General features: G+C 47.3%; 3 protein-coding genes across 3 annotated transcripts; all 3 read right to left on the bottom strand.

The window, feature by feature from the left end:
- Window positions 1-2,416: 2,416 nt before the first annotated feature.
- Window positions 2,417-31,138, bottom strand: Nlrp12 (NLR family pyrin domain containing 12). The gene is made up of 10 exons (XM_051161816.1): window positions 30,798-31,138; window positions 27,024-27,104; window positions 21,395-23,075; window positions 16,724-16,894; window positions 14,100-14,270; window positions 11,420-11,590; window positions 9,330-9,500; window positions 5,424-5,594; window positions 3,619-3,789; window positions 2,417-2,504 (listed from the first exon to the last, which is right to left on the bottom strand). The coding sequence occupies exons 1-10, from the start codon at window positions 31,084-31,086 to the stop codon at window positions 2,417-2,419; spliced, it is 3,165 nt and encodes a 1,054-aa protein (XP_051017773.1). The 5' UTR covers window positions 31,087-31,138.
- Window positions 31,139-40,785: 9,647 nt separating this feature from the next.
- On the bottom strand, window positions 40,786-41,762 carry LOC127203449 (olfactory receptor 49-like). The gene is given in 2 exon segments (XM_051162221.1): window positions 40,786-41,568; window positions 41,571-41,762. Coding segments are annotated over 2 exon segments (975 nt in total).
- A 5,856-nt stretch (window positions 41,763-47,618) lies between these two features.
- Window positions 47,619-48,593, bottom strand: LOC127203450 (olfactory receptor 49-like). The gene has a single exon (XM_051162222.1). It carries the CDS (start codon window positions 48,591-48,593, stop codon window positions 47,619-47,621), a length of 975 nt encoding a protein of 324 aa, XP_051018179.1.
- Between the last annotated feature and the right edge of the window lie 21,893 nt (window positions 48,594-70,486).

Raw genomic sequence — 70,486 nt, forward strand, 5'->3', positions numbered from 1 at the left:
CCTCAGGTTTGGGATTTTAAGAGTTTCTGTGTAGACCAGGCTGATCTCAGCAACCTGCCTGCCTTTGCCTCCCGTTGGGATTAAGGATGTGCCACACCCAGCTCTGGGCTTTTAAATTAACTTGCACGGTTTGAAACGGTTTTAATTTGGATGGAACAGTCTGCTGGTAAACTCTGAGCATTTTCCATACATGAAGTCTTAGTTATGTGAGTATTCATAAGTATTATCTGGGCTAGGGAGCTAGGAAAATTCCCATCTCCAATCTACCAAATAGTAATGACTTCATAGGCAGGGTCATTTTTAGCTAGGTTCAAGAGGTGAGGTTCTGGTCTCATGGCTTTGCAATGGCGGCTGGGGTTCAGTACGGTGAGGCTTTTGGATTTTTTTTTTTTTTTTTTTTTTTCAGAGAAGCATTCTGTTTAGGGGAATGTGGATGAGGTTCTTGGAGCTCCTAAGGTGTGTAGCTGCCCTGGAACTCCCATAAATCAATGTGGCCTGCTTTTGCCGCCCAAGCCTTTATCAAAGGATGTGTACCACTGCACCCAGCTGGGAGTGCTTTGAATTGCAGGTAGTGACATTCAGGAAAAGCCCTGGATGTCCTGGAATTTACTATTCAGAGCAGACTTCTTGGGCTTTAAGATTCCCAATGAATTGATCTGGCTGGCCTCAGTACTAGGGTTAAAGGCTAGTTTCTGCATTTGAGCCCGCCTATGTGCTTTAGTGAGGGGCCGTGTCGGTTGCTGTGATGCACCTCACGTCTGGTGCCAGGTTCCTTGAGAGGTTTCACTATCTAGCCATGTGTTGGGTGTGGAGGTACACCCTTTTTTTTTTCTCGAGACAGGGTTTCTCTTTGTAGCCTTGGCCGTCCTGGACTCCCTTTGTAGACCAGGCTGGCCTCGAACTCACAGTGATGCCTCTGCCTCCCGAGTGCTGGGAGTAAAGGCGTGGACCCGGCGAGGTACACCCCTTTAATCCCAGTACAAAGTGAGTCCAAATACAACCTGGTCTGCAGGATTTATGCAGCTGTTACAAAGAAGCTAAAATTACCCCCAGTGTTTAAGGGTCCAGTGTCTGGATGCCTGGAGCAAGCCTCATGTTTGCCCTGGGTAGCAATGGTTAAAATTGTCCTGTGGATTCAAACCCAGGGATTTTGTGTGTTCTTGTTTTTTGAGACATGGTTTCCCTGTAGTCTTGCCTGTCCTGGACCCAGTTTGTAGGTCTCATGGCTCAGCAGACCCGCTGGCCTGGGCTCAAAGGCCTGTGCCACCAAGCCAGGCTTTTTTTAAAAAGCCATTTTCATAACCAATTGTTTTTTTTAGAACCAGGCCTTTGATTACCAGCTCTTCCGCCTGGTCTAATCACCTTCCTCAGCAACCATGCACAGCCATGATAAAGACAGGGTTTCTCTTGTAGACCTGGCTATCCTGGACTCCCCATTTGTAAACCAGGCTGGCCTGAACCGAGTGCTGGGATTAATGGGTTATTTGCTTTTTTTCCTGTGTAGCCATGGCCATCCTGGAATTCAAACTGGGATTAAAGCAGGTACTACAACAGCCCAGCACAATTAGTTTTCTTTAAATTTTATGTGCATTGGTAATGAGGCTGTTAGAGCCATTGGATCTACAGCTACAGACAGTTGTGAGCAGCCATGTGGGTACTGGGAATTGAACCCCAGTCCTCTGGAAGAACAGCCAGTGGCTCCTTAGCCCCTGAGCCATCTCTCCAGCCCCATCATTAGCTTTCAAACATGAAGTTAGCCATTGGCTGTCCTGAAACTTTACCAGGCATGAAAATCTGTTTGCTAAGGATAGATAGATAGCATGCTAGGCAGCCAACCTTCCAACTGGTCCACGCATGGCGCTTTTTGAGGCCTCACTTGTGTGTCTGGAACCTTGGGCCTACAGATTCAGCCCACTTTGGCTCTATGTGCTTCTGTAGGCAACTCCTGTTTCCTTTACTGTATATATTCGGGTGTGTGCGAGTTACTCTGAGGTGTCTGGAAATTTTCAGGCAAGGAAAATGGCCTCTATAGCTGCAAGGATTACTGCTTGCTACTTGTTGAATTGCCTCTGGGTAATTTCCTTGTTATATGCACAAATAATTGTGGGCCTTCTGTACAGTCAGGCTGTAGTTCTGGACTTTGGCCAGGAGGTGGCAGTCTTGGTCCATTGACTGTGTTTTCCCCCTGGCGTTCTCTCCTAACCAGCCAGCCCTTTTTCTGAGTTAATTGCATGGAGTCTAAGCCAAAGCTAAAAAGTTCCATCAAAGGTTGGGTGTTTAGATCGCAACCACAACGTACATTTTGTGAACCCGCACTTTCTGCGTCTCCTGTGCCAGAGGCTGATCGCTGGTGGGTCACAGCTGCCTGAAGGAAGAAAGGCCCTGGTGGGGTCCGTTCTGTTTCCAGACAGACTGCTCAACACCCAATATCCAGGTGCGGTTTTGTGACTCGAAGCGCTGCCAGCCTCCTGTGGGTCATTTTGTTCAGGTCCATTCCGAACAGCCTGGGGATCAAACATGAGACCGTCACTGGTAACTCAAAGACAGCATTATTTTTTTAAATATTTTTTAATTATTTAATTTTAATTATTTAATTTATATGTGAGGGTGTCAGATCTTGGAGTTACAGTTGTGAGCTGCCATGTGGGTGCTGGGAATTGAACCCGGGTCCTTTGGAAGAGCAGGCAGTGCTCTTAACCACTGAGCCATCTCTCCAGCCCCTGAATTTATTTTTTGAGACAGGGTTTCTCTGTAGCTTTGGCTGTCCTGGACTCACGATTAATGGCGTGCACCACCACCCCTGGCTGCTTATACCGAATTTTAACGCAGTAAAGAAAATTACTTTTCAAATACTTTATTTTTGCCAGGCAGTGGTGGCTGAGGCAGGAGGAGGAAGTCTGTAATTCCGGGTTAGCATGTGCATAAATAATGGTCTCGCTGTAATACACCCAGTTCGAGGAGTGAACTACTCTACTTTCGCTCATCTGCTTCGTTTTGTTTTTATTATTTACGGGGGGGGGGGGGGGCGCTGAGGTAAAGAGAAAGGAATCATACCCAGGAGCTGCAATTACAGGTGGTTGTGAGCCACCTGACATGCGTGCTTGAATTGAACTCGGGTCCTTTGTAAAGGCGGCAAATGCCTTTTAAACTGGTGATCTATCTATCTAACCCAGTTTTCTGTTTTTTGTGTTTGGGGGGGCGGGTTTCGAGACAGGGTTTCTCTGTGTAGCCTTGGCCATCCTGGACTCACTTTGTAGACCAGGCTGGCCTCAAACTCACAGCGATTCGCCTGCCTCTGCCTCCCGAATGCTGGGATTAAAGGCGTGCGCCACCACGCCTGGCACCAGTTTTTTGTTTTCTGAGACAGGGTTTCTCTGGGTAGCCCTGGCTGGCCTGGGCTCACTTTGTGGACCAGGTTGACCACGAACTCAGATTTGTCTGCCTCTGCCTGGTGCTGGTATTAAAGGCATCTGCCACCGTGCCCGGCTTATGTAGGTTTTTTGTTTTGTTTTTTGTTTTTTTAATGCATCTCAGTCATTATCCCTACCCCCAAATCTGAGCCCAGAATTCTTGCTTTGCTTCCCGCCTCTCCCCGAGAAATCAAGAGTTCACTCTCACCACAGGACTCGAAGTTTGCAGCTTGGATGTCTCAACCTCTTGCACAGCTGCAGAACACCGGTGTCCCCCAGAGCGTTATTGGTCAAATAAAGCTCATTCAGCGTCTGGTTGATTCCCAGGATAGAAGAAAGGTCCTCACACGCTTTGGATGTGAGGCCACAGCTGTCCAGCCTGCCAAAGACAAGCTGGAGGTGTATGAGGCGTGCTTCTCAGGGGATAGGGTTGAAGATTTCCTAAGGGACCCGAAACTGTCCTGAACCCACCCAGTGGTTGCCTGAACACGTTCATTAGTGAGTGAGCGGTCTGTATCCCTTAACAAATAGTCTTCCCCGGCATGTTCATGCAGGGTTCAGTTAGCTCCACTTGCCCCCCACACACAATGTGGAAGAGCTGGAGAGATGGCTCTACAGTTAAGAGCATTTGTAGCCCGGTGTGGTGGCACAGGCCTTTAATCCCAGTACTTGGGAGGCAGAGGTACTAGGATCACTGTGAGTTCTAGGCCAGCCTGATGAAGGATAGCTAAGGCTACACAGACCCTGTCTCGAAAAGACAAAGCATTTGTAGCTCTTGGGTTTAAGACAGATGTGGTTGCTGGCACAAACCTTTAAGTCCTAGCACCTGATGGGCAGAGGCAGATCTGAGTTCAAGGCTGTGCTGGGGTTGTTTCTAGCTCCTGTCCTGCCTTTTCCTCCTCACCAAACCCCCTCTTTTTTTTTTTTTTTTTTTTTTTGGTGTTTTCGAAACAGGGTTTCTCTGTGTAGCCTTGGCTGTCCTGGACTCTGTAGGCCAGGCTGGCCTTGAACCTAGTGATTGCCTGCCTCTGCCTCCCGAGTGCTGGGATGAAAGGCAGGTGCCACCATGCCTGGCTTTTTTTTTTTTTTTTTTTTTGCCTATAGTTTTTGGCGGCCGGGCATGGTGGCTCACGCCTTTAATCCCAGCACTTGGGAGGCAGAGGCAGGCAGATCGCTGTGAGTTCGAGGCCAGCCTGGTCTACAAAGTGAGTCTAGGACAACCAAGACTACACAGAGAAACCCTGTCTCGAAAAACCAAAATAGATAAATAGTTTTTGGCTACTGTTTTTTTTTTTTAATCACAAGAAAATAATACACGCTATAATAATGTGACTTACTATAGACTGGATCCCCATTGTGGTTTGAAGCCAAGGATCCAGGATTTCCTTTTGCAGTTAATTGTTCCTCAGTTTTAATCTGGAGCCAAATTTGGGCTCAGAAGTAGTAGGGATGGCTCTAGCCATCAGTGGTTCACTCTCCCCAGGGAGTCTTTTGTTTGTTGTGTTTTTCTTTTCTTTTTTTTCTTCTCCTTTGGTTTTTTTTTTTTTTTTTTTTTTTTTTTTTGGTTTTTCGAGACAGGACTCACTTTGTAGACCAGGCTGGCTTTGAACTCACAGCGATCCGCCTGCCTCTGCCTCCCGAGTGCTGGGATTAAAGGCGTGCGCCACCACGCCCGGCTTCCTTTGGTTTTTCAAGACAGGGTCTCTCTGTGTAGCCTTGGCTGTCCTAGACTCGCTTTGGAGACCAGGCTGGCCTCGAACTCACAGAGATCCGCCTGCCTCTGCCTCCCGAGTACTGGGATTAAAGGCGTGCACAGGCTGGGTTTAGGTGGGAATTTTTGAGGTGAACCTCGTCCTTAAACCACATACTGTCTTTTCATCTGTGTTTGGATTTTCCAAAGGGAGGGGGAAGCAGCCCAGAAACACAAAAGGAAAAGCTGTCTCATCCATTGACATCCCCACCCTTGCTGCTCACCCCCTCAACCTCCCACTCCGCCCAAGGAAACCCGCTCACCACAGCTTCTGCAGTCTGCAGGCCTGGTGCCGCATTCCTTCCCCCAGCAGTCTCAGGCCCCTGTCTCCCAGGTCATTGAAGCTTAGGTCCAGCTCTCGGAGGCACGTGTTGACCTGGAGCACACTGGCGATCCCTGCGCAGGCATCTGACCCCAGCCGGCAGATGCCCAACCTAGGAGAAGGGATGGCCAAGCTGAATTTGCCCTGCACCTTTTGGTAATGTCACCAGGCTGGACTTTTAAGTGCCAAACTTGGTATTTGCAGGAGTATGGCTTTGCCAACGGATGAGGAAGAAGGTGAAGATGAAGATAGGAGAGAAAGCAAGGGCCCAGGTAGATGAAACTCAGGGTAAAAAAAATAAAATAAAAAAGCAAGGGGGCTGGAGAGATGGCCCAGAGGCTGAACACTGATTGCTCTTGCAGAGGTCCTGAGTTCAATTCCCAGCATCCACATGGTGGCTCACAACCATCTATAATGTGATCTAATGCCCTCTTCTAAATGCAGGCAGAGCACTGTATACATAATAAATCAATCTTTAAAAAACAGATAAACAAGTGAATAAATTCTGGCCAGGAGGTAGTGGCGCACACCTTTATTTTTTCTTTTATTTTTTTATGTTATAGAGGAGTTTATTAAATGAGCATGGGGGGGAAGGAATGGGGAGAGAGGTACCCCGGGGGGCGAGAGGGGAGACAGAGACAGCGCACACCTTTAATCTCAGCACTTAGAAAGCAGAGGCAGGGATGGAGAGATGGCTCAGTGGTTAAGAGCACTGCCTGCTCCTCCAGAGGTCCTGTGTTCAATTCCTAGCAACCACATGGTGGCTCAAAACCATCTATAATGTGATCTGATGCCCTCTTCTGTAGATAAAGCACCCATATACAATAAATAAATAAATAAATAAATCTTTTAAAAAAAATTCGTACTGAGGTCATGTCTTAAACACACACACACAGAAACCCTGTCTAAGGAAACCAAACAAAAATTGAGGACAAGCCCGGTGGTGGGTGGCCACAAACCCTTAATCTCTGTAGAGGCAGGCAAATCTCTGAGCTGTTTTAGCCAGCCTAGTCTACCGAATGAGTTCCAGGATAGACAGGCTGAACCTCGTTTTGGGGCGGAGGGGCTGGAGAGATGGCTCAGTGGCAGTAAGTACTGGTTTGATTACCAGCACCCATGCCATAGCAACTCCAGGTCTGGAGGGTCTCTAAATCTGTGTTCTGGACTCTGGGCACTAGGCATGTATGTGGTCACAAGCATACATGTGGGCAATGAGCCCCAAATACAGTACTTAAAAAGAGGAATTAGGCTGGGTGTGGTGATGAACATCTTTTTTTTTTTTTTAGTTTTTCGAGACAGGGTTTCTCTGTGTAGCCTTGGCTGTCCTGGACTCACTTTGTAGACCAGGCTGGCCTCGAACTCACAGCGATCCACCTGCCTCTGCCTCCCAAGTGCTGGGATTAAAGGCCTGCGCCACCACCGAACATCTTTAATCCCAGCACTGTCGTGGGTGTGGGGGAAAAGGCAGGCAGATCTCTGTGAGTTGGAGGCGAGTCCAGGACAGCCAGGGCTACACAAAGAAACCCTGTCTCGAAAAAGGACAACAGGAACAAGAACAAAAATTAAAGATTTTCGTTTTCTTTTCAAAACAGAATTTCTCTATGCAGTCCTAGATGTCCTGGAACCAGGCTGGTCTCAAATTTACAGCGATCCACCTGCCTCTGCCTCCCTGAGTGATGGGATTAAAAGAGTGTGCCATCACCGCCCGGCTTTTTAAAAATTAAAAAAATATGTATTTATTACATATACAGTGCTCTGCCTGCATGTATACCAGCAGGCCAGAAGTGGGCATCAGATCTCATTATAGATGGTTGTGAGCCACATGTGGTTGCTGGGAATTGAACTCAGGACTTCTGGAAGAGCAGGTGGTGTTCTTAACTGCTGAGCTATCTTTCTAGCCCCCCCCCCTTTTTTTTTGTTTTGTTTGGTTTGGTTTTTTGAGACAGGGTTTGTCTGTGTAACATCCCTGGCTGTTGTCCTGGACTCACTCTGTAGACCAGGTTGGCCTCGAACTCCCAGAGATCCACCTGCCTCTGTTTCCTGAGTACTGGGATTAAAGGCTTGCACCACCACTGCCTGGCTTTGTTTTCCTTTTTGGATGGTTCACACACAGGGTGTCACTCTACAGCCCTGGCTATCCAGGAACTCACTATATAGACCAGGCTGGCTTGGAACTAAAAGACATCCGCCTGCCTCTGCCTCCCAAGTGCTAGGATTTAAAAGCATGCACCACCACACCTGGCTAAGAACATACCTATAAAAATATGTTTATTTTTACCTTAATGTGTATGAATAGTTTGCCTACATGTACATGTATATGTAGTGGCCTACATGCCACGTGGGTGCCTGGTGCCCACAGAGGTTAGAAGAAGTCAGATTCCCTGGAACTGGAGTCAGTCATAGATGGTGGATTGTTAGCTAAAATGTGGATGCTGGGAACTAAACTGTGTCCTCTCTAAGGGCAACACGTGCTCTTAACTGCTGAGCCTTCTCTTCAGCCTCTGTAGGCTTTTTTTTTTTGGTTTGTTTTTTGTTTTTCGAGACAGGGTTTCTCTGTGTAGCCTTGGCCATCCTGGACTCACTTGGTAGACCAGGCTGGCCTTGAACTCACAGCGATCTGCCTGCCTCTGCCTCCTGAGTGCTGGGAGTAAAGACATGTGCCACCACTGCCTGGCTTCTCTGTAGGCTTTTGTTTGCTTGCTTGCTTTTTTTTGTTTCCTTTTGTTTTGTTTTTTTGCTTTTGTTTTTCAAGACAGGGTCTTTCTATGTTAGCCTTGGCTGTCCTAGACTCACTTTGTAGACCAGGCTGGCCTTGGAACTCACAGTGATCCTTCTGCCTCAGCCTCCCGAGTGCTGGGATTAAAAGCGTGCGCCACCACACCGGGCTGCTTGCTTGTTTTTTGAAACAGGGTTTCTCTGTGTAGCCTTGGCTGTCCCAGGACTGGCTCTGTAGACCAGGCTGGCCTCGAACTCACAGTGATCCACCTGCTTCTGCCTTCTGAGTGCAGGGATACATGTCCCCTTGCAGGCATTTTCTTGATGGTTAATTGGTGCAGGAGCCCATTGAAGGCAGTAAGCCTGCACTGTATAAAAACTGCTAGCAAACAGCTGGGCGTGGTGGCCTAAGCCTGTAATCTCAGCAGGCAGAGACAAGTGAATCTCTGAGTTCGAGGCCAGCCTGGTCTGCAGAGTGAGTTCCAGGACAGCCAAGGCTACACAGAGAAACCTCTACCTTTTTTTTTTTTTTTTTTTTTCGAGACAGGGTTTCTCTGTGTAGCCTTGGCTGTCCTGGACTCACTTTGTAGACCAGGCTGGCCTCGAACTCACAGCGATCTGCCTGCCTCTGCCTCCCAAGTGCTGGGATTAAAGGCCTCTACCTTGAAAAACCAGGAAAAACAAAAACAAAAACCCCAGCTAGAAGACCAAGCCAGAGTGAACAAGCCAGTAAGTAGCATTTTCCCTTTTTTTTTTTTTTTTTTCCTTTTTTCTTTCTTTCTTTTTTCCTGCTTCCCTCAATGAACTACATATAACCTGTAAGCCAAAATAAACCGTTGCCTTCCAAAGTTGTTTTTTGGTCACAGTGTTTATCACAGCAACAGAGAACAAACTAGAACAGAGGATACACTTTGGTCCTTGGTGGTGGTTCTGAGATCTGAAGGATTAGCCAATCTTCCTGGAAGTTAAGTGCACAGAGGAGCAGAAGAGCAGTCTCAGGGAATGTCAGTGCTTTGTGTAGAGGCCCTGTGGCAAGAAATCTTGAAAGGAAAGATGCTGTAGATAGAGCTGGTGAGGGGATGGGAGGTACCATGCCGGGGAAGAGAGCAGGCTGATGGGGAGCCCCACTCACCGGAGGGTCTGGAGTTTGCAGTCTGGATGCCTGAGGCCCTCACACAGCAGAAGCACCCCAGAATCCCCCAGGTCATTCAGACCCAGATCCAGCTCCATCAAACTCCGATTCCTGCTGAGGGTAGAGGCCAGGTCTTCACAGGAAGCTTGACCAAGGTGGCAGATCTTCAGCCTGCATAAAATCCAGCTCAGTAAGCACAGTGGGTGAGTTTCCTAGGGGCATTGAATTTACCCTCGCCCTGACTTTTTTTTTTTTTTTTTTTTTTTTTTTGGTTTTTCTTTCTTTCTTTTTTTTTTTGAGACAGGGTCTCTCTGTGTAGCCTTGGCTGTCTTAGACTCGTTTCGTAGACCAGGCTGGCCTCAAACTCAACAGGGATCCGCCTGCCTCTGCCTCCTGAGTGCTGGGATTAAAGGCGTGCACCACCACGCCAGCTTTTTTTTTGGGGGGGGGCCGGGTTTCAAGACAGGGTTTCTCTGTGTTGCCTTGACTGTCCTGGACTCAATTTGTAGAGCGGGCTGGCTGGCCTCGAACTCAGTGATCCACCTGTCTCTGTCCCCGCAGGTGCTGGGATTAAAGGCGTGTGCCACCACGCCCAGCTCCATTCTGCCTCATCATTGAGTTCAATGTTCTTAGCAAGCTGTGTGGCGCTTACCTGTGACACCCATCAATATTTGGTAGACAGAGGCAGAAGGATCCTTCACTAGAAACTAGCCTGGGTATATAGTGAGGCTCTGTCTCAAAGAGACAGGAGATAGGGGGTATAGCTCAGTAGTAGGGCACTTGCCTGATACATGCAAGGTCCTGAGTTCAATTCCCAGCACCACCAAAAATAAAAACAAGGAAAACACAAAAACAAAAACAAAAAAAAACTTCAAGATGTCAAATATGACATTACATGTATTGGGTTACATATACGTGTAGTTTTCAAGTTACATTTAAGAATTATTGTGGGGCCTGGGGAAATGGCTTAGAGGTTAAGAGCACCTGTCTATTCTTCTAAAGGTTCTGAGTTCAATTCCCAGCAACCACATGGTCACAACCATCTATGAGATCTGGCGCCCTCTGCTGGCACGCAGGTGTACATCAGGCAAAACGCTGTATACATAATAGGTCTTTACACAATGTCTTTAAAAGGTTTATTTATTTATTTATTTATTTATTGATACATGGCCTCTCTGTGTAGCCTTGGCTGCCTTAGACTCGCTTTGTAGACCCAGGCTGGCCTCAAACTCACAGCGATCCACCTGCCTCTGCCTCCCGAGTGCTGGGAGAAGATTTATTTTTTAGAGGCTGGAGAAATGACTCAGTGGTTAAAAGCACTGTCTGCCCTTCTAAAGGTCCTGAGTTTAATTTAGCCCCCCTCCCGTTAATTTATTTTATTTTACTTTTTGGTTTTTCATGGCAGGGTTTCTCTGTGTAGCCTTGACTGTCCTGGACTCACTTTGTAGACGAGGCTGGCCTTGAACTCACAGTGATCCACCTGCCTCTGCTTCCCAAGTGCTGGGATTAAAGGCGTGTGCCATCACCGCCCAGCTCCCTTTTTTTTTTTTTTCTTTTTAATTATTATTCCATGGGGCTAGAGATGATTTGGTTAAGAGCACTGCCTGTGGGCTGGAGAGATGGCTCAGAGGTTAAGAGCACTGACTGCTCCTCCAGAGGTCCTGAGTTCAATTCCCAGCAACCACATGGTGGCTCACAGCCATCTATACTGTGATCTGGTGCCCTCTTCTGGCCTGCAGGTGTATATGCAGACAGAGCACTGTATACATAATAATAAATAAATAAGTCTTTTTAAAAAAGAGCAGTGCGTGCTCTTCCAGAAGACTCAGGTTCAAATTCCCAGGGACTGGCTTTACATAAATTGCGACGGCCATAGTGGTGCTGGGAACTGAGCCAAGGTCCTTTTGTAAAAGCAACAAGTGCTGTTAACTACCAGTTCCCTTTTCCAAGAGCCTGAAAACACCCCAATGGCAACACCCCCGCCTGAGCCTCCTGAATGCTGGCACGCAAAGTCACACCACCTGCCCCATTTCTCTACTTGGACTCCCCACGCACCGACCTGCTCTCTGACTCAACCCTGAAGGACTCACCACAAGGTCCGCAGCCTGCAGACGGGGTGCCTCAGCCCTTCACACAGCAACTGCAGACCCAAATCCTCCAAGGGGTTCCCGGTCAGGTCCAGTTCCACCAGGTGTGAGTTGTTGCTGAGAACGGAGGCCATCTCTCGGCCGGCTGCAGCCTCCAGCAGACACTTCCTCAGCCTGGGAGGGAAGAGGTTGTCATGTCCTGTTCAGTGACCAAGCAGGAACCTATGTCGTGGTTTCTTTTTCCTACGTAGTTGGTTTGGTTTGGTTTATTAAGACAGGGGTCTCCCTAAGTAGACTAGGCTGGGCTGGAACTCACAGAGATCCACCTGCCTCTGCTTCCCAAGTGCTGGGATTAAAAGTGTGTGTCTGTGTAATCCCAGCACTTGGGAGGCAGAGGCAGGTAGATCGCTGTGAGTTCGAGTCCAGCCTGGTCTACAAAGTGACTCCAGGACAGCCAAGGCTAACACAGAGAGACCTTGTCTCAAAAAACCCCCCCCCAAAAAAAAAAAAAAAAGTGTGTGTCTGTGTCACACACCTGACTTCAACCAAGTTTTTTTTCCCCCCAAGACAGGGTTTCTCTGTATAGCCTTGACTATCCTGAACTCACTTTGTAGACCAGGGGGGCCTGGAACTCATAGCAATCCGCCTGCCTCTGCCTCCTGAGTGCTGAGATTACTGGCATACGCCACCACCACTGTCCGGCCTTCAAACAAGTTTTAAAGAAATCTACTGGGAACCCCAGGAAACTTAAAACGCAATCTTGGAACGGAGGAATTTAAATAGATTTGAAATTTATTGTCAAGTACTTTGCAAGCTGCCATTGTCTTCTACTGTATTATTTCATATAGTCGGTAATACAAAATGATTGGGTTCCTGTGGCCAAGTGTATTTTTATTTCCTACAAGTTCAAGGGAGTATTACAAGTCTCCTAGTTACTTAATTTTCAATAATCTGTTTTAATAGTTTAAATGACTATGGATTTTTTTCTATACCATGTATGTTCCACTTGACAGGTTAGTAAATGGCCTCATTTTGCTATATTTTATTTATTTTTATTTTTTTGGTTTTTCGAGACAGGGTTTCTCTGTGTAGCCTTGGCCATCCTGGACTCACTTTGTAGACCAGGCTGGCCTCGAACTCACAGTGATCCACCTGCCTCTGCCTCCCAAGTGCTGGGATTAAAGGTGTGCGCCAACATGCCCAGCTTGCTATATTTTAAAAGCAGTTATAATAGCAAGAACTTTGTAAAGAAATAGTTTAAAACACACACACACACACACAGAGAGAAATCTATTGGGACTGGGTATGATCATGTACCCTTTTAATCTCAGCACTGGGGAGGTAGAGGCACACAGACCTCTGTGAGTTTAAGGCCAGCCTGGTCTATACATCAAGTTCCAATCAGCAAGGGCTACACAGGGAGACCCTGCCCCCCCATTTTTCTTTTTTTTTGAGACAGGGTTTCTCTATGTTATCTTGGCTGTCCTGGACTTGTTTTATAGACCAGGCTGGTCTCAAACTCACAGTGATTTGCCTGCCTCTGCCTCCCAAGGAGACCCTATCTCAACAGACCAAAACCAAAGACAAACAAAAACAAAATTTCTCTGCTATTTTTTTTTTTTTCCTTTTGGTTTTCCAGACAGGGTTTCTGTGTAACAGCCTTGGCAGGCTGGCCTCCAACTCACAGAGGTCCTCCTGCCTCTGCCTCCAGAGTGCTGGGATTAAAGGCCTGTGCCACCATGCCCAGCTTACTTTTTCTTTTTTAAATTAACCTTTCGGGTAGAGTAAGAAAACGTGGGCTGAGCTGGAGAGATGGCTCAGTGGTTAAGAGCACTGACTGCTCATCCAGAGGTCCCGAGTTCAGTTCCTAGCAACCACATGGTGGCTCACAACCATCTATGATGTGATCTGATGCCCTCTGCAGGCCTGCAGGGGTACATGCAGACAGAGCACTGTATACACAATAAATAAATACATCTTTAAAAAAAAAAAAAAAAGAAAGCGTGGGCTGGGTTTGATCTATGCACGTGATATACACACTGAAGACTAGGTGTGGTGACACACTACCAGCTTATATATAGGTAAGAGGATGAGGAGCTCAAAGCCAGCCTGTGCTAAATAACAAGTTGGAGGCTAGCCTGGGCTACATAAGACCCTGTCTCTCTCTCTCTCTCTTTTTTTTTTTTTGGTTTTTGAGGCAGGGTTTCTCTAGGTCATCTTGGACATCCTGGACTTGATTTGTAGACCAGGCTAGCCTTGAACTCACTCTGCCTGCAGAATGCTGGGACTAAAGGCATGCGCCACCACTGCCTTGCTAAGACCATGTCTAAATAAAGAGAGAGAAGCTGGATGTGGTGGCTCACGCCTTTAATCCCAGTACTGAGAGGCAGAGGCAGGTTGATCTCTATGAGTTTGAGGCCCGCCTGGTCTACAAAGCTCCAGGACAGCCAGGATGACACAGAGAAACCCTGTCTGGAAAAAACCAAAAACAAACTAACAAATAAAAAGAAACAGAGAAAGAGCAGAGGTGAGGGGGGTGGGGGATGGGACACTGAATTCCCGGTATATGTATAATAGGATTTAAAAAGAGGGGGAGGACTAACAAGCGGAGAAGGGGAGGGAGAGGGAGGAGGAGCTGGAGCCGAGGGGGGAGAACGGGGATGGCTACTTCAGACCCACTCACTGGATCATCTGCAGCCTGCACCTGGGGTGCCGCAGCCCCTCACAGAGCAGTTCCAGGCCTCGCACCCCAATGTTGTTGCCGCTGAGGTCCAGCCTGATTAAATTCCTGTTGGCGATTAGAGCCGCTGCAAGATCCTGGCAGGCTGATCTGGAGACCTGACATCTCTTCAGCCTTAGGCGGGAAGGAGGACAGAAGCAAGTTACTTACTTGGTAGCTGCTCTGGAATTCTTTGTTCTCTGCCCTACACCCTTTTCTCTTTCCTTCACGACCCCCCTCCTTTTTTTTGTTGATTTTTGTTTTTTGTTTTTTCGAGACAGGGTTTCTCTGTGTAGCTTTGGCTGTCCTGGACTCACTTTGTAGACCAGACTGGCCCCGAACTCACAGTGATCCACCTGCCTCTGCCTCCCGAGTGCTGAGATTAAAGGTGTGCGCCGCCACCACGCCCGGCTCCTTCACTCCTTTTATTTTTGTCGTTGGCCTTTCTTTCTTTTGTTTGTTCGTTTCCAATACAGGGTTTCTTTGTGTAGCCCTGGCTGTCCTGGAGCTCATTTGTAGATCAGGTTAGCTTCAAACTCAGAGATCTGTCTTTGCATCCTCAGTACTGGGATTAAAGGTGTGCACTTATTAAATATAGTTTTCTGCCTGCATGTACACGTGCCGGCCAGAAGAGGGCACCAGATCTCATTATAGATGGTTGTGAGCCACCATGTGGTTACTGGGAATTGAACTCAGGACCTCTGGAAGAGCAGCCAGTGCTCTTAACCTCTGAGCCATCTCTTCAGCCCCCGTTTCTTCCCTTTTTATCTGATATAATATAAAAAAAAAGAAGTTCTCAGCTCAGTGGCAGAACCCTTGACTTGCATATTTGTAGTCCTGGGTTTCTATCCTTAGGACAAAGAAAAACAAAGGAGATATTGGCTATTAGGCGTGGAGGTGGTAACGCACGCCTTTAATCCCAGCACTTGCGAGGCAGAGGCAGGTGGATCGCTGTGAGTTTGAGGCCAGCCTGGTCTACAAAGTGAGTCCAGGACAGCCAAGGCTAAACAGAGAGATCCTGTCTCGAAAAAACAAAACAACAACAACAAAAGGCTTAGGTGGCAGTGGTGTAATATGGATTTTTTTTTTTTAATCATAAACATATTATGGGGGCTAGATAGATGGCTCTGTGGGTAAAGACCTCGGTTTTATTCCTAGCACTTCCCCCCAAAAAATCTGGAGGTGGCTCAGTGGTAGAGACCCTGCCTAGAATCCCCCAGTGAGGGGCTGGGGTGTGACTTGGAGATAGAGCTTCTGCCCAGCACATACAAGGAGGCAAGTGGATCCTATGGGCGAGCTCCAGGTTCCCTTTGAGAGCTTGCTTCAAAATATAAGGCTGTAGGGCTCAGTAATTACAGAAGACCCAAGTTCAATTCCCAATACCCTTGTCAGACAGCTAACAAGGGCCTGGAACTCTAGTTGCAGTTGATCTGATACCTGTCTGTCATCCTTATATGCAAATATACACATAAAAAAATAATAATATTTTTTAAGCTTGGCACGGTGGACCATACCTTTGATCACAGCACTTGGGAGGCAGAAGCAAGTGGATCTTTATGAGTTCGAGGCCAGTGTGGTCTACAAAGTAAGTCCTGGACAGCCAAGGCTACACAGAGAAACCCTGTCTTGGAAAAAAAAGTGTCTTTTTTTTTTTTTTTCTGGTTTTGCAAGATAGGGTTTCTCTGTTAACCTTGGCTGGCCTAGACTTGCCTTGTAGACCAGGCTGGCCTTGAACTCACAGTGATCCACCTGCCTCTGCCTCCCGAGTGCTGGGATTAAAGGTGTGCACCACCATGCCAGGCAAAAACTGTCTTTTTAAAAAACAGCATAGTGTCACACTTTTAATTCCTGCACTCCTGGCGGGGGAATAGGGAGAGTTGGGGGAAGCAGGGTTGCAGAGGTAGTTAGATCTCTCAAGTTGGAGGCCAGTCTGGATTATATAGAGAGTCCCAGTGTAGCAAGTGAATCCCTATTTTTGTTGTTTATTTGTTTGGCTTCTTTTGTTTTTTTTAAACCATGTTTCTCTCTGTGGCCTTGGCTGTCCTGGGCTAGCTTTGTAGACCAGGCTGGCCTTGAACTCAGACTCCCTGAAAGCTGGGATTACAGGCATGTGCCACTGCGTCTGGCTGTCTTGTTTTTGTTTTGTTGTTGTTGTTGTTGTTGCTTAAAAAAAAAAAGTGGTGAGCTGGTGATGACTCAATAGGTGAAACCATTTGCTGTGCATACCTGACAATGTCGAGTTTGGTCTCTAGAACTCACTTAAAAGTTAAAGAAGAGGCCAGGCAGTGGTGGCGCACACCTTTAGTCCCAGCCCTTGGAAGGCAGAGGCAGGCGGATCTTCATGAGTTTGAGGCCAGCCTGGACTACAGAGCGAGTTCCAGGACTGCCAGAGCTGTTACACAGAGAAACCCTGTCTCGAAACCCCCTCCCCCCCCCAAAAAAAAGTGACAGAAGAGACTGCCCCATTGTGGTACACCGCCAAAGGAGGCATGGCAAACAGACACCACCCTGTGTGTCCTTCTTGGATGAACCTCATGGGAGAGGGTATGTGGAGTCCCCGAGAAGCTCATGTTTCAGCTGGACCTCACCTCAGGTTCTGAAGCTTGCAATTGGCATGCCTGAGGCCTTGGCAGAGCAGCCGCACACCCCGGCTGCCCAAGGCGTTGCGGTCCAAGGCCAGCTCGATCAGGTTTGGGTTGGTGCAGACAGCTGCTGAGAGGTGCGCACTGTAGACGTCAGGAAGGGTGTTCCTCTCCTGTCTGTGTAAAGGACAATACATTTAGCAGTCCATATAAGCATCATGGGAGACATGTATCTCATTTAACAACTCGGGAAGCATCTTGGCCTCCTTATTATAGTGTTTCTTTCTCCCTTGTTATTTTCAAGTTTATCTCAAACTCCAACACTTTTTTTTTTCCCCTCAAGATAGGGTCTCTCTGTGTAGCCTTGGTTGTCCTGGACTGGCTTTGTAGACCAGGCTGGCCTTGAACTCACAGCGATCCGCCTGCCAATGCTCTTAGAACATTCATGAGTCTATGTGTGTGTGGGGGGGCAGGTCTCATGTAGCCCAGGCTGGTCCTGATCTTGTTGTGTAGCTGAGGATGACCTTGAACTCCTGTTCCTCTGCCCCTCACCTCCCAATTGCTGGGATTACAGTGGTGTGAGGTATCATGCTTGACTTCAGAGAGATAGTTCTTTTATTTTCTTCATTTATTTCATCTTTCTTATCTTTTTCCTTTTCCCTTCCATGTGTGTATGTGCGCACGTGTGTGTGTGTGTGTGTGTGTGTGTGTGTGTGTGTGTGTGTGTGTGTGTGTGTGTGTTTTGTTTTGTTTTAAGACAAGGTCTCACTATGTAGCTCTGGCTGTCCTGAAACTCACTGTGTAGACCAGGTTGGCCTCAAACTCAAAGAGAGAGATCCATCTGCCTCAGCCTCCTGTGTGCTGGGAATAAAGGCTATTATGACACCTGGTGTCAGGGTCTGAAAATCCAAAAAGAGTCCAGCAAAGCAAGATCCTTACTTGAATTAGGCAGCAAAAACTGACCAGGCAGGGACAGCAGCACAGGCTCGGGAGCTGGCTGTAGCTTCAAACTTCATCTTTTTTTTTTTTGTTGTTGTTGTTGTTGTTGTTGTTTTTCGAGACAGGGTTTCTCTGTGTAGCCTTGGCCATCCTGGACTCACTTTGTAGACCAGGCTGGCCTCGAACTCACAGTGATCCGTCTGCCTCTGCCTCCCGAGTGCTGGGATCAAAGGCGTGCGCCACCACGCCCGGCTTCAAACTTCATCTTAGTGAGCATTTAAGTAGATGTCAAAATTTTATCGCACTCAGGCCACTACTGATTGGTCAGGCCTGAACTGTGACCCAGACCCAGAATGCTACAGAGTTTTTGTTTTGTTATAAAGGTTTTGTTTTTTAAAAAATTATTTATTTCTATGAGTACTGTATTTGCATGTATGCCTGCATGACAGAAGAGGGCATCAAATTCCATTATAGGTGGTTGTGAGCCACCATGTGATTGCTGGGAATAGAACTCGGGACCTCTGGAAAAGCAGCCAGTGCTCTTAACCACTGAGCCATCTCTCCTGTCCCATAACAAAGTTTTTTTTGTTTTTGTTTTTTTGTTGTTGTTGTTGTTGTTTTGATTTGTTTGTGGCTTTTTTTGTTGTTTTGTGTTTTGTTTGTTTGGTTGGTTAGTTGGTTTTCCGAGACATGGTTTCTCTGTGTAGCCTTGGCTCTCCTGGACTCGCTTTGTAGACCAGGCTGGCTTCGAACTCAGAGATCCCCCTGCTTCTGCCTCCCGAGTACTGGGATTAAAGGCGTGCACCACCATGCCTGGCCTGTTTTTGTTTTCTTGAGACAAGGTTTCTCTGTATAATAGCCCTCGCTGTCCTGGAACTCTCTTTGTAGACCAGGCTGGCCTCGAACTCACAGAGATCCAACGGCTTCTGCCTCCCAAGTGCTAGGATTACACCACCACGCCTGTCTCCACTACAGAGTTTTTAAGCTCTGAAACCACAAACATCTGTGCCAAGTTATCCCACCAATCAGGATTTAGGAATGGGGATTTCCGTAGGAACTCGTCTTTGTGGTACACTTATCCTGTTCCCACTGGTTGGGGTATTCAACTGTGGCGGGGTGACTTGCCTAGCATTCCTGTCTCTACTTGCCAACCAGGATGTCAGTTCCCAGGGAGATAGTGGGAACTTACACATTATTTCACCCCGCAAAATGGCTTCAGTTCGGTTCCTTCTTACATTGGCTTGTTTTGGTTTTCAAGACATGGTTTTGCTGTAGCCCTGACTGTCCTGGAACTCAATCTGTAGACCAGGCTGGCCTCAGCTCAGAGTTCACTTGTCTCTGCCTCCCAAGTGCTGAGGTTAAAGGTGTGGATCAGCACGGCCAGGCCTGAAAAGGTTTTTTTGTTTGTTTGTTTTGTTTTTTTGGTTTTTAAAGACAGGGTTTCTCTGTGTATCAGCCCTGGCTGTCCTAGAGCTTACTCTGTACACCAGGCTGTCCTGGAACACAGAGATCCACCTGTCTCTGCTTCCCAAGTGCTAGGATTAAAGGTCTGCACCTCCGTGGTGAACTCATGAAAACATTTTTATTTTTTATATTTATTTATTTTGGTTTCTGAGGCAGGGTTTCTCTGTGTAGCTCTGGCTGTCCTGGACTAGCTTTGTACAGGGCTAGCCTCGAACTCACAGCAATCCGCCTGCCTCTGCCTCCCAAGTGCTGGGATTAAAGGCGCGAGCCACCATGCCTGGCTCTGAAAAGATTTTTAATAATAGATTCTCCCTATCGTGAGCTCCAGTTAAGAATCAGTGAATAGTGTTTAGATGAATGTCCCAGATCTTGCACTATTGGTCTTTCTCTTTGTTATAGGTGTTTTGCAGACCACCCTGTATGCTGTTTGGACTCACTGAGTATTTAGAAACCATCTTTGTTTTGTTTTGTTTGAGACCGTTTCTCTGTGTAGCCTTGGCTGTCCTGAACTCGCTTGGTAGACCAGGCTGGCCTCGAACGCACTTCGATCCACCTGCCTCTGCCTCCGGAGTGCTGCCTCTGCCTCCGGAGTGCTGCTTTTAAAGGTGTGAGCGCCCACACCCTGTTTAGGAACCGCTTTGATGGCTTTGCAGGAATCACCCCGTCTATGTGGGCCACCTCAAAGCATCTCCGTGTATGGCCACTAGATGTCAGTAGCATCACCCGGTTTCCAAGGTTTCCTGGCTGTCTGGAGAATCCTTGGCTGGTTGTCCCGGTGATTTCACATTTCTAATCCCAACACCTGGGAGGCGGAGGCAGGAGAATTGGCAGAGCGAGATCTAGTCAAAACAAGCTGTGGACACTGTGGTGCACACCTGTAATCCCAGCACTTGGACGTAGAGTCTGGAGGACAAGGGGGTTTCAATTATCATCTTCAACTACATAGTGAGCTGGAGGCAAACTTGGGGTACAGGAAACCCGGACTCAAAAAACAAAAGCAGGGCCAGTGAGATAGCTCAGCAGGTTTAAAAACAAAACAAAACAAAACAAAAAAACAGAGAATGAATTTCTGAAGGTTTTTGTTTTGTTTTGTTTTGTTTTTCACCAGAGCTGAGAACTGAACCCAGGGCTTTGTGCTTGCTAGGCAAGCACTCTACCACTGAGTTAAATCCCCAACCCCGTTTTTGTTTGTTTTTTGTTGTTGGTAGTGGGTTTTGTTTTATTTTTATTTTGGTTTTGTTTTGTTTGAGACAAGCTTTCTCAGTGTGTAGCCCTGGAAATGTCTGTCCTGGAGTGCAATCTGTACATTAGGCTGGCCTCTAACTCACAGAGATCCTCCTATTTGTGCGCACCCCGCCCCACACACACACTTAAAAATAAAATAAGGAGCAGGGGGGGGGTGGCACACTCTCTTAACCCCAGCACTCAGGAGGCAGTGGCAGGCAGATCGCTGTGAGTTTGAGGCCAGCCTGGTCTACAAAGTGAGTCCAGAACAGCCAAGGCTACACTGAGAAACCCTGTCTCAGAATAAATAAATTAAATTAAATAAGGGCTGGAGAGATGGCTCACTAGTTAAGGCTTGCTGCTCTTCTTCAGGACCAGAGTTCAGTTCCCAGCACCCATGTCTAGTGCTTCATGACGTCCCATAATGGTTTCAGTTCCAGGGGATCTGTTGCCATCTCGTGGCTTGCTTGGGTACCCGCATACACATGCCTCTCCAACCACCCTAAATTAAGAAGTAGAAATATTATATATGGCTGGAGCGAAGGCTCAGTGGTTAAGAGCGCCACCTTCTCTTCCAAAAGTCCTGAGTTCAATTCCCAGCAACCACATGGTGGTTCGTTAACATCTGTTTTTGTTTGGTTGGTTTTTTGTTTTTGTTTCTGTTTTTCGAGACAGGGTTTCTCTGTATATCTTTGGCTGTCCTGGACTCACTTTGTAGACCAGGCTGGCCTTGAACTTACAGAGATCTGCCTGCCTCTGCCTCCTGAGTGCTGATGCCCTCTTCTGGCCTAGAAGTGTACATGCAGGCAGAACACTGTATACATAATAAATAAATAAATAAACCTTAAAAAATATACATATATACATACACACACACACACACACACACACACACATATATATATATGTGTATATATATATGATTTTTTTTTTAATCTCCAAGCAAAGCTGGGCTTTGGTGGAGCACACCTTTAAACCCGGAAGGAGGCAGAGGCAGGTGGATCTCTGCGAGGCGTGAAATCGGAACATTTGTCTCCCCAAGGCACTTACTTGTGTTGAGACTTCGTCTGGGCCCCTGAAGGTTCTGTCAGGTCACCCTCCGTGCCTGCACTGTATGCACTCCCGTACAAATGCAGCACCTCCGCGCTCCGGCAGTACCTCACACAAAACGAGCACATCACGTGCTCCATCTTTGTTGAGATGTTGCTGACTACAACCACTTGAAAGTGGCTCAGGGCCTGCTGGATGAAATCTTCCTCCTGGATCTCATACAAGCAGCTGAGGAGATCCAGGGAGCCACGCTGCAAGGTGGAGCCGTCATTGTGAGCCTTGTCCTGGATCCACGCCAACACTTCCTCCTTGACTTGAGGGGAAATGGTCCAGCCTAGATTCCTCTCCAGGCAGCATCTCATCTCTTCGTTCAGGAGGCCAAACAGGAAGCGGACCGTGAGGGCCAGGAAGTTCCTTTCCGAGAAGCCGTACTCGGCCAGCGCCCTCCTCACCGTCTCCCTGCCGTGCAGCACACAGTACATGGCTGCGAAGAACTCCTGGAAACTCAGGTGGATGAAGCTGTAGAACTTCTCACACTTTATGTCCTTCTGGAAGATGTTCATGTTGAGGAAGGCGGAGACCTCGGCTCCAGCTAGGCCGTGTTTCCCAAGGTCCCTCTCCTCAAATAGAATCTTCTGGTTCCACAGGCCCTCGGCAGCCAGAGAGACCAGGCCCCTCTGGTTACTGGGGACCTTGAAGGTTGGGGTCCCTGGTTTGGGCTGCATCAGGCTCAGAAGGTAGAACATATACACCGCTGTGGTGGTCCTAGACGTTTGCCTTAAAAGCTCTCCACTCTCCAGCTGCTGTTTAAGGCATGTGCAGACCACCCAGGACACCATGGGGACAAAACACATGGTGAAGAGGGGCTCGTTGTCCACCATGAAGCTGTACACTTGGCTCGCATGTCCAGTGTTATGGAAGTATCTGTAGAAATATTCCTTCCTCTCCGCCTCGGAGAAGCCCAGGATCTCCACGTACCTCGGGTGTTCCAGCAAGCTATGCAGTTTCTCCAGAGCACAGGGTCGGGTGGTGATGAGCAAAGAGAGCTCGGGCAGAAGCAACTTCCGAATCAGGCTGCCGAGGATGAGTTCAGTGGGTCCCTTCTCCTCCCAGCAGAGGCACCAGGGACCCTGAGCATCGTGGAATGAAGGATGAAGCTCATGGAAGCCATCAATGATGAACAGGAGCCGATCGGGAGCCCGGATGAGGTCCTCGAGCGGTGCGCCAGGCTCCGGCCAGCAGCTGGAGATAAGGTCATGTGCGCTGCACTGAACGTGGCTTCTGTTCAGCTCCCTGCAGCTGATATAGAAGACATAATCGAACCGGCCTTGGAAGAGTCTCCCATCGGCCCAGTCCAGCATCACTTTGTGGGCCAGCATGGACTTCCCCATCCCTGCGGCCCCTTGTAACACCACTGTGCGTGGTGGCTCAGGGCGTTCTTCGTCTGGCTCAAAGAGGGTCTCCATTTGGATAGGGCTAGCCTGGTGGCCCCAGGTTCGGGCGTGTCCCCACCCTGTATCCAACAGTTTCTGCCGTGCCCAGATAGGATTAGAGTGTTCTTTTACTAGGAGAAGCTGAGTGTAACGTTGGCTCAGGTTGACGTATTCACCTAGTCGCGCATTTCGGTCTTCCATTAGCCGGAATTTCCTTCGGACATAGTCTTTGTAGGTTGCCTGGTGATCTAGTGGAGAGAAAGGGCAGGTTTTCGTTAGCAACTTTTTGCAAATGATTTTATTTATTTATTTATTTATTTATTTTTCGAGAGAGGGTTTCTCTGTGTATCCTTGGATGTCCTGGAACTCACTCTGTAGACTAGGCTGGTCTCAAACTCACAGCGATCCACCTGGCCTCTGCCTCCTGAGTGCTGGCGTTAAGGGTGTGTGCCACCAACGCCCGGCTGATTTTATTTATTTTTAATTTACTCTATTTTTCTAATATGGATGGCTGTTTTACTCAAATGTTTGTCTATGTACCTCATGTATGCCTTTGCCTACAGAGGCCAGAAGTCATTGGATCCCCTGGGACTCAAGTACAGATTTGCCATGTTGGGTGCCATGTGGAAATGCAACCAGTGCTCTTAACTGCTGAATATATCTCCCTAGCCCCTATTTTTATTTTTGAGTTATTATATGTGTGGGAGGATATGCACATAATTTCGAGCTCTCAGAGAGCCAGAAAAGGATGTTAAATCCCTGGCGCTGGAGTTAAAGGCTGTTAGGAGCTGTCTGATGTGAGCGCTGGGATCCAGCCTTCAGCCTTCTGATAGAACAGTAAACATGCTGTTTGTTTATTTGTTGTTTTTTGTTCTTTTTTTGTTTTTGTTTTTCGAGACAGGGTTTCTCTGTGTAGCCTTGGCCATCCTGGACTCACTTTGTAGACCAGGCTGGCCTCGAACTCACAGCGATCCACCTGCCTCTGCCTCCCGAGTGCTGAGATTAAAGGCGTGCGCCACCAGGCAGGCTCTTTGTTTATTTGTTTGTTTGTTTGTTTGTAGCAGGCTTTCTCTGTGTAGCCTTCGCTGTTATGAGCTCACTCTGTAGACCAGGCTGGCTTTGAATTCATAGAGATCCACTTACTTCTGTCTCTACCTCCCAGAGTGCTGGGATTACAGGTGTGCACCACTGTGCCCAGCTCAGTAAATGTTCTTTTTTTTTTTTTTTTTTTTTCAAGACAGGGTTTCTCTGTGTAGCCTTGGCTGTCTTGGACTCACTTTGTATACCAGGCTGGCCTGGAACTCACAGTGATCCACCTGCCTCTGCCTCCCGAGTGCTGGGATTAAAAGTGCTGGGATTAAAGGCATGTGTCACCACTGCCCAGTTTAGTAAATTTTCTTAATCACTGAGCCATCTTTCTGACCCCAGCAGCATTCTTCTTCTTCTTCTTCTTCTTCTTCTTCTTCTTCTTCTTCTTCTTCTTTTCTTCTTCTTCTTCTTCTTTCTTCTTCTTTCTTCTTCTTCTTTCTTCTTCCTCTCTTCTCTTCTCTCCTCCTCCTCCTCCTCCTCCTTCTTCTTCTTCTTCTTCTTCTCTTTCTCCTCCTCCTCCTCCTCCTCCTCCTTCTTCTCCTTCAGACAGGGTCTTATGTAGCCCAGGCTAGCGTCACACTTGTTATATACTCAACGATGAGGTTGCAGGCGTGTGCACCACCACCACCACATCCAGTTTATATGATGCTGGGGATTGAACCCAGGACTTTATGGCTGCTAGGCAAGTTCACAGACATCTGAGCTACACACTCCCCTTCCTCCTTACTTTTTGTTGTTTGTTTGCTATGGGGTTTCCTATTGTTCAGAGTGGCCTCAAACTATCCAGGGACAACCTTGAATTACTGCACCTGTTACTTCAGCTTTCCAAGTGCTAGGAACTACAGGCACAAGGCACTTTGCTTGCCTGCCTGCCTGCCTGCCTGCCTGCCTGTCTTCTTTCTTTTTCCTCCCATAGTCTTGCTCTGTGTCCTAGGCTGGTTTCTAGCTTTTCTTGATCCCCCTGCCTCAACTTGCCTCCCCCCACCAAGGCCCGGGATTTCTAGTGTAAGCTATAATTCCTAGATGTTATCAACAAATTACAGTGAATTCAGTGACTGCCACAAGCATGGTCTAGTGGCTACTTGTCCTGCAGTTCCTCAGAACAGTTTCTAGGTGCAGTCTGAGAACCCTCGTCCTGGGAAGCTGAGGCATTCAAGTGTAGCTACAGGAGTGCATATGCCTCGCATCGATTGTGCAGCAATCGATTCTTCATTCCTCGCATCGATTGTGCAGCAGGAGTGCCTAGTCCTTGCATTGATTGTGCAGCAGTCAATTCTTCTGACTTAAAATGTGTCTTCCACAAGAGAGGCTCATAAGACCCAATTGATTGATTTCTCAGTCTTGAAATATGTCTTCCTGGAGAAAGGCTCATAAAACTCAAGGAGCTCAAAAAAAAAAAAAAAAAAAAAAAAAAAAAAAAAAAGCTGGGCGGTGGTGGTGTGCGCCTTCAATCTCAGCACTCGGGAGGCAGAAGCAGGCAGATCTCTGTGAATTGGAGCCCAGCCTGGTCAGCAGAGAGAGTCCAGGAAAGCCAAGGCTACACCAAGAAACCTCGTCTTGAAAAACCAAAACCAAGCCGGGCGTGGTGGCGCACGCCTTTGATCCCAGCACTCGGGAGGCAGAGGCAGGAGGATCGCTGTGAGTTCGAGGCCAGCCTGGTCTACAAAGTGAGTCCAGGATGGCCAAGGCTACACAGAGAAACCCTGTCTCGAAAAACCAAAAAAAAAAAAAAAAAAAAAAAAAAAAAAAAAAAAAAAAAAAAAAGAAAAACCAAAACCAAAACAAAACCAAAACAACAACAACAACAAAAAAGACTCAAGGAGCTAATGACACTAGGCTCAAGAAGTTCATGAAATTTACGGAGTTCAAAAGGCCTCTCTCTAAGCTTATACAAATAATGGACAACTGCTGAAGACAAGACTCCTCAGTGGAACTCCCTATCAATTGAGCCAGGATCTTCAAGGATACCAGCGTTCATGAGTCACAGGGTGGGAGTGGCGCTGGAGAGATGACTTAGCAGTTGTGGGTGTGTAATGTGGATATGCAGCACAAGTTAAGTGTAAACTTGCCACAATCCACCTGTCTTAGCCTCCTGAGAAACTGAGCTTACGGGCTTTAACCAACACACCCATCTCCCTGTGAGTTTGGTAGCTATCTCACACCCATAAAGTGGCAAGTCTTAGGACATAAGTTGAGAACCTGTGGCCCAACACTTGGAAATTAGAGATGTTAAGGGTTCAAGTCTAGCCTCAGCTACATAGTGAATCCCAGGCCAAACAAGAAACAAACAAACAAACAAAAAAAGCTGTGTGACAAATGGCTGGACCCACAAAGGGTGATTGATCAACAAAGTTCAGCTGAGATGGCTCAACCAGTGAAGGTGCTTGCGGCTAAGCCTGACCTCCCGAGTTCAAAGAACTGGTTCTTTCAATTCATGTGGCCTTCACACATGCACCTAGGCACACTCCCCACCCCCATGCACACAAAATAAGTTTAAGCCAGGTGTGGTAGCACAGGCCTTTAATCCAAGCACTTGGAAGGTAGAGGCAGGCGGATCTTTGTGAGGCCTGGAGAAATGGCTCAGTGGTTAGGAACATTTGCTGCTCTTGCAGAGGACCCACATTTGCTTCTCAGCACGTATGGGGCAGCTCACAACCACCTGTAACTCCAATTTCAAGACCTCCAAGGCCTTCTGGTTCATCAGGCATGAATATGCACACATATAGACCAACACACATAAAAAAATAAAAAGAAATATTTTTTAAAACTTAAAAGAAGTGAGCTCTTTGATGGTGTTTTGTCTACCATATAAACTCTGCATCTCTTCATCCAAGACTCCTTGCCATATACAATCATTAAATATTGTTTCTGGCATGGCATGGTGGCAAATGCCTTCATCCTAACATCTGGGAGGCAGAGGCAAGTGGATCTCTATGAGTTCAAAGCCAGCCTGGTCTACCTAGTTCCAGGACAGCCATGGCTATACATAGAGACCTCATATAAATGGGGAAACAGTATACACATTGTTTCTGCTCCACCTACCTTCAGCTGAGTTATTGCTTATGCGCAGGTAGTACATCCTAATAGGTACAGGGCTTATAGCTTACCTTTCCTTGTAGCACCAGAAGAGACATCCAAAACGCAAGCTGATTGGCTCTCCAGGGAGCACAGAACATTATTCGGAGTGACTGCAAGAGATATTTTGGGAGATCAGCTAGCATTCGGTAGTATTATATTTTCTTTTTTTTGTTGTTGTTGTTTTTTCTTTTCTTTCTTTTTGTTTTTGTTTTTTTGTTTTGTTTTTTCTTTGTTTTTCAAGACCAGGTTTCTTTGTTTAACCTTTGCTGTCCTGGATGGGCTGTGTAGACCAGGCTGGCCTGGAACTCACATTGATCTGCCTGCCTCTGCCTCCTGAGTGCTGGGATTACAGATGTGCACCACCATGCTCAGCCTTTTTTTTTTTTTTTTTTGGTTTTTTGAGACAAGATTTCTCTGTGTAGCCTTGGCTGTCCTGGACTTGCTTTGTAGACCAGGCTGGCCTCGAACTCAATGGCCATCCACCTGCCTCTGCCTCCCGAGTGCTGGGATTTAAAGTGTGTGCCACAAGCCGGGCGTGGTGGCACATACCTTTAATCCCAGCACTTGGGAGGCAGAGCCAAGCGGATCGCTGTGAGTTCGAGGCCAGCCTGGTCTACAAAGCGAGTCTTGGACAGCCAAGGCTACACAGAGAAATCTTGTCTCGGAAAAAAAAAAAAAAAAGGGTGTGCCACTACCACTAGGTTATTCTTTCTTTTTTAATTGTTGAGACGCATCAAACCTAGGGTCTTGAGCATCTTGGGCAAGCACTGTACCACTGAGCTACACTGCCTACATGTGCTAGAGTGTCCAGAACTCACCTCACTGTGCCATGTTGGAAAGGACAGTTTCATGGTTTAGAGAGAGGAACACAGGAAAGATAAAAAATGTAAGCTGGGTGTGGTGGCGCATGCCTGTAATCCCAGCGCTCAGGGAGGCAGAGGCATGTGGATCTCTGTGAGTTCGAGGCCAGCCTGGTCTACAAAGCGAGTCCCGGACAGCCAAGGCTACACAGAGAGGTTACATAGAGAGATCCTGTCTCAAAAAACAAAAAACAAACAAAAGAAATGATTTAATGAAATGAACAATGTATGAAAGAATAAACACAAATGGCCAATTATTTGATTTTTTAAAAAGTTTTTTTGAGACAGGGTTTCTCTGTGTAGCCTTGACTGTCCTGGACCCACTTTTGTAGACCAGGCTGGCTTCAAACTCACAGCAATCTACCTGCCTCTGCCTCCCTGAGTGCTTTGATTGCAGGCCTGCACCACAAAACTGTATTTTCGATCATCTATTTTCATGTGCATCAGTGTTTTGCCTGTGTGTTTTGGTGCAAGGGTGTCTGATTCCCCTGGAACTGGAGTTACAGTTACTGTGAGCGTCCATGTGGGTGCTGGGACTTGAAGTCAGGTCCTCTGGAAGAGCAGTGCTCTTAACCACTGAGCCATCTCTCCAGTCCTAAAACTGTTTTTGAGATACCACTTTACTCCAGTCAGTGTTGGGGACAATAGGCCACATGGCCAATGTTCAGCCATCTTGTCAGAGCCTGCACCTTTAAGTCTCTGTCTTCCCCAGAGCTTGCCTTTCACCAGAAACTAGCTGACCCTGTTGTGGGTCAGCAGTTAGACTAAAGACAGATAGAGATGGAGCAACCCTGTTATGGTTTAGCAGTTAGTTAGACTAGACAAAGAGGGAGCCAGATACCCTGTGTGGCAGGACATTATGACCCTGCCTGGAATTCCCTGTGTTTTGAGAAAGGCTTGCAGCTGGGTTGCTATAGCAACGTGCTTCCCTGCCTTCTGCCTTATAAAAGTTGCTGCCTGACTAATAAAGTTTGAGAGTTTGATCAATCAGACTTGCTCTCCTTCTTTGTGTCTTGTATTTTCAACAGGTGAACTTCCTCCCGAGTTTTAGTTGAACCCCGCAGGCTGGGGCAAGTCAGAATGGGTCTCATCAATAAATCTGGTAACAAATGTTGGAGAAGATGGGGAAAAGATTTACTCTCCTGGAGGGAGGCAATTCAACCATTGTGGAAATCATTGTGGATACTCCTCGGGAAAGTAAAAGTAGAATTACCATATAACCCAGCGTTGTGACTCCTGGGGACACACCCAGAGAACTCCATACTGTTCCATGGAGACATTTGCATTCCACATTTACTGCTGCTCTACTCACTACAGCACGGAAAGGGAACCAACCTAGATGTCCACGAACAGATAAATGAGTAGTGAAATATGGTATGTATATAAAACGGAATTTTATTCAGCCCTAAAGAAAAACAAAATAGAGCCAGGCATGGTGGCATGTGCCCATAATACCAGCACTTGGGAGGCAGAGGCAGGCGAATATCTGTGAGTTTGAGACAAACCTGGTCTACCAAGAGAGTCCAGGATAGTCAGGGCTACACAAAGAAACCCTGTCTCTGTCTCATAAAAAAAAAAAGAAAAGAAAAGAAAAACAAAATCCAGCCTGGTCTACAAAATGAGTCTGCGACAGCCAAGCCTGTCACACAGAGAAACCCTGTCTCAAAAAAACAAAACAAAAACAAAAAAGAAAGAAAGAAAGAAGGAAAGAAATTTTTTAGGAAACAGATGGGTTTACAATGTATAATAACATTAATTGTTTTATTTAGTATGTTCTTCCTTGTATGTGGGTCCTAGCCCATAATATAGATATGTACATATGTATGTATGAAAGCTGTAAGTGTGAGTATAGTGTAACATTAGAAAGTCTGAAATCAAGAGAGATTAATATTAGGTGATGATGATAAGGACAGAATGCAGGTAAAGGGGCTCTCAGTTCAGGAAGAGGACACAAAACGCATTGGTTTTTCTATTTTCAATTCTGTCCCGGTGTCTTCTTGTTTGTGGTGGATAAGTGTGTTAGAATGTGATTGATAGTGAAAGTGTAAAACTTTAAGTGAAGCCTCCGGACTTTAGAATGGCCCTTTTAAATGTATAGAATGGGGCTGGAGAGATGGCTCAGAGGTTAAGAGCACTGTCTGCTCTTTTAAAGGTCCTGAGTTCAATTCCCAGCATCCACATGGTGGCTCACAACCATCTATAATGTGATCTGATGACCTCTTCTGGTGTGAAGCTATACATGCAGGCAAATAAATAAATCTTTAAATGTATAGAGTTTAGAGTGGTTTCCTTAACCCGGCTGTGTTGAGCCGGGCAAAGTGGTGCACGCCTGTAATCCCAGCACTTAGGAGGCAGAGGCAGGTGGTTATCTGTGAGTCCAGGACAGCCAAGGTTACACAGAAAAACCCTGTCTCGAAAAACAAAACCAAAAGAAAACAAACCAAAAAACCAGCTGCGTATTTTTTTGTTTTGTTTTGTTTTGTTTTCGAGACCCAGTTTCTTTTGTAGTCCTGGCTGCCCTGGATTTAGTTTGTAGACCAGGCTGGCCTCAAACTCATAGTGATCCACCTGCCTCTGCCAGTTACCCCAAGTGCCGGGATTAAAGGTGTGTGCCACCACCGACTGGCAACATAATTCTGTTTTTAAAACCTTAAAAAAATAAACTCAAAGTGGACATGGTGGCACACGCTAGTAATTCCAGCACTGGGGAGGCAGAGGCAGGTGGATCTCTGTGAGTTTGAGGCCAGCCTGGTCTACAAAGTGAGTCCAGGACAGCCAAGGCTACACAGAGAGGCCCTGTCTCAAAACAAACAAACAAACAAAAAACCAAAAAACAAACAAACAAAAAAACAACACCACTGGGCTGAAAATTGAATCCACCTCACAACTGTAAAACTGAGAGAACAGGTGTATATCCGCCTGGGCTCTCCCTCCTCTCCTTACCCCTCACCAGGTCTTCTCCCTGTCCTCGCTCCCACAGGTCCTTCCTGTGGATCCTCTCAAAGGTGTTGAGAGCCAGCAGCCAAGCCACCCTTGTCCCCAGATGGGTCACCATCAGCTGGGCCATTTCCAGAGGACCCGCCATCTCCATTCGTCCCCAGGGGATCTTGTCCTGGCCCAGTTCCACTGCAGTCCCCAGGTATAGCTTGAATTTTTTTAGTTCCCTAGCCTCGAGCTCTTCCAGGTAGGCAGACAGTCGATAGAGTCCATCCCTGGCTGTCGTCGGCAACATGAGGATGCTGTGATAGGTTCAGATGCTCATGAGGATGCTGTGGTAGGTCCAGATGCTCATGAGGATGCTGTGATAGGTTCAGATGCTCATGAGGATGCTGTGGTAGGTCCAGATGCTCATGAGGATGCTGTGGTAGGTCCAGATGCTCATGAGGATGCTGTGGTAGGTCCAGATGCTCATGAGGATGCTGTGATAGGTTCAGATGCTCATGAGGATGCTGTGGTAGGTCCAGATGCTCATGAGGATGCTGTGGTAGGTCCAGATGCTCATGAGGATGCTGTGATTGATAGGTTCAGATGCTCATGAGGATGCTGTGGTAGGTCCAGATGCTCTAACCTTTCTCTGAAAGGACAGGGGCACTGTATCATGCTGCCAGGGCCTCATTGACATGCAGAAGGGAGCAAGGGTATAGGAATGAGACCGAGACAGTGGCAGGATCTTTCCAGAAATCACACTCTAGCACCCCTTGCTTCTCCACTGCCTGGCCCTCTCACCAATGTTTGCTTTGAAGAAGGGGAAGTTGGTATGGGGCAACCCCTGGAGCCTTTGACTGTAAGCATGACATATGTTGAGCAAGTTTCTGCTCTGTTTTCTCAGCTCCCTTTTCTTTCTTTCTTTTATTTTCTTCCCCCCCCCCCTTTTTTTTTTTTTTTTGGTTTTTTGAGACAAGGTCTCTCTCTGTGTTAGCCATGGCTGTCCTAGACTTGCTTTGTAGACCAGGCTGGCCTTGAACTCACAGCAATGCACCTGTCTCTGCCTCTCAGCTCCTTTTTCAAAGCACCATCCTCTTCTGTCTTTCCTCTTGTCCGCCTAACTCAGGAAGGCGTGTGACGACTGCCTCGGCCTCTTCCAGGAATATGTGTCAGGCCCTTGCATGGGGCCTGGGGTTGTGGGTTGGGTGGTAAGTAGTTGCCTAGCACCAGTGAAGCCTTGGATTCTACCCTCTTCGCTACTGCATGGAGAGGTGTGGCTGTGTCCTCTGCTGAGGTAGAGGAAGAAGGACCAGAAGCTCAAGGGCATGCCTGGCTTAATAGTGAGTTCAAGGCCAATTTGGGACAGGTGAGGTTTTGAGGGATGTTGTGGTGGCGCAGCACCTGAGAGGCAGAGGTGGGCAGATCTCTGCGACTCTGAGGCCCTCCTAGTCTATCACGGGAGTCCAGGTCAACCAGCAATACAGAGTTAGGCTCTGTCTTTTGGTTTATTTGTTTGTTTTTGTTTTTCTGAGACAGGGTTTCTCTATGTAGCCCTCATTGTGCCAGATCTTGCTCTGTAGGCCAGGCTAGCCTCGAACTCACAGCAATTCTCCCAGCTTTATGAGTCACCACCACCTGGCCTGGCTGAGTCTTTTTTGTTTGTTTGTGCTTGAGACATGGTTTCTTTGTATAGCCTTGCCTGTCCTGGACTCTGGATTTGTAGACTAGGCTAGCCTTGAACTCACAACAGTCCGCTTTCATCTGCTTCCCTGAGTACTAGGATTAAAGGCATGCAACCCTATGCCTAACTTCTTTGGGGGGTTGGGGGAGGGGAAAGGACTATTTAAAACAAAACAAAACAAAGGGGCTCAGCAGTTAACAACTCTGAATGCAGCCTGTCGGTGGTGGCACACGCCTTTAATCCCAGCACTCAGGAGGCAGAGGCAGGCGGATCGCTGTGAGTTCGAGGCCAGCATGGTCTACAAAGCAAGTCCAGGATAGCCAAGGCTGCACAGAGAACTCTGTCTCAAAAAACCAAACCAACCAAACAGACAGATAGACAGACAGGAAGGAAGGAAGGAATGAAGAGCACACACTACTTTTGCAAAAAAAAAAAAAATATTAATTTATTCATATTACATCTCAATGGTTATCCCATCCCTTGTATCCTCCCATTCCTCCCTCCCTCCCATTTTCCCCTTACTCTCCTCCCCTATGACTGTGACTGAGTGGGACCTCCTCCCCCTGTATATGCTCATAGGGTATCAAGTCTCTTCTTGGTAACCTGCTATCCTTCCTCTGAGTGCCACCAGGTCTCCTCATCCAGGGGACATGGTCAAATATGGGGCACCAGAGTTCGTGTGGAAGTCAGTCCCCACTCAGAAAAAATTTTTTATAGGAGATTAGTTTCAAGTTAAAAAGGGAGAGTGGTGCTGGTAAGATGGCTAGGCAGGTAAGAGCAATTACAGCTTTTGCAGAGGATCTGGGTTTGTTTCTCAGCACCCACATGGGGCTATTCACAGTTGGGCTATAACTACATTTCCACGAAATTCAACACTCTGTCTGGTTGCTGTGGGCACTGCATACATATGGTACACACATAGACAAGGAGGTAAACTCACATACACATAAAAATTTTATTTATTTATTTATTTATTTTTGGTTTTTCGAGACAGGGTTTCTCTGTGTAGCCTTGGCCATCCTGGACTCACTTTGTAGACCAGGCTGGCCTCGAACTCACAGCAATCCACTTGCCTCTGCCTCCCGAGTGCTGGGATTAAAGGCGTGTGCCACCACGCCTGGTTTATTTTTTATTTTTTATTGTTTTGTTTTTTTGAGATGGTTTCTTGGTGTCTCTTGGCTGTCCTAAACTCACTTTGATTTTTGTTTGTTTGCTTTTTTGTTTTGTTTTTCGAGACAAGGTCTCTCTGTGTTAGCCTTGGCTGTCCTGGAATCACTTTATAGACCAGGCTGGCCTTGAACTCACAGCGATCCACCTGCCTCTGCCTCCCAAGTGCTGGGATTAAAGGCATGCGCCCCTTCTGGGGGCTGGAGAAATAGCTCAGAGGTTAAGAGCATTCACTGACTGCTCTTCCAGGGGTCCTGAGTTCAATTCCCAGCAACCACCTGGTGGCTCACAGCCATCTGTCATGAGATCTGGTGCCCTCTTCTGGCATGCAGGCATACATGCAGGCAAAACACTGTATACTTAATAAATAAATATATCTTTAAAAAAACCAAATAAATAAAATAAAGGGCTTCTTTCGGAGGACTGGAGTTCGGTTTCCACCACCTATATTGGGGAGTGTCTCAGAACTGCCTATAACTCCAGCTCCCGAGGGATGTGACACCCTCTTCTAGCCTTTGAATGCATTGTGGTGTGTATACACAGAAACACACACACACATGCACATGATTAAAAATAATTTTTAATTGTTTTGTTTTGTTTTTTTTGAGGCAGGATTTCTCTGTGTAGCCTTGGCTATCCTGGAACTGACCAGGCTGGCCTCTAATTCACAAAGATCTGCTGCTTGCCACCTGCCTCTCCAGTGCTGGCATTAAAGTCACCACAACCACCCAGCCATAAAAACAAAATGCGTAAGAAAACCAAAGGGCTGTGGCTATAGCTCAGCTTGTAGAGCGCTTGCCTAGCATGCACCTCGAACCAGGTGTGGAGGCACACGCCGGAAGCCCCAGTACTCCGAGGTAGAAACTGCAGCTTCAGAATCTCATGGTTCCCCTAAAAGCACAGTTAGTCCCAGGCCAGCCTGGGCTACTTCAGACCAAGAGCTAAGAGTGTAGCTTAGTGGTAGAGCACTTATGTAGCACCGATGAGGGCCTGGGTTTGAAACCCAGATCTAGCAGGGTAGTGGTGGTGGCACACGCCTTTCATGCCAGCACTCCCGAAGAAGAGGCAAGGGGATCACTGAGTTCAAGTCCAGCCTGGTCTACAGAGTGAGTTCTAGGACAGCCAGGGCTACACAGAGAAACCCTGTCTCTGAAAACAAACAAACAAGAAATCTAAATCTGTCTGTCTCCAACCTTTTTCGTCCTTGTCAGCTGGAACAATATACACCCTGCAGGCTAATTGTCTTATTCAAAACATGGGTAAACTGAGACCCCAACGTGTTCATCATCTAAAGACTATCTATCACACAGCCTTCCGGTGCCTTTGCTTGCTGCTGAGGACTTCAACCCTGTCATGGTCACACTCCTTCTTTGTCTCTGTGGGAGACCGAGGACAGAGGTTGAGAAACTTCCTGTGAGCTGTGTGCTCACTCAGACCACAGGGGCTGGCAGGAAGCTAGCATCCCGGCCTTCCCCTCCCCCACGGCCTCGTTGGCCTTTGGGACAAAGCAGAACACACTCCCACCCCAAGTCTCCACCATCTTGTCCAGGCACCGTGCTGACGCCAGAAGGTGACATCAGGACACAGCGTGAGGCAGTTGGAGACAATACAGCATGCTCCTAATTTCACAGGAGAGCCACCTCCAACTGTGGCAGGAATTCTCCAGAAACACATAGGCGATAGGAGAGATAAGCGGGAATGATAGAAGCAAGCAAGCAAGACACCATTAGGCATGGACTATAGAAATGACGCTTGTCGCTTGTAAGCCGAGTGTGGTGGCGCACGCCTTTAATCCCAGCACTCAGGATGCAGAGGCAGGTGGGTCACTGTGAGTTAGAGGCCAGCCTGGTCTACAAAGTGAGTCCAGGACAGCCAAGGCTACACAGAGAAACCCTGTCTCAAAAAACAAAACAAAACAAAACAAAAAACCAACCAACAAACAACAACAACAAAAGAAAAAAATGGAGCCTGGAGAGATGGCTCAGAGGTTAAGAGCACTGACTGCTCTTCCAAAGGTCATGAGTTCAAGTCCCAGAAAACCACATTGTGGCTCACAACCAGCTATAAGGAGATCTGGTGCTCTCTTCTGGTGTCCAGGAAGAATGCTGAATACATAATAAATAAATAAATAAACAAAACAAAAAACAAACAAACAAAAAGAAATGATGCTTGTGACACAGACTGTATTCCCAGCACTTGGGAGGTGAAGGCAGGCTGGCCTCATGTGCTTTACTGCCTCTGTGGTAAAGGACTAGCCAAAACCAACGAGGCCTACACATTCACACACAAATGCACATACCCTGCAAACACACCCATACAAGCCTACCAGTACCACACACATACATGCACCATACACATAGACACACACGGCTGTGCACACACCCACACCCACACACATGCACACACATACCCATGCAAGCGTACCTATACAAGCCCAACACACACACACACACACACACACAGATGCACAAATATACATACCAGGAAAGTACCCACCACATACATGTACACACAATACCGAAAAGATAGCAGGATAAAAGTATTTGCCACCAGCTTTGACTACTTAGGTTCCATTCCTGAGACCCACGCCGTAGAAAGAGAGAACTGACTCCTGAAGGTTGTTATCTGACCTCCATAAGTGTGCCATGGCATTCAGACACACACACACACACACACACACACACACACACACACACACACTCACTAACAAAAAGGTTATTTAACATTTTTCCCCCCCAGAGAGACAGGGTTTCTCTGTTTAACAGTCCTGGCTGTCCTGGACTCCCTTTGTAGACCAGGCTAGCCTCAAACTCACAGCCATCTGGCTGCTTTTGCCTCCCAAGTGCGAGATTAAAGGCGTGAGCCACCATGCCCAGCTAAAGAAAGAAATTTAAATATGGTCACAGGATGTCTCCTGAGGCACCTGACAAGATTATCACTGATAAGGTAAAAGCCTAAACCTCAAGGATGCAGGAAGTGGGGTACCTTCACTGTAAATAGAGGATTTTGTTTTGTTTTAAATTATGTTTATGTGGAAAAAAAAAAAAAAAGTCAGGTGTAGTAGTACAAACCTTTAATCACAGCATTCAGGAGGCAGAGGCCAGTAACGGTGAGTTCGAGGCCAGCCTGGTCTACATGATAAGTTCCAGGACAGCCAGAGCTACATGGTGAGACCCTGTCTCAAAAAACCGCAACAGCAAAACTCGTCTATGTGCATGTGTGTGTGTGGGTACCCACAGAGAGGACAGGCGTCCGAATGACTGAACCCGGAGTTACAGGTGGTTGTGAGTCTCCTGACCTGGGGGGCTGGGACTTGGAGTGTAGAAAGTACCTTTAGTCTCTAAGCCATCCCTTCAACGATGCTTTTGTTTTGATTTCTTTTTAGTTTATTTATTTCTTTTGTTTTTTTCAGACAAGGTCTGGTCTCTGTGTTAGCCTTGGCTGTCCTGGACTCGATTTGTAGATCAGGCTGGCCTTAAACTCATAGCGATCTGCCTGCCTCTGCCTCCCAAGTGCTGGGATTAAAGGTGTGAGCCACCACGCCTGGCTTAGTTACTTTATTTACTTATTTATTTAATTTGGGGGGATTGAGGTTACAAGGCAGGGCTCTCCATGCAGCTCTGGCTGTCTTAGACCTCACTCTGTAGACTAGGCTGGCCTTGAACCCACAGAAATCATCTTGCTTCTGCCTCCCAAGTGCTGGGATTAAAGGTCTGCAGCACCCACCACCCTTTACCATCACCCCTGCTTTTTATTTATTTTTATTTTTTGAGAAAGGGTCTCATGTGACCTCACTATAACCAAGGATAAACTTGCATTTCTGATCCTCCTGCCTCCACCTCCCAAATGCTGGGATTACAGGCATGCACCACCACACCAGATTTTATGTTGTGCTGTGTGTGTGGCTCAAACCCAGCACATCATACATTCAAAACAAGCACTCAGCTCCTAACCAAACCTAGGAGTCAATGGGTGGTGGTGGCGCACAGCTTTAACCCCAGCACTTGGGAGGCAGAGGCAGGTAGATCTCTGTGTTCCAGGCCAGCCTAGTCTACATAGTGAGTTCTGGAACAGCCAGGGCTACACTTTCTCAACAAACAACAAAACTGAAAAAGCTAATAGTGTTTTTCTTTTTCTTTTCTTTTCTTTTCTTTCTTTCTTTCTTTCTTTTTTTTTTTTTTAAGATTTATTTATAATTATGTATACAGTGCTCTGCCCGCACATACACCTGCAGGTCAGAAGAGGGCATCAGATCACATCATAGATGGTTGTGAGCCACCATGTGGTTGCTGGGAATTGAACTCAGGACCTCTGGAAGAGCAGCCAGTGCTCTTAACCTCTGAGCCTTCTCTCCAGCCCCCCCTTTTTAAAAATATTTATTTATTATTATGTATACAGTGCTCTATCTACATGTGCTCCTGCAGGCCAGAAGAAGGCATCAGATCCCAGTATAGATAGTTGTGAGCCACCATGTGGTTGCTGAGAATTGAACTCAGGGCCCCTGGAAGAGCAGACAGTGCTCTTACCTTCTGAGCCATCTCTCCAGCCCCTCTTTCTTTCTTTCTTTTTTTTTTCTTTTTAGGTTTCTTGAGACAGGATTTCTCTGTGTAATTGCCCTACCTGTCCTAGACTCACTTTGTAGCCCAGGCTGGCCTCGAACTCACCAGAGATGTGCCTGCCTCTGCCTCTGAGTGCTGGGATTAAAGGTGTGCGCCACCATGGCCCAGCTAATAGTCATTTTTTTTAGAGACAGGTTTTTTACGATGTAGCCTAAACTGGCCTGTAATTTGCTCTATAGACCTAATGGATCCTGAATTCACAGAGATCTACCTGTGGTGCACCACCATACCTGACATGCACTTAGCAGACGCCATAGACTGCAGATGGAGGTGAAAAGATGACTTTTGAGAGTTGGTCCTCTCTTCCTGCTGTGGGTATGGGGTTTGAACTCAAGTCATCCGACTTATTCAGCAAGCTCTTTTACCCACTGAGCCATCTTGCCAACTCTGGCTATTCTTATATTCCCTGGCCTGTGGGGTTCAACTAAAACTTGGGAGGAAGTTCACCTGTTGAAAATGCAAGACACACACACACACACACACAAAGAAAATGCAAGACACAAAGAAGGAGAGCAAGTCTGGTTGATCAAACTCTCAAACTTTATTAGTCAGGCAGCAGCTTTTATAAGTCAGAAGGCAGGGATGCATATTGCTATAGCAACCCAGCTGCAGGCTTTTCTCAAAACACAGGGAATTCCAGGCCGGGTCATAATGTCCTGCCACACAGGGTATCTGGCTCCGTCTTTGTCTAGTCTAACTAACTGCTAAACCATAACAGGGTTGCTCTGTCTCTATCTGTCTTTAGTCTAACTGCCAACCCACAACAGGGTTAGCTAGTTTCTGGTGAAAGGCAAGCTCTGGGAAAGACAGAGACTTAAAGGTGCAGGCTCTGACAAGATGGCTGAACACTGGCCATGTGGCCTATTGTCCCCAACATTTATATAAAATAATTTGTTTCTAGTTTGGCACCCTGTACAGCAAATGAACTTTTGACTCTCAACTGGTCTACAAAGCAAGTCCAGGACAGCCAAGGCTATTACACAGAGAAACCCTTTCTCGAAAAACCAAAACCAAAAAAATTAAAGATAAAATAAAATAAAATGTGGATAGATTGAGGTCTTGGATTTGACAGACTAGATTTTACTTCAGGAAGGAGAGGTACCTTCGGTAAACTACAGACTAAGAAATATTGGGCTGGAGAGATGGCTCAGAGGTTAAGAACCTCTCACAACTATCTATAATGTGATCTGGTGCCCTCTTCTGGCCTTCAGGTGTATGTACAGACAGACATTGTATACATAATAAATAAATAAACTTAAAAAAAAAAAGAAATATTGAAAGAGGCTGGGCAGTGGTGGAGCACACCTTTATTAGTACTACCACTCAGGAGGCAGAGGCAGGAGGATCTTTGATTTGGAGGCCATCCTGGTCTTCCAGGACAGTCAGGAGTACACAGAGAAAGCCTGTCTTGGAAGAAAGGAAGGAAGGAGGCATCAGCAGTTGGTGCTGTTGTTTTTGAACCGGTGTCTCATACGTAGGACAAGCTCCTCTAGCAACTGAAGGTGACCTTGAATTTCCGATCCTCCTGCCTCCATCTCCTGAGATCTGGGACCATAGTACAGTAACACCAAGCAGAGTTTATGTGGTGAGGCTTTGTGCCTCAGCAGTTGGAGGCAGTCGCTGGTTCTCACTGTGGAGGCTGTTAGCCCAAGAGTTGCTCAATCCAAGAGGCTGGGCCTCTGCAGCTGCAGTTGCGATCTGGCACCGAAGACATGGAAGGTTCCTTAAGTGCTTCTGGTCCTCAATCTGGAATGGAAGCCTGGAAACGCTGGCTGAGTTATTAGGGGAAGAATCGGCCTCCGGGCAGTGGTGGCGCACGCCTTTAATCCCAGCACTCGGGAGGCAGAGGCAGGAGGATCACTGTGAGTTCGAGGCCAGCCTGGTCTACAAAGCAACTCCAGGATAGCCAAGGCTAACACAGAGAGACTCTGTCTCAAAAGAAACAAACAAATACACAAAAACAAAAACAAAGAATTGTTGGCGGCAGCAATAGGCAAGGCCAAGAGAGTCATTTGAGGCCTGTGCTGCCCTTTTTATTGGAATTGCTATCATTATTCAGGCAATTAAGGCAACCAGGACACTTCTTCAGTTGAAGGTGGCTACTTAGATGGTACTAATTTTTTTTTTTGTTGTTGTTGGTTGGTTGGTTGGTTTGGCTTTCAGTTTTTGAAGACAGGGTTTCTCTGTGTATCTCTGGCTGTCCTGGACTCAGGAGATCTCCCTACCCCTGCCTCCCTGAGTGCTGGGATTACAGGCGAGCACCACTGCATTTGGCCCTTACTGATTTTCAAGCCAACCTGGTCTGCACTGCACAGAAACGAAGGTGGGGGATGGGCATGAGTGTCAATGTCCTTCACTGGGGGCATGTCTCTAGCCTTTGAGTGGCTTCAGGAGCAGATCTCAGCTCTGCAAACAAGTCACTAGCAGTCACAATAAAAATAAACCAGTAACAAACCTTTACAATCTTTTTAAAAAAGATTTATTGATTTATTTATGTGTATATGAGTGCTCTATCTGCACGTACCAAACTGTTACACTCTTATGCTCTGAATATCTTGGAAGAAAGCACTCTTCCCCTGAGCAGCAAATCCCTGCACACTGTGTGCACCAGTTGGTTCCTGAGGCAGTAGATGAAGGGGTTCAGCAGGGGAGACACTGTGGTGTTGAAGAAAGCTATTCCCTTGTTGAGGTCCAGCCTCCCTGTCTGCGTGGGGTTGAGGTACATGATGATGCAGCTCCCATAGGTGAGAGATACCACTAGGATGTGGGAAGAACAGGTGGAGAAGGCCTTGCTGCGGCCCCCAGCCGCAGGCAGACGCAGGATGGTGCTGATGATGCAGCCATAGGACAGGGCTGTGATCAGTGTGGCAATGAGCAGGGTACAGACAGCCAGCAGGAAGGCCACCAGCTGCAGAAGCTTGGTGTCTGCACACACCAGCTCCAGCAAAGGGGAGCTGTCGCAGAAGAAGTGATTGAGGACACGCGGGCCACAGAAAGGGAGAGACAGCATCCAGGCAAACAGCCCAGGCAGGGCCACGAGGCTGGCTGCCCAGCAGGCCATCACCAGGGCTGAGCAGACTCGGGGTGTCATGAGCGCTGGGTAGCGCAGGGGCCGGCAGATGGCCAGAAAGCGGTCTGTGGACATCACGGCCAGCAGCAGGATCTCCACGGCGCCCAGGGTGAAGTAGAGGATCATCTGGGCGAAGCAGCGGCGGCGGGAGATGGCCCCGCGCGCCGCCAGCAGGTGTGCCAGCATCTGCGGGGACACGGTGGATGTGAACCCCACCTCCAGCAGCGAGAAGTGGCGCAGGAAGAAGTACAATCGGGGTGTGCAGGGCGGCGGTCCGCCCAAGTGAGGGCGATGATGAGCAGATTGCCCAGCAGGGTCAGCATGTAGGTGACCAGGAGGACCCCGAAGAGGAGGAGCTGGAGCCCGCGCCTGCCTGTGACCCCGAGAAGCACGAACTCCAACACAGAGGAGCGATTGGCTTCGGGGATGAGCGAAGGGGGCTCCATCTGCAAGGGCTGCGGGGAGTCTGTGGGAGAGAGTCTCAGTAACCTCGGGAAGACAGGGGCAGTCAGTGTCAGAAAAAAGAGTACTGCGGATCAAACGCATGCGACACTTAGAACAATTCTTGGAACATCGTGAACACCTGAATACCGTGTGAATGTGAAATCTTCCCCTGTATTTTACCACACAGGGATGGAAAACTACTTTAGACCCCCATGATAATGCACTCCTTTAATGCCAGTAGTTGGGAGGCCGAGGCAGCATAATTAGGAGCTCAGGTTCCGCCTCAGTTCCATAGGAAGTTTCAGGCCAACCAGGACTTTAAGAGAGTCCATTTAAAAAATAGATAAAGTTTTCTGGCAATATATTACTTTAATTAGATGAATTTTGTTTCCTGTCACCCCAGGGTGCTTGTTAAGTCCTAAATGAAAAGTTTGCGCAGGGTGTGGGGGTGCATGCCTTTAATCCCAGCACTCAGGAGGCAGAGGATGGTGGATCGCTGTGAGTTTGAGGCCAGCCTGGTCTACAAAGGGAGTCCAGGACAAGCCAAGGCTACACAGAGAAGTGCTTTCTTGAAAAACAAACAACAGCAACAGCAACAAAACTAAAGTTAAATGAAAAGTTTCCTTATCCAACTTGATGGCTATGATGATCCATTTGGGGAAAAGACTTTACTTATTCTTTGTGGGGATTTTCTTTCTTTCTTTTTGCTTTTTGAGACAGGGTTTCTCTGTGTGACAGCCCTGGCTGTCCTGGACTCACTTTGTAGACCAGGCTGGGCTTGAACTCACAAACATCCACCTGCTTCTTCCTCCCAAGTTCTGGGATTATTGGCATACGTCACCATGCCCAGCTTTCGGGGATTTTCTTTTCTTTTCTTTTCTTTTTTTTTTTTTTGGTTTTTCGAGACAGGGTTTCTCTGTGTAGCCTTGACCATCATGGACTCGCTTTGTAGACCAGGCTGGCCTCGAACTCACAGCGATCCGCCTGCCTCTGCCTCCCGAGTGCTGGGATTAAAGGCGTGCGCCACCACGCCCGGCGGGGATTTTCTTATATATGGAGTGAGTTAACATAGTTTGGAATTGACTAGGTAATACAGCAAATTTTGTCTCATTTCCTACCACTGCCATGCTGATTAGTTTACAAGTTTGAAAGGTAAAATGTATTTTTGCTAAGTGCATCAACTCTTTTTTGTGTCATTTGCTCTCCTACGTGGAGATCCATGATACCAGCCAGGAGTGGCTGCACACACCTGCAATCTCAGAACAGTCATGAATTCCTGTTTCTCAGCAGCTTGCTCCTTCATAGCCAATGGGTTAAACGGGGGATCACACAATATAGCTGTGATTTCAGTGCACGAGAGGTTTAGGCAGGCACATCATGAGTCTGAGGCTCAGCCTAAGACTCTGTTCTGAAATTAAAAAAAAAAAAAAAATTACCTGGAATTTCTCAGTCCCCTTTATTATGAAGAGACAAGGGTCTGACTCTCAAGTTTTCCCATAGAGGTACATTGCAGGAAACTGGCTATAGAAAAAAGGTTGTGAATCAGCAAGTGACAGAGAGAAGTCGTCCTCAGAGTGAAATAGAAACACACACACACACACACACACACACACACACACACACACACACACACAGGCAGACCCTGTACCTGTAAGGTGGTGGTTCTCAACCTGTGGGTCGCGACCCCTCAGGTAGCTTGAAGACTTTTTCACAGGGGTCCGTGTCAGGTGTCCTGCATATCAGAAGTTTACATTATGACTCACCACAGGAGCAAAATCACAGCTATGAAGCAGCAATGAAAATTATTTTATGAGCCTGTCACGGTGGTACACACCTCTAATCCCAGCACTCGGGGAGGCAGAGGCAGGTGGCTCACTGTGAGTTCAAGCCCAGCCTGGTCTACAGAGCAAGTCTAGGACAGCCAAGGCTACACAGAGAAACCTTGTCCCAAAAAACAAACAAAAAAACAAAACAAAACAAAACAAAACAAAAAAATCAAAGTGAGTCCAGGACAGCCAAGGCTACACAGAGAAACCCTGTCTCAAAGAAATAAAACAAGGCAAAATTATGGTTGGAGTCACTACACTACAAGGAACTGTATTTAAAGGGTCTCCGCACTAGCTGTAAAGCAAGAGCACGGCGGTTTCCACAGAGCCGCAGGTGGGGAAAAGAGGCAGCTGGGAAAAGACCCACAAGGTAAGGGGTGGTGGGGGAGCCAGCGGCAAAGGGAAGACGCAGACTGGAGGAAGGAAGATGACAAGACCGGAGGCTGAGAAAGAAAGGGGTCCGAAAGCCCACAGGAAGGCAAGGAGCAGGACAAAAAGAAAGTCCTTGAGGTCCTCGAAAGGCAGGGAGTTGTCCTGGTCTCCAGAGACACTGTTATCGCAGGAGCCAAGGCGAAGATGAAGGACAGCACCTTGCCCTCTCAGCTTCCCCCAAGGCCTCAGGCATCAGGGACCGACACAACATCTAAAAAATTTCATCCTCCTTAAGGGAGTGATTAACTCGACTTCGTTCAGATGTTGCCCACGGGGGCTTATTGGGAGTCACCTCCTTGTTTATTTATTTTTAGATTATCACTTATCTGGTGATGGAGAGTCGGCTCGTTGGTTGCAGGTCTGTTGTGCACTGCCCACATGGCCACTTGAAACTGTCTGTAACTCCAGTACCAGGTGACTTGTCACACTCTGCTGGTTCCAGGACACTGGGCACCGACACAGTGCAAAGACATACACGTATAGTCAAAGCATGCAGGTGTAACAAAAATAAGTAAAACCAAAAATGTTGAAAAGAGTATCTTTTTATTTCTTCTTTGATAGGTATTTACAGTATATGATAGCTACCCCTCAATTCCCCACTCCCCTAGGCACCTGTTCATGAGTCCCTTCCTCATCTTAATGTTCTTTTTCTTTGTTTTTTTTTTCTTTTCTGTTTGTTTGTTTTGTTTTTTGAGACAGGGTTTCTCTGTGTAGCCCTGGCTGTCCTAGACTGGCTTTGTAGACCAGGCTGGCCTCGAACTCACAGAGCTCTGCCTGCCTCTGCCTCCCTGAGTCCTGGGCACTTGTTAGTTCTTTTGTTTTGGTAAACCACCTGGTTTACCTGTTGGAAAGCTGGCTGAGATCACTGGCTTAATGTCGTTTGGGTAACCACAGCTGCTGTGAGTTCCTGGGTACCACAGGCCTGTCATGCTCACAAGACAGATTCCACAGAACTCCCTCCTCTCCATTCTTCAGACCTTACCCTCTTTCCACTTCTGTGACATTCCCTGAGCTTTTTTGGGGGAAGGAATAAATGCCTCATTCCTGCCTGAGCACCCAATAAACAAGTCACTTGTTCTCAGCACTCTGACCAATTGTGTGTCTCTACCTTGTTACCCACCCAGGCATGAGGCTTTTCTCATCAAGATTAAAAAACGGTGTTCATCTGTGCACATTAACATACATATTTAGAAGGCAGTGTCACAACACAACCATTTTAAAAGAGATTTATTGATTTGGTTTTATGTGTATTTTATGAGTGTTTTGGTGTGTGCATGCAACACATGTCTGGCGCCCTGGGAGGTCAGAAAATAGCATCAGAAGCCCTGGAACAGATGGTTGTGAGCCACCGTGTGAGTGCAGAGAATTGGGCCTGAGTCCTCTGCAAGGAGCAGCCACCTTCAGAAGTCCCTCTTACTACATACAATGAAACTAGGTTCTTCTTTATGAATCCTGACTTCCTGAAGACTCATGTTTTAGGAAAGCTTAGATGAGGGTATCCCTGGTCATTTATTTATTTATGTGTTTATTTATTTATTTGCAGTGCCCGTGCTACTAGTCTAGGCTACAGCGAGGGTCTGCGGATTGGAAAGATGACACAACAGTGGGTCATTTGTGCTAAGAGAACGCCATTTATTGGGAGTAACAGAGCTGCTTATATAGGGGAAGAACCAGCAATCGAGCAGCACTGTGGAAAATCCCCAAGAGGAAGCAAACCAAGGGCCAAGTCACGAGACTAAAAACAAATATATAGAGCAAGATTAACAGGATCCATTCTAACCACACTCACTCTAGCCCCCCCGCCACCCAGGCAAGAATACAATAGCCTGAATCGCTCCCTGTGGAACTTCCTTGATCCTCTGGGTGGTTCCAAGTTGGGACTTCCCTACTTCTTTAAAAGGTAAACAGTCCGAGGATAGCCTAGAACACAAGACCTCCTGAGGCAAAGGTCAGCAACTCGAAGGTCACAGCATGCAGCCTAAGCACAGGATTTCTGACATGGCAGAATTTAGCATGGCTCCCCACATTTATTTTTGGTTTTTTGAGACAGGGTTTCTCTGTGTAGCCTTGGTGTTCTGGACTTGCTTTGTAGACCAGGCTGGGCTTGAACTCACAGTGATCTGCCTGCCTCTGCCTCCCGAGTGCTGGGATTAAAGGCATGTGCCATCATGCCTGGCATCCTGGCCCGCTATTTAAACTTTAATGACTGACATGAGTGAGTGTGTGTGTGTGTATATTGTGGAGGGCGTGTCACTGGATCACCTTATAATTTCTCCTTAATGTGGCTGAATTAAATAAATAAATATGAGCCGGGCGTGGTGGCGCATGCCTTTAATCCCAGCACTCGGGAGGCAGAGGCAGGCGGATCGCTGTGAGTTCGAGGCCAGCCTGGTCTACAAAGTGAGTCCAGGATGGCCAAGGCTACACAGAGAAACCCTGTCTCGAAAAACCAAAAATAAAAAATAAAAAAAAAAAAAAATAAATAAATATGCTTTTTATTATTAATTTGGCTGTTTTGATTGGTTCTTAAGGATGAGTAAGTACAAGCCGGGCGTGGTGGCGCACGCCTTTAATCCCAGCACTCGGGAGGCAGAGGCAGGTGGATCGCTGTGAGTTCGAGGCCAGCCTGGTCTACAAAGCGAGTCCATGATGGCCGAGGCTACACAGAGAAACCCTGTCTCAAAAAAAAAAAAAAAAAAAAAAGAAAGGATGAGTAAGTAGCCCAAGGTGGCTTCTTGTGGCACACACGGTATTATATACAATTTTGGTAGCACCAGTGCGCCTGGCAACATGAGCTTTAAAATTAATTAGTTTGTTTTTGTTTTGTCTTGGGTTTTCTTGTTTGTTTGTCAAATAAATATGCCTTCCTTTGGCTGGAGGGATGCACTGGCCACTCTTCCAGAGGACCTGGATTCCACTCCCAGCAACCACATGACAGCTGCAATCATTTGTGACTCCACTCCTAGGCCACTCCTTTTCTAGCCAAGGAGGGCACCGTACATAAAAGGAGCTCAGATGTACATTCCAGCAAAATGCCAAGTCTCACACACACACACACACACACACACACACACACACACACACACACACACACACAAAGTGAACAAAATTAAATTACTCCACTCTGATTAAACCAGCCAGGGCCTGGTAGCACATACCAGTTCCAGTTACTCAAGAGACTGAGGCAAGAGGATGGAAATAGCAAAGACTGCATCACTTTCGGTGTGAGTTCAAGGCCAGCTTCAGTAACTTCCAAAGACACTGTATGAAAACAAGGGAAATGCAGGCTGAGGGTGTAGCTTGGTGGAACACTTGGTCTCATAATGAGCATAACCCTGTGTTCAAAACACACACACGCCGGGAGTGATGGCGCACGCCTTTAATCCCAGCACTCGGGAGGCAGAGGCAGGCAGATCGCTGTGAGTTCGAGGCCATCCTGGTCTACAAAGTGAGTCCAGGATGGCCAAGGCTACACAGAGAAACCCTGTCTCGAAAAACAAAACAAAACAAAACACACACACACACACCCCAAAATACATACACACAAAAACCAATAGGCAAATAATAATGCCACTATACCAAGAGCGCAGTTTTGCAGGCTTATGCTCTGAATATCTTGGAAGAAAGCACTCTTCCCCTGAGCAGCAAATCCCTGCACACTGTGTGCACCAGTTGGTTCCTGAGGCAGTAGATGAAGGGGTTCAGCAGGGGAGACACTGTGGTGTTGAAGAAAGCTATTCCCTTGTTGAGGTCCAGCCTCCCTGTCTGCGTGGGGTTGAGGTACATGATGATGCAGCTCCCATAGGTGAGAGATACCACTAGGATGTGGGAAGAACAGGTGGAGAAGGCCTTGCTGCGGCCCCCAGCCGCAGGCAGACGCAGGATGGTGCTGATGATGCAGCCATAGGACAGGGCTGTGATCAGTGTGGCAATGAGCAGGGTACAGACAGCCAGCAGGAAGGCCACCAGCTGCAGAAGCTTGGTGTCTGCACACACCAGCTCCAGCAAAGGGGAGCTGTCGCAGAAGAAGTGATTGAGGACACGCGGGCCACAGAAAGGGAGAGACAGCATCCAGGCAAACAGCCCAGGCAGGGCCACGAGGCTGGCTGCCCAGCAGGCCATCACCAGGGCTGAGCAGACTCGGGGTGTCATGAGCGCTGGGTAGCGCAGGGGCCGGCAGATGGCCAGAAAGCGGTCTGTGGACATCACGGCCAGCAGCAGGATCTCCACGGCGCCCAGGGTGAAGTAGAGGATCATCTGGGCGAAGCAGCGGCGGCGGGAGATGGCCCCGCGCGCCGCCAGCAGGTGTGCCAGCATCTGCGGGGACACGGTGGATGTGAACCCCACCTCCAGCAGCGAGAAGTGGCGCAGGAAGAAGTACATCGGGGTGTGCAGGCGGCGGTCCGCCCAAGTGAGGGCGATGATGAGCAGATTGCCCAGCAGGGTCAGCATGTAGGTGACCAGGAGGACCCCGAAGAGGAGGAGCTGGAGCCCGCGCCTGCCTGTGACCCCGAGAAGCACGAACTCCAACACAGAGGAGCGATTGGCTTCGGGGATGAGCGAAGGGGGCTCCATCTGCAAGGGCTGTGGGGAGTCTGTGGGAGAGAGTCTCAGTAACCTCGGGAAGACAGGGGCAGTCAGTGTCTGTCACAAAGCACTAGAGATGAAAGCATACGGCATTAACACCGCTCCAATGTGAACTCCTACCTGCATTAAATGATAGTCATGGGAAAGTATTAGACTCTCGTATTGACACAGCCCTGTGAACTTGGGAGACTGAATGAGGCACCAGGAATTCCAGGCCATCCTCAGCCACACAGGAACTTGCAGAACAACCTGGGCTACAGTGAAGACTCCAGTTCCACGCAAGCCTTTAACCCCAGCACTCGGGAGGCAGACGTAGGTGGACGATCTGTACAAATTCCAGGCCAGCCGAGTGGAAATCCACAAGGAAGGAAGAAGTAAGGAAGAGGAGGTTGAGGAGGAAGAAGAAAAGAAGGTAGCAGAAGAGAAAGAAGGAAAGGTGGAAGAACAAAGAGGGAAACAGGAAACGGGAATTTAAGAAGGAGGAGGAGGAGCCTTACAGGCAAGCCTTCAATCCCAGCACTCGGGAGGCAGAGGCAGGCAGATCACTGTAGGTTCGAGGGCAGCCTGGTCTACAAAGGGAATCCAGGACAGCCAAGGCGACACAGAGAAACTCTGTCTCGAAAAACCAGAACCAAAACCAAACCAAAATAATGTCCCCCCCCCCCAAAAAAAAGAAGTAGGAGAAGGAAAAGAGGAAGAAGAAGAGAAAGAGAAATGAGGAAGAAGAAAAGAGGAGGAATTTTGGTTCCTGCTTTCCCAAATCCTTTGTTAGGTACCGAGAGGAAACTTTGATGATTCTCTTTGGTGGCTTTGACAATCCACTTGCTCTTTGCCGGCATGTAAGGAGTGAATAAATACAGTTGCACTTAGTCAGTTGTTACAGAGAATTCTGTTTCTCTGTACACTGCCATGTTGTTTGCTTATATGTTTGATGATAAAATCAGTGCTTTGTGTTTGTTTTTGTTTGGTTTGGTTTTTCGAGATAGGGTTTCTCTATGTAGCCTTGACTGTCCTGGATTTGCTGTGTAGACCAGGCTGCCCTCGAACTCACAAAGATCCGCCTGCCACTGCTTCCAGAGTGCTGGGATTAAGGATGTGCACCATCAGTTTTTATATAGACGTATGTCTCTGGGAGCTGGGAGCACTTGCCTTTAATTTGGGCACTGGGGAGGCAGAAGCAGGTGAATCTCTGAGTTTGAGGCCATCCTGGACTACAGATCAAGTTCCAGGATGGCCAGGGCTACATAGAGAGAAACTCTTGTCTCAAAAAGAGGGGCAGGGGGATATATCTCACTGTTTAGACCAGGGTGGCCTTGAACTCATGGAGATCCATTTGCCTCTGCCTTTCCAGAGGCTTGGATTAGAGGTGTGCACCTCTGTGTCTGGCTTAGAGCACTGTCCTTTTAAGGTGCTAAGACTGGCTGAATCTTTACAAATGTAGCCAGGGCCGGGGGTGTGGTGGCGCACGCCTTTAATCCCAGCACTCAGGAGGCAGAGGCAGGTGGACCACTGTTGAGTTTGAGGCCAGCCTGGTCTACAAAGCGAGTCCAGGACAGCCAAGGCTAACCAGAGAGAGCCTGTCTCAAAAAGCAAAAAACAAAAAACAAACAAAAATGTAGCCAGGACACAGAGCAAGAATCAGAATACAACCTGGGCAGGCGACTCACCTGCCACTTGGTGCTAGAGAGGCTGAAGAGGGAAGATAGCGACACGTGCAAGGCCAGCCTGAGGTACACAGTGAGTTCAAACTATTCTGTGCTACAGAATGAGACTCAGCCTTGGGAGAGAGAGAAGGGGCTCCACCCAGCAGCCGATGAGAACAGATGCAGACACCCACAGCCAACCACTGGGAGGTGTCTTGTGGAAGAGTCAGGGCAAAGATAGAAAGACTCAGAGGGGACACAGAAGACCAACTGAGCCAGCTAACCAGGGCCCAGGGGAGACTGAGGCTCCAACCAAGGACCGTGCATGGACTGAGCCTAGGCCACCTCCACAGATGTGACTGATGGGCAGCTTGGTCCTCATATGGGAGCTGACTCTGGTTTTTTGTTTTGTTGTGTTGTGTTTCTTTTCAAGACAGGGTCTCTCTGTGTTAGCCTTGGCTGTCCTGGTCTCATTTTCTAGACCAGGCTGGCCTCGAACTCACAGCGATCTGCCTGCCTCTGCCTCCCCAGTGCTGGGATTAAAGGCGTGCGCCACCACGCCCGGCTTGGGAGCTGACTCTGACATGGACTCTGTTGCCTGCTTTTCCATCACTTTCCTCTGGAAGGATATCTAGCCATGCCACAGGGGAAGAGGATGTGTTCATTACTGATGTGACTTGATATGCTGGGGTGGGGGGCTCCCCTTCTCTGAGGAGTAGGGGAGGGAGGACAAGGAAAACAGAGAGAGAGAGAGAGAGAGAGAAAGAGAGAGAGAGAGAGAAAGGGGGCTATGACTGAGAAAGTGAATAATTAATTTTAAAAAACAAAGCAGAAAAGAAAAAGAGACAAGGGGATGGGTAGAAGGAATGAAGAAACAGAGAGACAGGGAAGGAGGGAAGGAAAAAGGAAGGGAGGAAAGGGAAGAATGAGAAGGGCTCAAAGGGTAGGAGAGATGCTTGCTACAGCATCCTATAACCTGAGTTCAAGCCCTAGGACCCACATGGTGGGACAAGAGAATGAACTCCTGTAAACTGTTTTCTGACTTCCACATGGCCCCTTCAATACATAAGCAAATACATACATACAGTTTTGGGGACGCTGGAGAGATGGCTCAAAGCTTAAGAGCACTGGCTGCTCTTCCAAAGGTCCTGAGTTCAATTTCCAGCAACCACGTGGTGCCTCGCAGCCATCTATAATGAGATCTGGTGCCCTCTTCTGGCCTGCAGGTGTACATGCAGGCAGAAACTGTATACATAGTAAATAAATAAATCTTAAAAGAAAATAAATATGTGTAGTTTTTAAAACGAGGGAGAGGTTGGGCGGTGGTGACGTACGCCTTTAATCCCAGCACTCGAGGAGGCAGAGGCAGGCAGATCGTTGTGAGTTTGAGGCCAGCCTGGGCTACAAAGCGAGTCCAGGGCAGCCAAGGCTAACACAGAGAAACCCTGTTTCAAAAAGCATGAGAAGAAAGAAAAAAATGCAGGAAAGAAGGAAGAAAGGAAGGGAAGGGGGGAGGGTCACCCACAAACTGTTGCCCTGGGAAGACATTACCTCCTTCTGTAAGAGAACCATAGTAGAAGAAACTGGAGATCTGTGAAAAGATGGAGAAAAGCTGCGATTCTGAGTGACTGTGAGCCACCCAGACCAGATGTGCCAATCAAGGTATAGCACAGAGCTTGAGTACGAGCCACATCTGTACTTTTTTTCTTTTTCTTTTTTTTTTTTTTTAACTTTTTCTGGGGCCAGGGTCTCACGGAACCCAGGCTGTCCTGGAACTCCCTATGCAACAGAAGATGACCTACTGCGTCTCCCTCCTAAGTGCTGGGTTAGTAGGCTGGTGCCGTCACGTCACCGTGTCCTGCTTTATATAGTGTTGGGAACAGAACCCGAGGCATCCTGCAAGCTCGTGTCCCATCAGCCTAACTTCATTCTCGGCCGATAAGACTCTTTTTATATTATTATTATTATTATTATTATTATTATTATTATTATTATTATTATTATTATATTATGTCTTTCAAGACAGGGTTTCTCTGTTATCTTGGCTATCCTGGACTCACTCTGTAGACCAGGCTGGCCTCGAACTCACAGTGATCCGCCTGCCTCTGCCTCCCCAGGTGCTGGGATTAAAGGTGTGCGCCACCACGCCCAGCTCGCTAAGACTTGTTTTTAATGTACATCTCAGCACGGCGCCTCAGCAAATGATAATTAAGTGAACAGATAAGTAGTGAGTGTTCTGAAGAGAATGAATAAAAGTGTGAGGGAAGGATGATTATGACAAGATGGGTCATTAGACATACTAATTAATGAGCGGGAAAAGAAAGCTGAGGGGTAACCCTGCCAAAGGCTCACACACTCTGAATAGCTCAGGATCCTGGATGTGACTCACTCCCATCCTGTCATAAGAACAAGCACACTATGGGGCAGAATGTGCTTCTGGATTCACCCCAACCCATTGCAGAGACATCAGTCAAACCCACAGCACGTGACTGGGAGCGACTGGCTTTCCCTGTCTGAGCCTCAGTCTCTGTTCCCTCTAAGGTAACACTAACGCTTCCTTGGTCTTTCCCATCAATGTGTTGTGACGTCTTAACAAAACCATGGCTGGGCGTGGTGGCGCACGCCTTTAATCCCAGCACTTGGGAGGCAGAGGCAGGTGGATCGCTGTGAGTTCGAGGACAGCCTGGTCTACAAAGCAAGTCCAGGACAGCCAAGGCTACACAGAGAAAAACGCTGTCTCGAAAACAACAAACCCAAAAACAAAAAAACAAAACAAAACCATGGATATAAAGTAATTTATGTTATAACCTGTGCTGCAAACAGAAAAGCTACCTCAGACATTCACACTCCCTCTGAATTAGTTCGGGTTCCACAGGCTCTGTCTGGCTAAAGATTCGCTATTCAAATCTGAAGCAGCTAGCTTGGCAAGAGGCTGGACCTAAAGGGATGCAGGCTGCCTTCCTAATCTCTTCAGGCCTTGTGGCAGGAAAACCACTGGAAAGTGGTCTGACCACCGGTCTCTCCTCCCTTAACTTTAGTCCAGCCTCATTAGGAAGACTTAAGAGGAGCCCTGAAGGGGAAATAAACCTATTAGTGTTTTGATCCCAAGTGTGGGATAGGGAAGAGGGCAGGATGTTTACCACTTAGATGTGAGAAAGCAAGATGTTTTTCCACTTAGAAGTCGAAGTGAACGGGCCGGGCATGGTGGCGCACACCTTTAATCCCAGCACTCGGGAGGCAGAGGCAGGCGGATCGTTGTGAGTTTGAGGCCAGCCTGGTCTACAAAGTGAGCCCAGGATGGCCAAAGCTACACAGAGAAACTCTGTCTCGAAAAACCAAAAAAAAAAAAAAAAAAAAAGAAGTCGAAGTGAACTACTTCATGGGGGAGCTTTTCATGAGGGAGCTTGGTGGAAAGCACCCTTGAACAGACTGAGAGGATATATATATATATATAAAAGCTCATATGAGCACAAACAGGAGAGAGGAGGCTTTTGCTCGGGACTTGGTTTTTGGCTGCTCTTTCCTGCACTTCAAGAGGCTCCTAAGGAGAACTGCTCCGGGGAAAGTGTCAAGGCTTTGGACTCCACCTGAGGCTTGAGGTTCCAGCTGCTGCTCCCAGTTCCAGCAGCAACTTTGGTGGAATTGCTGGTCTGCTGAAATCCTGCTGACTACACCAGGAGAATCATTTCTCGGAGCTGATATCCTTAAGGTTTCATTATAATGTTTTAAAATATCCTTTTCCGATTGTTTGGGATAGTCGGGTTGTTAGGGAGGTAGGCTTGTTTAATAAGTTCATAATAAAATATAATTGATAAGAAAATTGAGCCTACAGAGCCCTGCACAGGTATCTATTCTGCATCGTTCTTGGTTGTTTTCTGCTGCTCTGCCGCCCCCAGATTTCAAGCAAATGAGTTGAGTAGAGACCACGAAAACGGGTGAGGGCTGGCAGGGTGGTGCAAGCCTATAATCTCAGCATATAGGCAGTTTACGTGGGAGCATCATGAGTTGGAGGCTACCCTGCTCTATACAGCAAGACTCCCCTCTGAAGAAAAGATTTCTTTTACCTGGAATTTGTCAGTCCCCTTTATCATGAAGGGTCAAAGTTCTGATTCTGAAGTTTTCCCATAGAGGTACGTGACAGGGAACGGGCTGGAGGGAAACTCTACCCAGAAAAAAGGAGACAGACAGACACACAAAGACAGGCAGACAGACTCTGTAAGGGAAGATCATGACCAGCACTGGAGACGAGGAAGAGAGGCAGCGGTCAGAGAGATGGAAGGAGCAGGAAGACCAAGCAGAGAAACAGAGAGAACAACAAAAGTTGAAACAGAAAGGAAGGCATCAGAAGGCAACAGGCAAATAGAGAAAGAGACAAAAGAAAGCTTTTGAGGTTATTTAGAGACATGGAGTGTCCCAGACTCTAGAGACACTGTTATTTCACGGGCCAGGTGTTTAGTAGAGGAGGGACTTTTCCTTCTCAGTTCCCCAGTCCCTCAGACCTTGGGGACAAAGGACAATTGTCACCATCCTTAAGGGACTGATTAACCAAACTTCCTTCAAACATTGCTCGAGGGAAGTTGTTTGGATGTCTGTGTTTTCTGAGAGTCATCCGTTCCCCCCACCCACCCCTAAGCAAGGGGTGAAAGTGGATATAGCCAGAGTTCAGAGAATAGGTGTATCCGGTAAAAGGCAGCTTTTCATAAGGCTGGGCAAAGGTGAAGAGAGTCAAGAGCCAGAGAGGACAGAGTGTAGAGGGTAAATGTGCTGATGACAAAGTGCTAGAACAGGAACAGAAAGAGAGCTGAGCTGAGCGTGGTAGAGCCCGCCTTTCATCCCAGCACTCCCAAGGCAGAGAGGCAGGTGGATCTCTAGGTTTGAGGCCAGCCTGGTCTACAGAGAAAGTGCGTTCCAGGATAGCCAGGGCTACACAGAGAAAACTTGTGTACACACACACACACACAAAACAAAACAAAAATTAAAACAACAACAACAACAACAACAACAACCAACCGACCAGCTGGGTGTGGTGGCTCACACCTTTAATACCAGCACTTGGGAGGCAGAGGCAGATGGATCTCTGTGAGTTCGAGGCCAGCCTAGGCTACACTGAGAAACCCTGTCTTGAAAGCACTAAACCGGCGCTGGAGAGATAGCTTAGAGGCTAAGAGCACTGATTGCTCTTCCAGAGGTCCTGAGTTCAATTCCCAGCAACCACATGGTGGCTCACATCCATCTATATGTGATCTGATGCTCTCTTCTGGCGGGCAGGTGTAATGCAGGCAGAGCACTGTATACATAATAATAAATAAAATCTTAAAAAAAGAAAGAAAGAAAGAAAACACTAAACCAAACCTAACAAAAACAAAACAAACAACAAGGGCTGGAGAGATGGCTCAGCAGTTAAGAGCACTGACTGCTCTTCCAGAGGTCCTGAGTTCAATTCCCAGCAACCACATGGTGGATCACAGCCATCTATAATGAGATCTGGTGTCCTCTTCTGGCCTGCAGGGGTACATGCAGGCAGAGAGCTGTCTACGTAATAAATAAATAAATAAATAAATAAAAGAATTTTTAGCCGGGCGTGGTGGCGCATGCCTTTAATTCCAGCACTCGGGAGGCAGAGGCAGGTGGATCACTGTGAGTTCGAGGCCAGCCTGGTCTACAAAGCGAGTCCAGGACAGTCAAGGCTACACAGAGAAACCCTGTCTCGAAAAACCAAAAACAAAAAAAAAACAAAAAAACTTTTTTTTTAAAAAAAGGAAGCCTTCACTGAAGAAAGGGTTTGTTTCAGGAATGCAGAAAATATGAGAACGAGGAAGAAGAGCATAAATCAAATGGACGAAGATGAGGCTACAGTTTGGGGACAGAGCAAAGTAAGGAAGACCAGACAAGATGGAGGAACACTTCTCCATACTACCTATAGAAGAAGGTGAACGTGCTAGAGAGATGGCTCAGTGGTTAGAGCTCTAGAGGAGCTAGGTTCAACTCCCAGCACCCTCATGGCAGCCCACAACTGTCTGTAACTCCAATTCCAGGAACCCCTTCCACCAGGGTGCACGTGGTGCACGTATCTGTGCATGCACGCAAAATACCCACGCACATAAAATAAAATAAAATAATAATTTTTTTTTTCTTTTTCAAGACAGGGTCTCTCTGTGTCAGCCTTGGCTGTCTTGAACCCTTTCACCAGTGGGCATATCTTGCATGGTCAGTCAATAGTGTTCCATGCACGGTCCACAGGTAAGTAAGACCATTGAAGACTTTTCTACCTCAGGAGCCTGCATAGCACACTCCAGGACTCCGATGGTTTTTCTCCATTTCCTGCACCAGGAGTATTCTGTGTCTTCAGCAGTAGGGTCTTAAGACAATAAATGGCCAATAAATAGTAACAATAGTAACGTCAATTGCCTGTGTTGCTTGGGTGGGGTTCTTGGGAACCGCCCTGAACAACAGCCCATAAGGAGGTAGTACCCACTGGACACAGGCTTTCACTTAACTGCTTATTTGCTCATGCAACACTTCTGTTGAATCTGTTTAAAAGTTTTGTTTTGAATCAGCGTAGCTCACCAAATTGCAGTTTCCCCATAAGCTTTTTGTTTGTTTGTTTCTTTCTTTCTCTCCCCTTCCCCCCGACCCCCAGACAGAATTTCTCTATGTAGCCTTGACTGTCCTGGGCTCTCTGTAGACCAGGCTGGCCTTGAACTCACAGAGATCTGCCTGCCTCTGCCTCCAAAGTGCTGGGATTAAAGGCGTGCGCCACCACCGCCCAGCTGTTTTGTTTTTCAAGATAGGGCTTCTCTGCGAAATATCTCTGACTCTGTAGGAACTCTAGGATGGCCTCAAACTCTCAGAGATCCACCTGTCTCTGCCTCTCCCTTTTTTTTCCCTATTCTTTTTTCTTCCTATATCTACTATTTTATTTATTTATTTTACATATACATTTATATGATTATACATATATACAATAAACTAGATACAGCAAGAAAGACCACGAAACAATCAGGAATTATATAAATGTTACATTTATAGTGTTTTGGCTATTTGTATTTGGCAACCTTGGAGAAACCATCTTTTCTATCTTAGTGAGTCTAAAATTCTGAATGAAAATCAATATCTATCATATCTCTATCAACTTAAAACGTTAATCTACCAGCACTCGGGAGGCAGAGGCAGGCGGATCGCTGAGAGTTCGAGGCCAGCCGGGTCTACAAAGTGAGTCTAGGACAGCCAAGGGTAACACAGAGAGACCTTGTCTCGAAAAAAAAAACAAACAAAAAAAAAACAAACAAAAACATTAATCTAGACCTAAAAACATCTTAACCCCTAAACAACCAAGCTTAATTGTAAAATGAAACTGTCTGGTCTTCAACCCCATCAGAGACTTGAGAAGGAATAAAACTTAAATATCTGAGTATGCAGGAAATGCAGGTTAGCATCTTCCAAAATGAAAAATGGCAGAGACAGTTTACTGTCTGGACAGTCACCCAAAGCTCTATGTAACATTGGAGCATCATCTTCAGCCTTCTGTCCCAGTATATCTGACAGACATATTTGTGAGGAAGGAACTATTAAGGACTTGCTTACCCTGTCTTGGTAGGATTTGGTCATCGACTCTACCTGCATCCAAGCTTGCCCATTTTTAGGCAGAATTTTGTCTGTGGCTGAAATGAGAACATTTTTCCCAGTGCCTTGTTTGCCACATTTGAAGCCATCTCCATAAGGAGGTTCTTTGATGCTCATCATCCTCTTTGAGGTGGGCTGGGTGTTGCCAGGAGTTAATTGGTCTCATTGTCAAAGAATCTTTAAAATAATAAAAACATTCTTAAATGCCATATTCTGTAGGTCCCTGAGGGTTTTTTTCCCCCTTTCTTTCTTTTCTTTTTGGTTTTTTGAGACAGGGTTTCTCTGTGTAGCCCCGGCTGTCCTGGACTCGCTGTGTAGACCAGGCTGGCCTCGAACTCACAGAGATCCGCCTGCCTCTGCCTCCCGAGTGCTGGGATTAAAGGCGTGCGCCAGCACTGTCCAGCTCCCTGCTGAACCTAGGATGTATGTTCTTGTGATAAAAATAGACCGGTAATTGACATGACCATGAATTGACCAACTGACAATTAACTTGTATTACTTAATTATCCTAAACAGCCTGCAATAGCGCACAACGTATTGGAAGTAAACCTTGTATTAGAATGAGTTGTCCTGGCTCCCTGTTATATAGCTTTGGTTTGCTGATTCTCTCTTCTCCTCCTCTTCCCACCGCCCCTTGAATCTCTCCACTCCCAGGTATCTCCCTTTCATTTTCTTATCAAATGAGTTCTTTATTTTTGGCTTTTCTTTTCTTTTTTTCTTCTTTTCTTCAGACAGGGTTTCTCTGTGTAGCCCTGGCTGTCACGGACTCACTCTGTAGACCAGGCTAGCCTCGATCGAACTCACAGAGACCCTCCTGCCTCTGCCTCCTGCCTGCACATATATGTATATGGAAATGAGAAAGTAGGGTCTGCATGTGATAATAAACACATCATATCAGTCTTTCCCTCATTTAACATGTTTCCACTTCTATCCATTTTCCTGCAAATTATATAATTTTTTCTTTGTGGTCCAGTACAATTTTATTGTGTATGTAGCACATTTTCACTAATCACTCATGAGTCGATGGACATCTGTCCTGATTGCATTTTCTAGCTGTTGTGAATAGAGCAGCAATGAGCATGGATGAACAGGTATCTTCCTGGTAAGACACAGAACCCTTTGAGTACACAGCTAGGAGCAATTTAGCTGTGTCATACCGTAGTTCTATTTTTATTTATTTAATTTTGGTTTTTCAAGACAGGGTTTTTTTGTGTGTGTGTGTGTGTGTGTGTAGCCTTGACTGTCTTGGACTCCCTTTGTAGACCAGGCTGGCCTCGAACTCAGATCCACCTGCCTCTGCCTCCTGAGTGCTGGGATTAAAGGCGTGCGCCACCACAGCCCAGCCACAGTTCTATTTTTATTTATTCCTTTAATATCCCAATTGTAAGGGATGGCCTTCCCTTCCTCTCTTCCTGGTCCCTCCCTTCCTCCCTCCCTCTTGTCCCCATCCCCCTTCCCCTATTTCTAAGATAAAGGGAGCCCCCCCCCCCCATCACCACCACCAAGCCACCAGGACTGAGAGCATCTTCTGGCCCTGTGACCTTGGCCAGGGAGAAGTGATGGAAAAACAGGCAACAGAGTTCATGTCAGAGACAGTACTGCTTCCCATCATATGGTACCAAAATGATGGCCAAGTTACCCATCTGCTACTTATGTGTTAGGGGCCTAGGTTGAGTTCATGGACGGCCCTTGGTTGGTGCATCTGTCTCCATGAGCCCCTCTGAGCCTACGTTACTTGGCTCGGTTGGTCTTCTTGTGCAGCTCTCGTCCCCTCCAGGTCTTCCTATTCTTTCCCCGACTCTTCCGCAGGACTCCCTGTGCTCTGCCCAGTGTTTGGCTGTGCATCTCAGCATCTGTTTCCATCAGCTGCTGGGTGGAGCCTCTCAGAGGACAGCTATGCTAGGCTCCCGTCTGCAAGCACAGCAGAGTATCATTAATAGTGTCAGGGGTTGGCTGTCTCCCATGGGGTGGGGGTCTCGGGTTGTGCCAGTCATTATTTAGACATTCCCTCCATCTCTGCTCTATCTTTATCTCTGCACCATTTTGTAGGGCAGGGTAAATTTTGGCTCGAGTTACTTTTATGGTTTTAAAGGAGATTCCAAACTGATATATGTAGTGGCTGCACAGTTCATACTGCCAACAGTGAGTAAGTGTTCTCCTTTCCCACATCCTCATGAGGATTTGCTCTCATTTATTTATTCACTCATTTTGTTTAGGTGTTAGCCATTCTGACTGGGGTGAGATGAAATAAATCTCAAAGAAGTTTTAATTAGTATTTCACCAATGGGGTAAGGAAACTGAACATTTAAAAAAAAAAAAACTGTCCATTTTGCCTGGGCGTGGTGGCCCACACCTTTTAATCCCAGCTTTCGGGAGGCAGAGGCTCTGCCTCTGAGTTTGAGGCCAGCCTGGTCCACAAAGCAAGTCCAGGACAGCCAGGGCTACACAGAGAGACTGTCTCGAAAAACAAAACAAACAACCCCCCCCAAAACCAACAACAAAAACAACCCCCCCAAATTTGCCTTTCTTATTTTTTTTAAAGATTTATTTATTATGTACACAGTACTTTGTCTGAATGTATACCAGAAGAGGGAGCCAGATCTTAGTATAGATGCTGTGAGCCACCATGTGGTTGCCGGGAATTGAACTCAGGACCTCTGGAAGAGTAAGCAGAGCTCTTAACCTCTGAGCCACCCCTGCAGCCCCCCATTTGCCTTTCTTCTTCTGAGAACTCTTTAAGTTCCTTGGCCTCTTTCTTTCTTTCTTTCCTTCTTTCCTTTTATCCCTACCTCACCCCCACCCACAACAGGGTTTCTCTGTGTATCCTTGGCTGTCCTGGACTCATGTTGTAGACCATGCTGGCCTTGAACTCACAGAGATCCTCTTTCCTCTGGCTCCCGAGTGCTAAGATTACATACGTCCTTGAAGGCGTGCACCACCACACCCACCACCCCTGGCTTTAGCCAGCCCAGTTTCTTTCTTTCTTTCTTTCTTTCTTTCTTTCTTTCTTTCTTTCTCTCTCTCTTTCTTTTTTTTTTTTTGAGACGGGATTTCTCTATGTAGCCTTAGCTATCCTGGACTCTCTTTGTAGACCAGGCTGGCCTCGAACTCACAGTGATCCACCTGCCTCTGCCTCCAGAGTGCTGAGATTAAAGGCGTGTGCCACTACACTCAGCCACCAGACCATTTTTTTTCTTTTTCTTTCTTTCTTTTTTTTTTTTGGTTTTTCGAGACAGGGTTTCTCTGTGTAGCCTTGGCCATCCTGGACTCACTTTGTAGACCAGGCTGGCCTCGAACTCACATCGATCCTCCTGCCTCTGCCTCCGGAGTGCTGGGATTAAAGGCGTGTGCCACCATGCCCGGCTTAAAATTTTTCTTTTTTTATTTAATTTTAAATTTAAGTGCATTGGTGTGAAGGTGTCAGATCTTAGAGTTACAGACAGTTGTGAGCTGCCATATGGGTGCTGGGAGTTGAACCCGGATCCTTTCGAAGAGCAGGCAGTGCTCTTAACCACTGAGCCATCTCTCCAACCCCCGGACCATTTCTTAAAGGATTTATTTTTATTTAAAGTATGTGTATGTGGATCCCTGTGAGTTCAAGGCCAGCCTACTCAGCCAAGACTAACGCGGAGAAACCCTGTCTCAAAAAACCAAAAACAAACAAATAAAATATGTGTATGCATGTGGGTCTGTGGATCTAGTGTCTGTGAATGTAGTGATCAGAAAAGGCCAGAAGAGGGCACTAGATCCCTGGAGTTGGAGTTAAAAGCACTCACAAGCCTATGTAGGTTGAGCCTATGTAGGGCCTCTGCAAGAGCCGTACCCACTCTATTAAATTTAAAAAGATAAATATGGGCAGTGGTGGCACACACCTTTAATCCCAGCACTCAGGAGGCAGAGGCAGTGAATCTCGAGGCCAACCTGGTCTATAAAGCAAGTTCCAGGACAGCCAGAGCTACACAGAGAAACTCTGTCTGGAAATATCAATAAAATATTATTTATTTATTTATTTATTTATTTATTTATTTATTTATAGAGTATGTATATATGTTTGCTTGCATGGATGTCTATGAGCCAAATGCTTGCCTAGTGCTCAAGGAGGCCAATTATCTGTAGAGACTCTCTGGCCTGTCAACCTCTTTAGCTGGTTGCAAGTCCCGCACGCAGAGCCTCCGGAGTTCCAGCTTTCATCAGTCAGCCCCTGTGCAGGAGAGGGCTTTTTTTTTTTTTTTTTTTTTTTTTTGGTGATGCGTCTGCTTACACTCCTGTTAGCAACACCCATAAATCCACAGGTTCTCCAAGACTTCAGTGTCATTGGAAAGCTGGCAGATGTCTGTAGATTTGAAGCCAGCCTGGTCTGCAGAGTGAGTTCCAGGACAGGCATGGCTACACAGAGTAACCCTATCTCAAAATAAATGAATAAGTTACAAGCTGTAGACAAAGCTCAGTTGGCAAAGTGCTTGTCATTCAAGCATGAGACCATAGGTTTGATTTTCCAGTGTCAGAAAAAGGAATTAAAAAACCCCATCACACTATGAAGATCTGTTTCATGCAATCAAACTGAAGTTCAAATTACAGAGTTCGCTCTGCCTGGGCAAGTGATCCCCACCTACACCCCCCACCCCCTCCGTGACCCTCAAGACAGAGTCTCTCCATGTAGCCCTGGCTATCCTGGAATTCACTATGTAGAACAGGTTGACCTGAATTCAGAGATCAAATCTACCTCTACAGTGTTAGAATTAAAGGCGACACACACACACACACACACACACACACACACACACACACACACACCCCACACACACCACGCCACCCCCACCACCCACCATCCCGTCGTCACCGCCGCCGCCAGTTCATGGATGTTAATAATCAAAAGTGAACTGTTTTTTGTTTGTTTGTTTGTTTTTGAGACAGGGTTTCTCTGTGTAGCCTTGGCTGTCCTGGACTCTCTTTGTAGACCAGGCTGGCTTCGAACTCACAGCGATCTGCCTGCCTCTGCCTCCCGAGTGCTGGGATTAAAGGCGTGCGCCACCACCGCCCGACTGTGAACTGTTTTCTAACGGGTATACCCCTCTCTGGGTTCTTGTTTGCAATTGTACCTAACTTATGAGGTGCTGGGATGGAACCCAGGCTTCCCTGCGAGGCAAGCACTGTACCAAGCGCGCTGCATCTCCCACCCCTTCTGACCTCAGCACGGACTGCAAACCTAGCTGGCCTTATTCTGCACAGGACTTTGGAAGTCAGCAGAGGGCGATGGAGCAGAAAAAGTACAAACAGAGAACAAGCCTAAAAAGAGGAAGTGGGCCTCATTAAAAGTCGCCCTTAAACCACTAAGTGACTCACCCCAGGGTGCAGTTAGGAAATAAGAATAAATAGAAATCATAGAAGGAGCAAAATCATTAGCTGGTGAATTAGCAAAAGGAGTGTGGAGAACTGAAAACTTGATCAAGCCGGGCGGGGTGGCGCTCGCCTTTAACCCCAGCAGAAGCGGAAAGATTGCTGTGAGTTCGAGGCCAGCCTGGTCTAAAAAGCCAGTTCAGGACAGCCAGGGCTACACAGAGAAACCCTGTCTTTAAAAAAAAAAAAAAAAAAAAAAGCCGGGCATGGTGGCACACGCTTTTTGTTTTCGTTTTGTTTGTTTGTTTTTGTGGTTTTTTTTTTTTTTTTTTTTTTTTTTTCTTTTGAGACAGGGTTTCTCTATGTAGCCTTGGCCATCCTGGACTCACTTTGTAGACCAGGCTGGCCTCGAACTCACATCGATCCTCCTGCCTCTGCCTCCCGAGTGCTGGGATTAAAGGCGTGCGCCACCACATCCGGCTGTTTTTGTTTTTGTGAGACTGGGTTTCTCTGTGTACCCTTGGCTGTCCTGGACTCACTTTGTAGACCAGGCTGGCCTCGAACTCACAGGGATCTTCCAGCTTCTGCCTCTCAAGTGCTGGGATTAAAGGCGTGTCCACCACGCCCACCTGGCATACGCTCTCGGGCTGACCCGGAAGACACAGCGACCTGCCTGCCTCTGCCTCCTAAATGCTGACACACGTTTTTAATCCCAGCACTTGGGAGGCAGAGGCCGGCAGATCGCTGTGACTTCGAGGCCCGCCCGAACTACAAAGAGAGTCCAGGACAGCCAAGGCTACACAGTGAAATCCTGTCACAAAACAAAACAAAAAAACAAAACATGCACGTGGAGGCTGGAAGACAGCTGGTAGGAGTCAGTTCTCTCCCTCCATCTTGGTAGCAAGTGCCTTTACCCACCTGGTCATCTAACTGACACTTTTTTTATTTTTTATTTTTTAATTGTTTGTTTATAACTTTTAAGTGTATGGAAGGAGTTGTTTTCCAGAGGCCAGAAGAGGGCACTGGATCCTCGGGAGCTGTAATTACTGGCAGTTGTTATCCATCACCTTATATAGGTGCTAGGAATTAAAATCAGTTGTTGGGGCGGGCGTGGTGATGCACGCCTTTAGAAGCAGGTGGATCTCTGTGAGTTCAAGGCCAGTCTGGTCTACAAAGTGAGTCTAGGACAGCCAAGGGTGCACAGAGAGACCCTGCCTCGAAAGACCAAAAATGAATAAATAAATAAATAAAATATAGTAAAATAAAATCAGTTGTCTAACGGGGCATGGTGGTGCACGCCTTTAATCCTAGCACTCGGGGAGGCAGAGGCAGGTGGACAGATATGAGTTTGAGACCAATCTACGAGGGGAATCCAGGACAGCCAAGGCTAACACAGAGAAACTCTGTCTGGAAAAACTAACCAACTACCAAACAAAAAAAAATCAGCTGTCTAAAAGAGCAACAACAAAGTGCCACAGCAGCTCTGTTTCTTCCCTGAGGGAGGAGGGGCCTGAACTCGGCCGGGGTGGGGTGGGATGGGGGCTGGGGGTGAGGCTAGAAGGGGTGGGGCTAGGGGGTGGTGAGGGTGGGTGGGGGGTGCAGGCCGGATCTTGGTGAGTGCACAGACAAAGAACCCAGGATTGAGAACAGCTCCCGGCAACTGGTTGTTTATTGGAGAGAGGGTAATCTATGCCCCTGGGGAGGTGGCCAGAGTCTCTGGAGCAAGGTTTGTGTGGCTGTGTACAATTGGCTGGAACAGGGATGATGGAAGACACTTCATTTGCATATTCAGGGACTAGGGCCTGGGGGTGGGGGTTACCTTATAAGGTCAAACAAGGAGTGAAGCCTGACAAGTGTCAAGGTAATAAATTACTACCAGGGTGATTGACAGTGGGACAGCTGACTTTATGGCCCCAGGTTGAGAGGGGGGAGGAGGCCCAACTCCTGCCAACTCCTGCAGTCTGGCTCTCCTCGACCCTTCCTCCACATTCAAGCTCAATAAGGGCTGAGCTATTATCTATCCAGTCCCTTTTTAGATGGGGGGCTCACGTCTTCCAGGCTGGCCTCAAACCCATTACAGCCAAGGATGACCTTGACCTTCTGAGCTTCTTGTCTCTGCCTCCCAAATACGTGTGTGTGTGTGTGTGTGTGTGTGTGTGTGTGTGAGAGAGAGAGAGAGAGAGAGAGAGAGAGAGAGAGAGAGAGAAACTCATCAGAATGAGGTTTGTGTTGTTGGTTTTGGTTTAGTTTGTTTGTTTGTTTTTGGTTTTTCGAGACAGGGTTTCTCTGTGTAGCCTTGGCCATCCTGGACTCACTTTGTAGACCAGGCTGGCCTCAAACTCACAGCGATCTGCCTGCCTCTGCCTCCCGAGTGCTGGGATTAAAGGCTTGTGCCACCACCGCCCTGCCTCATCACAGTGAATTGATTTGGAATTCCATGCTTCAAACACTGCTAGGCTGGCACTGCACCAGCTGAGCCACATCTGGGAGAGGGAGGGATTAGGTCAGCCGTCGAGAGGACTGGAGGCCAGTCTCCAAGGCAGGGCCCAAGGGTATCCAAAGGATGATATCATTTCTTGTTCTTTAGAACAAGAAGCAGAAGGAAAGTCTACTGAATTAGGAAACTATGTAATAGGTCAGCTTTGGAAAATTAATGTCAGTTTAGTTCTTGGCACAGCTGACGCGGCCTGGGCGACTCTTGCTTGTTAGAGCTGCTTGGGTTTGATTAAGATCATCTGGACCTCTTCTCAGTAGCTGTCGCTTAGTATTCCCTGACCCCCAACCAAAGCTGTCACAAGCCACTGTAGTTGTTCCTCAGAAGAAATGTTAACGTATTAAGCTTTTTTTTTCTTCTACGCACCCCCCCCCCCCCCAACCCCAAGTGCTGAGCTAAAGGCATGCACCACCGAGCCTGGCCTGGCTCCTCACTTCTGATTCTTGGCACTTGGGGTTTCTTGCTCTCCCCCTCCCACATTTAAGAAATTTCTAGGGCGTGGTGGCGCACGCCTTTAATCCCAGCACTTGGGAGGCAGAGGCTGGTGGATCGCTGAGTTCGAGACCAGCCTGGTCTACAAATTGAGTTTAGGACAGCCAAGGCTACACAGAGAAACCTTGTCTCAAAAACAAACCAAATAAATAAATAAATAAATTAGCCAGGCGTGGTGGCGCACGCCTTTAATCCCAGCACTTGGGAGGCAGAGGCAGGCGGATCGCGGTGAGTTCGAAGCCAGCCTGGTCTACAAAGTGAGTCCAGGATGGCCAAGGCTACACAGAGAAACCCTGTCTCGAAAAACCAAAAAAAAAAAAAAAAAAAGAAAGAAAGAAAGAAAGAAAGAAATTTCTACGTGTGGTGAACAACACGCAGAGGCAGAGGGCAACTATTCCTCTGCAGTTACACAACCCGGAGCCCATGCCAAGCGACACCTGCTCAACCAGAACCAGGCTCTCATACCCAGGCTTGCTGTCACCCCAGGGCAGGTCCCAGAGGACCAAAATACCACTGAGCTCTAAAGCTCTCTGAAGTAATTCAAACGGGTGGATCCTAAATCTCTTGCTTGGCTTTCTCTCACAAGCCAAGTATAACTTCTTGCCTACACCTTTCCTACTCTCTCTCTCTCCTCTCTCTCTCCTAAATTTCACGTGAATTGGTGTTTTGCCTGCATGTATGTGTGAGGGTGTTGGATGCCCTGGAACTGGAGCTATAGACAATTGTGAGCTGCCTTGTGGGTGTGGGGAATTGAACCTGGGTCCTCTGGAAGAGAAGCCACTGTTTGTAACTGGTGAATCATCTCTCCAGCTCCTCCCTCTACCTCTTGACACACCTAAGTGCTGCCTCAGGGAACCCTGCATGGCATAATATCCCCATTCCTCCTAGGAACTGAGTCATGGCTATGCCTTTTTTTTTTTGAGTCTCTGTAGCCTAGGCTAGCCTAGAACTCATTATGTAGCCCAGGCTAGTCATAAACTTGTGGGCCAATCAGCAGTCAAGAGCAATGGCTGCCTTGGGTTAGGTTCTTAGCACACAGGCCAGGTAGCTGATGATCAGCTCCAATTCTAGTTCTAGTGGAGCAGACACCCTTTTGTGGACCCCATAAACACTGGCATGCATATGGTTCACATCCATACATGCAGCTACATTCACTGTCTTTGTTTGGGTTACTGTTGCTATGGTGAGATACCACTGCCAAAAGCAAGTGGGGGAGGACAGGGTCTATTTAGTTCAAGGTTCCGGATCATAGTCTATCATAAAGAAGTCAGGACAGGAACTCAAACAGGGCAGGGACCCTCCTGATGCAAGCGCCATGGAGAGGTGCTTCATACTGTTTTGCTCCCCATGGTTTACTCAGCCTGCTTCCTTGTAGAACCCTGGACCACAAGCCCGGGAATGGCACCACCCACAACAAGCTGAACCCTCCTGTATCAATTACTAATTTTAAAAAATTAATTTGTTTTGACAGGCTTGCCTACCGCCACCACTACTACTCTTCTTCTTCTTCTTCTTCTTCTTCTTCTTCTTCTTCTTCTTCTTCTTCTTCTTCTTCTTCTTCTTCTTCTTCTTCTTCTTCTCTCTTCTTCTTCTTCTTCTTCTTCTTCTTCTTCTTCTTCTTCTTCTTCTTCTTCTTCTTCTTCTTCTTCTTCTTCTTCTTCTTCTTCTTCTTCTTCTTCTACGTTCTTTGAGAGACAGGGTTTCTCTGTGTCCCGGCTGTCCGGCTGTCCCAGAACTCTCTTTGTAGATCGGGCTGGCCTCTAACTCACAGAGACCCTCCTGCCTCTGCCTCCTAAGTGCTGGAGACATTTTCTTAATAGGGATTCCTTCTCCTGAGATGATTCTAGCCTGTGTCAAGGCAACATAAAATTAGGGTGTGCATGTGGGAGGAGGGGCACACAAAACTAGAAAGGGATCAGGCATTATGGCTTACACTTTAATCCCAGCACTCAAGAGGCAGAGACAAGGCCAGCCTGGTCTACAAATTGAGTTTCAGTACAGCCAGGGCAGTTATACAAAGAAAGCCTGTCTCGAAAACAAGCAAACAAACAAAGCACCAAGATAAAACAAAAAAGACCATGTCATTCATACATACATACATACATACATACATACATAGGTAAACAGGTAAATAAATAATAGAAAAAAAAAGAACCTTGCTTCAATAGAGCCAGCCGTGGTTCATTGTACATACCAGTGATCTCACCTCTGCAAAAATTAAGGCCAGAGGGACGTGAATTCCAGACCTTCAGACTGGCCTGGGTTATAGAGTCAGATAGCATCTCAAAGAAAAAGCTCTTCTTCCTTCCTGCCTCATTTCCTCTTCTCTTTTCTTTGAAACAGGGTCTTAGGTCAGGCATGGTGGCACACGCCTTTAATCCCAGCACTTGGGAGGCAGAGGCAGGCAGATTACTGTGAGTTGGAGGCCAGCCTGGTCTACAAATTGAGTCTGGGACAGCCAAGGCTACACAGAGAAACTCTGTCTCAAAAAAGCAAAAACAAAAACAAACAAACAAACAAAAAAACCAGAAAGAAAGAAAGAAAGAGGGTCTTATTACATAGTTCAGACTGGCCTCAAACTTACTACAGGAGTGGTGGTGCACACATTTAATCCTAGCTCTCAGGAAATAGAGGCAGACAGATCTCTGGTTTCCAGTCCAGCCCATTATACATAGAAGTTTCCAGACTAGCCAGGGGTTGGGGAGAAAATGTATCATTAAACTCTTTATGACTCTTCACTACAGCCTCCCGAGTGCTGTAATTCCAGGCATGAAAATACCCAACTTTATTATTTGGGTTTTCTATTTGTTTGTTTGTTTGTTTTTAAGATTTGGTTTTGTTTAATACGTATTCGTGTTTTGTCTGCAAGTATGCCTGTGCACCACATGTGTGCAATGCCTCTGGAGTGCCGAAGAGGACAAAAGACCCATTAGGACTGGAGTTAAAGGTTGTTGAGAGCCCTCCAATGTGGGCGCTGGGAATGGCGCCCCTGGCCCTCTACAAGGGCAGCCAATGCTCTTAATGGCTGGGCCATCTCACCAGCCTTTGTTACCTTTCCACAGATTTAATGAGCAGAGCTAGGGCAGGAGACTAGCCTTGCCGGGAAGGTCAATGGTTTGCATGCTTTATGCTCAGTCGCTGAACAGTCCTGTGAGGTGGATGTTATGTAACAAGTGACAGATGTGGTTTCATTTCATCTGCGGGGGGGCCCACATTGTATCCATCTCCCCTCTTTGCAGCTGGTTCCTTTGTCTTCCCGTTGAGTTTCACATGTGGGGAGCACGTGTGAAGATGATGTCGCTGGCTAGCTCCCATAACTCACACAGTCTAATTCCCATAAGAATTCTCACAGTCTGTATGAGGCAGAGTGGTACCACATCTCGTGTGTGTGTGTGTGTGGTGTGTGTGTGTGTGTGTGTGTGTGTGTGTTACTGGGAACGAAAATCTGGGTGCCCCCACATGCTAGGCAAATGGTCTACCAGTAAGGCAGGCCTCAAGCCCTTCACTGATGGATGCCAGGCAAGAGAGTCTATCTTTAGCCATGCCCATGGTATCTCTATAGTGGATTATAGTCAAAAGTGTTACCACTAAACTACAGTCTTGGTCTTTTGCTGGTAGGCATTAAGTCAGCCATAGAACACTGAGCCACACCCTAAGCCCCTACTGCTTAGATTTAAGGGCACATGCTATATACTGCTGAGCCAGTACCCCCAAACCCTTACTGGTGAATTCTATCCAGGGCCTTTACCACTGAGCCAGCCCCCTATACCCCTACTGGTGGAGTTTAATCTAAAAGTTACTCTACTAAGGAGCCACACCCACAGTCTCTCATTGGGGGATTCTAGGCAGAGCTTCTACCTCTGAGCTATATCCTCAGCCATCTTTTTAATTCTTTATTTTGAGATAGGGTTCATGCCATAGTCCTGGACTACAGATTCTTCAGCCTCTGTGTCCGGTATTACAGATCTGTGCTGCCGTGCCTGGCTCTCTGGTTGAGATCTGAATGATGTATTTTTCTGTCCTAATCTAATAAGCTAAACCTCAGAATTTCCAAAAAGAGCTTCTCCCAGAATTGTTTTTCAAGAATTAGTATTTGCCAGGCGGTGGTGACACACACCTTTAACCCCAGCACTCGGGAGGCAGAGGCAGGCATATCTCTGCGAGTTCGAGGCCAGCCTGGTCTACAAAGCAAGTCCAGGACAGCTAAGATAACACAGAGAAATGCTGTCTTGGGGAAGAGGAAGAGAGGTACAAAGTTATCCTTAGCTAAACTACATATTCAGTTTGAAATC

This window comes from Acomys russatus, chromosome 19, assembly GCF_903995435.1.
Source record: "Acomys russatus chromosome 19, mAcoRus1.1, whole genome shotgun sequence".
Taxonomy (NCBI): domain Eukaryota; kingdom Metazoa; phylum Chordata; class Mammalia; order Rodentia; family Muridae; genus Acomys; species Acomys russatus.

Excerpts from the sequence above, each read along its gene's own strand:
- Nlrp12 (XM_051161816.1), bottom strand. The coding sequence starts at position 31,086 with ATGTTGCCGACGACAGCCAGGGATGGACTCTATCGACTGTCTGCCTAC. Across the intron at positions 14,271-16,723 it reads TGCAAGCTTCAGAACCTGAG|GCTGAAGAGATGTCAGGTCT; the intron begins GTGAGGTCCAGC and ends TTCCCGCCTAAG. Across the intron at positions 3,790-5,423 it reads TGCAGACTGCAGAAGCTGTG|GCTGGACAGCTGTGGCCTCA; the intron begins GTGAGCGGGTTT and ends TGTCTTTGGCAG.
- LOC127203450 (XM_051162222.1), bottom strand. The coding sequence starts at position 48,593 with ATGGAGCCCCCTTCGCTCATCCCCGAAGCCAATCGCTCCTCTGTGTTG.